Source organism: Lycium ferocissimum, unplaced genomic scaffold (genome assembly GCF_029784015.1).
Source record: "Lycium ferocissimum isolate CSIRO_LF1 unplaced genomic scaffold, AGI_CSIRO_Lferr_CH_V1 ctg11, whole genome shotgun sequence".
Taxonomy (NCBI): domain Eukaryota; kingdom Viridiplantae; phylum Streptophyta; class Magnoliopsida; order Solanales; family Solanaceae; genus Lycium; species Lycium ferocissimum.
Genome location: NW_026713599.1, coordinates 482,386 through 554,474, shown reverse-complemented (window position 1 = coordinate 554,474; position 72,089 = coordinate 482,386). Strand labels below are relative to the sequence as shown.

Sequence of the window (72,089 nt, the reverse complement as noted above, 5' to 3'; positions counted from 1 at the left end):
GAACAGTGAACTTTTTCAGGTTCTTGAAAAATTGAAGATTTTGGGGTTTGAAAATGATTGGATTGGAGGATATTTATCCAACAGGCACTCCTACGATTGGGGTAGAATGCTTAACACGTTGCGTTTTCTCAATGACGTAGGATATAGTGATGAAAAGATGGCGACTTTGTTTAAAATGAATCCTGCATTCTTATTTGAAGGCTCTGGGAAACGGATTTATGTATTGGTTGGGCAATTACTGAAGTTGGGTTTTAAAATGAATGACGTATACTCACTATTCTGTCAAAATCCTAATATTCTATCCCTGAAGTGTGCTAAAAATCTCTGGAAGGCATTGTACTTCTTATTGGAGATAGGATTAGAGACTGAAATAATTGCCAATATTGTTTCTACACATATACAACTTCTGGCTTCACATTCTCTGAAGGGACCAATGACTGTTTTGAGGGTCTTCAAGGGTGACAAGTGTCGTTTATGTCAGACTATAAAGGATGATCCTTTGAATTTGTTCAGATTAGCTTCAAAATCAAAATTTAATGTGGACCAGATGACTTCCCAGAGCCCAGGAAAATTATTTGAGAAAACTAGTTTCTTATTGAGATTAGGTTACTTAGAAAATTCGGATGAGATCGCAAAAGCTTTGAAGCAGTTCCGCGGACGAGGAGACCAGTTACAAGAGAGGTTTGATTGCCTGGTAAACGCAGGTTTGGACTGCAATGTTGTAATTAACATGATTAAACAGGCTCCCACGACGCTGAACCAGAGCAAAAGCGTGATTGAGAAGAAAATTGATCTACTGAAAACATATTTAGGTTATCCAGTGGAATCGATTGTGTCATTTCCATCTTACCTCTGCTATCATGTGGACAGAGTCCATCTTCGTTTTTCAATGTATGCATGGCTGAAGCAAAAGGGTGCTGCAAAACCAACATTGTCAGTGAGCACTCTTCTTGCTTGTTCTGATGCTCGCTTTGTAAAATATTTTGTTGATGTACATCCAGAAGGTCCAGCAATGTGGGAAAGTTTAAAAAGTTCACTTCAATCCAGCTGATCGATTTTCAATATCAGTTTTGATGAATAGAGTTACCATTTTTTCCTCAGGTTGTTATAAGTTTCTAGTTCTAATTGATTTAATTAGTTTTTTCACCTTTTGTGGTTTGTCTATGTTATCCCCCCCGGGGGGCAGGGTTGCTTGATTTTAGTCTACTTTCTTTCTGTTAAAGGACTTCGCATCCCCTTGCTACTCCCATCATAGCCCCTTCTCTTCATGCTGTAGATGAGGGGACTATGGATATTTTGGTAGGGTCTTTCTTACAGGACAAGGAGGTATCATGTACTCATTTCATATAAAGAAGCTTGTGGTAAAATCTGTCTAGTACATATCTTTAGACTTGTAAAATAAAATAGATCTGACCTTACACCCTAGCCATCCTTCTGATAAGCCTTGGTGGATAGAGTTAGTTGGTATCTATGTCAGTGGGAGGTAGTGGGTGCCCCGTGAATTAGTCGAGATGCGAGCTAGTTGGCTTGAGCACCAAAGTTATGAAGAAAATCGAAACTGCCCTTGAATAAAAGTATTACTATGATTTTGGGTGCAGTCCCTTGTTATCCATCAGATGGCAAGTCCTTAGACTTGTATAAGAGGTTTGTCAATTCTCTCAATTTCTCATCTTTCTTTTCCGGTCAAGTTTCTTATCCTGAATAAGGCTCAAGAATCTCTTTCCCAATTGGGGAGGGGATACTCTAAAGAATAAAGAAGCGGATCTATTCTGTTACAATCAGAAGTACACTTCTTTTTTTGGTGTGTGTATCATTATTCATCAGTGTTCCTTTTCCTTGTTCCTTTATGATAGTACATTTTCTGTTCTGCTTCTGTTACTTCTCTTTCGGCTTGTATGCCCCTGATTTTCATAATAAATAGATTGGTGCATTGCTTATTGAATACCAATTTTCTCATTCTATGTGCATGCTTCTTTTTCCCTAAAGTTGATCCGCAATAACAGATTGCCCATGATGTTGTATCTTGTTTATCTATCCGAAACATCATTGTTTTGGCCCCAAAACTCCTTGTCTTGAACAGGCCATGATTTGTGCACCTGCGCTTTCTTTTCCTCTCCTCTAGACACAACTTGACATACTATGTGTTGTATCTTGTTTGTTTATGACGATGTTATATGCTATTTCATAATTCATCATGGGAAACCAATTGGAGTATATTGGTGAAATTACTGCCTTCTATGCAATTATAGAGCATAATTATCTCTATCCTTAAATTTATTACTTATTCAAGGAAGAAATTATAGAGAACACTGATATCAAGTTCTGCTGGTGGAATAATTTTGTAAACAAAATGCTACTAAGTCTTGGTGGATAGAGCTACTAAGTTTTGGTGGACAGAGTTACTTAGTACATGTACTAGTGGGAGGTGGCAAGTACCTGCTGGATTGATCGAGGTGCATGCAAACTTGCGTAGACACCAACATTATAAAAACAATTCAGATATACATGTTTTGTTTTGTTTCAGAAGGTTCATTAATGAATTATGAAAGGATAATTTTTCATTGCTATGCTTCAAGTTGGTGTCAAATATGCAGAGCAAAAAAAAAAAAAAGATTTATTTCCTCCCATATCCATAGAGAGCAAAGAAAAGCCACAAAATTGTTTACATTGTTGGCATCTTTAACATTACACCACAGAATACAAAAGCTGTAATGTTTTGATTTTTACACATGGTAAGGGCCGCCTATAGTTTTTTACTTTCCAAATTGTCCAAAAAAAAATGCGCAAAGAAACTGTAACCCCAATGTAATTGATTTTCTTGTCAATCTTTTGGCTGCACCAGCCACTGTGTCTTCAAGTTGCATCTGTCTTTGGCATGTAGAAAAGTCTATGATACATACGAAAATTACACAACATTTACTTGTCAAAGTAAAACGAAGATGCTTAATGTTCCATTCATCAACATATGTTCCTTTTTAGGGGAAGTAGTTATTAAGAGAAAGAGTTGTAATGTATAAATTATTTAACATTTGTTGAGAAACTTGCGGGGTCATATTTAACTTAACTTTGTATTCTATAAGACTAGGAAAGAGAATAAACTAGTATCGTGATGGAGCAAAATAAGCCCCACAAATTTAGTTTTCTGAAAATGAGGCCTTGTTGACATGAAAATGATCTGCAACTCAAATGTAAACACAGCCCATCTTATGCGACAAGAAATGACTATATATTTGATCTAGATATCTCTAAATTGCGATAAAATACGATAAATTTATCATAAAAGTGAAACATTTATACATCATTAATATTTCCGCAAGCTTGGTCCTGTGGAACTTTTCTTACTACTGTAAACGTGGAAGTTTAACAAGATGAATTATGACAATGGTCAGTGATAAAGTAAGCACTCTAGTGAAACGTTTTACAAGATAGTATTTTTTAACACTATTAATCTTACATCCAAAACTGAGTTTAAGAACAACTTGTAGGACAAAACCTAGTTACTATCATAGTTTCCAAAGTTTGACACTTGCATTGTCTTTAAAAGTAGTGGAAGATGATGAGGGAGACAAGCCAGAGCAATGACGTTCAGCCTTGTCTTTGGTAAAGGCCCTTTGAACATCATCTTTGAGCTCCTTAAATCGCTTCCTCTTGATCTTTTGCTCCTCTGGAGTGCCTTTCTCAAGGAAGAATAAGTCCGGTAAGTCATCCTCCATAAACTTATCCAGAACTTGGGAGCAATGAGGAAAATAGCGTTTGCCCAGCTCAACTGCAACCATGAAATCGGAATCAATTTAGAATAACGAGAAGAGGAACTTGAAAATACAATTCGGTTGGCATTCTCAATCCATAATAGAATCTATATGTGCAAACAAGAAAACACTAATGAGCTGCACCTTAACTTGTTTTATCTTTCTTGGATCTTCGTACGGAAAACCATGTACCTATTTCACCTTTTTTTTTTTTTTTTTTTTGTTTCTTCACACTGTACTAGAAACTAGGGAAGGAAAGGGAAGATAAAGAAAAGAACAAGTTTGGGAAATAATAGAGACAATAGTTGGTCCAAATATAAACTTTTATCTGTCTCTTTTTTACTTTCCGTCCTAAACCAAACAACAGAAGGGGAAGTTTTGGACCCTCTGCCTCATTTTCCCGCTTCTCTAACTTCCAAACAACAAATTAGGTTTTTCCCTATCTTCTTTTGAAAGGGGCAGACTACAACATACTTGAGGATAAAGAGGTCCAAACTGGTGATGACCTATACAGAGGACTACAAACCTGGTGTTTCCCTCCCTTCTTGCTGCTTCTTAACCGTATATGGTCAAGGGAGGGGAAAGAACAAGAGTAAGAGATGGACAATTTTGCGAGGCTACAGAAGATATGACTTGAAAGTAGGATAAGAAGTCGTTACTGCATTTTTTGCTCTAAGACATTACAGTTCGAGGTCTGAATTTCCACTTTATATACTCATTCTTACAGGCATGACACATACATGCTGCCAGTTATATATATATATATATATATATAGCCATTCTTTCAAGTCAGAAGGGTATTTGATGAAAAAGAAAATCGCACATAAAGTGACATACTATAGTCATGTAGGAGGTTGGCAATACCCCACATACATGCACATATTTATAATTCTATTCCTCCAGGATATTCCGAGGATTTAACATCAGTTGTTAATGCTACAGAATAAACCAAAAGTAATTTGCATTCTATCTCTTTTGGAAGAAAAAAAGGAGGGAAGAAGCAGAAAATGGGTTCATGTCTAGATGCTCTTCATGTCAATTTAATTGCTACAGATTAGATGATGATGAAATTGGAAATAAATAGGAAATCTGGTGCATGTAAGACGATCTTAATTAATAGACTGGCTATCAATGGATACCTGTCCTTGAGAGCCTTTCTTTCTGCATTATGGGTGTCTCATTCAGATCAACCTCCCTCAAGTTTCCAGATGAACCTTTAGATGCCAAATGGCCCGCGAATTCAGCTGTCGTCTCAGCATTTGCAATTTCCATGGCTAGTTTGGCTTCAAGAGGGAACAATAATCGTGCAAATGCCACTGTAATACAAAGCCATCACGAAATAACTTACTCAGCGGGCATATTTAATTCACACAAGGACCACAACAGACTCATCAAAGTTGAATGAAGAAATCAAGTCGAGTTTGACAGATTAGATACTGCTAGCAAAAGCAAACACTAATAAATGATAACATCATGGCTACATTCTGAGTCATCATATAATGCAGAAGTTACTCAGGTGTGTGTGTGTGTGTTTTATGTTTGCTTATTCTTCTTTTGGCTGGATTAGTCAGTATACCCTAAATTCCCTCATACTCTAAGTGTGCCATCAACTGGTGTCGTGACCAGCCTGAGGATGCGATTCGCCAAGCTGGGGCAAAGAAAGCCGTCCGACCCTACTGGATTAGGAATGTGAAGGCCTCTCCTTCGAAAGGAGACCGGGGAAAGAAATTGTCCAAGAATTTATAATACTGTAGTTCATGTACCACAACTTGGCCCCACTGAGATCTTCCAAGTACAATTTAGAGAAATAATGAACTAATATATAAGTGACTTTTAACAGGAGGTGAGTGTGTACTAATCAACAGCGTATCCTGGTGCAATAGTCAGGTTTGCCTACAAATTCAAAGGATACTCTCTTCGTAGTTTTCCAAATTTGAGATCATGATCTAATGATATGAAATGCTTAAATCTTAATCACGTATTTACTATAAATGGACAAGGTCCAGTAGGACAACCAAGGAAGCTTAGCTTCCAGAACTGGAAATCAAGAAGTTGCTTGGAAAAAGAGGAAAACGCAAGCAAGGTACCTCTGTTTTCCAGGTAGAGCAGTTTCATTGGCAGATCATCGGCCAACATTGGGGAAGAAAATGATGCATCTCGAGCCATTGGGTTGCGACGCATCTCTCTCTCCAAAACATCGATACATACCCGATCTTTGATTGCTTCCTGGCCTTGTTCTGTTTTTGCATGGTATTCCTTAGGCCTAGTCAGCCTCCTACAGATAGTAACAGAACTCTGCCCATCCAATGTAATCTCTGATGCATGAGCTCCTTTAGTCAAAAGTGATACAATAATTGATGGTTCCTTACGCATGGCAGCAATGTGAAGCACAGTGTAACCACGTGTATTCCGAAGGTTGACGTTAGCAACACCCAATCCAAGAACCTCAGTAACAACCTTGGGGTCACAATATGCAACGGCATAATGAAGAGCGTAGGCTTCATCTAAACTTATGTCAGACTCATGTAGTAGAAGCTTGACAAGTTCAACATCATCCGAATCCAAAGCCTTGTATATCCTATTTTTTCTCTTTTCATGCAAGGGATCCATGAGTAGAACCTTACTTTCATCAACCTGACATTTCACCCGCAATAGCTTAATACTATTTGCAACTTCAAAAGGAACCTCTTTCTCAATACATGTGCTTTCAAGATCTGATCGCGCTACTCTATCAACGCAATGAGTGAGAAGCTCAGTCAACTGGCAATGGAAAGCAACTCCAAGTATTGGGATAACATCTTCCACAAGAGCCTTGCCCACAAAATTGATAAGGCGTCGCTGCAATTATTTAAACGAGCTAATGTTAGCAGACTATTCTCCTTGGTTGTTGCTAAAAATTCTCTATATATTTTTGACAAATGCATCCAACTTTTATGAAGCTGGTAGCAGCCATAGTGTACAGGCAATGATGTCCGATTGCCTAAAACAAATCAAGTTTGTTGCATAATAACATCAGTTAGTTTCCAAAGGTTATATCCATCAATGCGTTGGAGATATTCCATGTCAACTTGACAAGGTCCTATTGCAATGAGTAACTTTTGCTGTTTGAAACAAACTTAGAACTACCTTTCTCCTAGCAATCACTATTAAACTGAAAAGAATATCATGATGTAAGTAGCGACAAATGAATGAATTTGGATTCACATCACAATGGTATTACAATGTATGCTCGTGCACAAAATCGTGACAGTGCAGAATATTCATTATCTGGATGCCGTTTTAATATGATTAATGTATTGACTTTTCCTTTCTCTGACAAACTCACCTAGAGATTTCATTATATAATCTAATTATCGTTATTGAGATGCACGTAGAACCTTTTGCATTCATCCTTGTTAGCTTGAAAATTACAAAATCACTTGAAATGTATATTAATCAGCAGAAAGCATGTTACCTACCAGAAAAAGTGACACTAGCTCTGGAACCTGAAACACGAAAGATGCATACATCAACTCGACATGAAAATTGATTGCTGGTCTGCAAGAGTCATGGGCACATGAAGTGTCCACGCATGTTGATACCTCAGGAGGAAAATGCTTCAATTTCCCCGAGTACATATAACTTAAGAAAGTGAGAAAAGCCTCATATCCAACCTTACCATAAGGCAAAATATCGATCATAGAATAACTTGATTTACCTTCCTTTCCACAACTTCCCTTATTTTTCTTAAAAAGATCCTTGAAAAATGTACTCCTGGCAGCTAATATACACCGATGAACACCAAGTGAAACGCCCTCAACAACAATCTCAGCATCACTAAAATCAGACTTGGAATCTAGCAAGAGTTGCTCTAAATTGTTACTGAGTTTACTCAAGCTGATGATTTCATAACTAGTCCCTGTCTCAGAGCCACCACCATAGGCACATGTGTTTTGGCCAATCCCATTGGACCCATTCGATGTGTTGGAAGTTGAAGTAAAGCTTATAGATGATGATGGTTCAGCAGAACTTGCCATTTCACAATTGTATAGGCTAAAAATACACAAAATTTATCCACATCCAAGATAGTCAAACTCCAAAAAATCAAAAGTACTTATCCAAAGTATAATATTCTCAGAACCTCTCCAAACCTTAATCAATTACCAAGAAATCATCCTAAAAGGACAAAACTTTGACCAAAACTCTCCACAAGTCTTCTCATAACATTCAACAAAGTAGACCAAGAAAAGAAGCAAATTCCAAACTACAACTCAAATCCATCCAATTTCAGGTACAACCAAATCAACCCTTTAAAACTTTATTAGAGATTAACAATTCAATTCACAGTAAAAATAGCATCTTTTTCATGGCAAATCTTCAACTACCTTGCTCACAACTTACCCAAATGAAGATTTACCGACCACTTTGCTTCAAGTCAAAATAACTGGAAACTTTTGCAACAATAATCTTCAACTGCTTGATCACAGCTTACCCAAATGGAATAACATCAACTCCAGTTAAGACAACCAAAAGTTTTCCAATTGAAGAGCTAAAAATACTGTTTTTTTTTTTTTTTCAAGCTAGATCTAAAGAAGAACAACAAAAGATTAAAGGGGCTAGAATTCAAGAAAATTTATGTCCTGTTACTTTAAGGAGACAAGCCAAGTGGACCCACGTGTCTGAAGGAAGTTTCGTAAAAGGTGGAAGAGTGTAGAGTTGAAATACAAGAAAATATAGTAGGCAAACTTTGTTTCTGCTGAGTAATAGTATATTTTTTTGGCCGTGTGTGACTCTGCAGACGAATCCAATATTCATGATTGTTACAGAATAGACTAAGAGCCTGTTTGGATTCGATTATGAGTGATCAAATCAGCTTATAAGTTATTTTATTTTTATTTTTAGGTGTTTGACAAAATAGTTTATAAGCTTAAAAAGTGTTTAGAATAAGCTTAAAAAAAAAGTTGGGATGCTCAACTTATTTTTTTTTGTCTTATAAGCTGGTTTTTGGTCAAATCAGCAAGCCACTTTTTTTTTAAATTAAGCCAAACAGGCTTTAATTCATCTCTTAAGATGAAATCACATATCCAAACGCCTACTAATTAGACCCGATTCATGAGATATCTCATTATTTGGTACCCACCCACATTGTGATTTCTCTATTTATTTTGTTTAATTATTTTGAGAAGTCCTTGAACAAAGAAGTACGAAATGTTTAACAAAGAAGTAAGAAATGTTGAACAATTGTGGGATTACACAGGATATAGTTAATTCTCTTTATCTTAGACTAAGTTAAATGTATTGATTAATTTTATCAGGGATAAATTGACTAACACTTTCCTTGTCTTAGACATTCAATTCATTTTTTTAATATTAAATTTACAGCTATACAGGAATTTCTTTTAAATCTGAATTCCATTTGTGATTCTGTGTGTTTCATTTAGGCACAAGAATATGTTATTACTCTGTCTTAATTTACGTGGCACCTTTCACATTTCAAGAGTCAAACCGTTTATTTTGACCGTAAATTTTCAAGAGTCAAACCGTTTATTTTGACCGTAAATTTGGATTTAGTATTTTAAGTTTTTTGACATAAAATTTACATATTTGGAATTAAAATAAAAAGTACTACTTATAAGTCAAAATAATTAATAATTTAAAATATTTAAAGCCATATGAAAAAATCCCGGTAAAAGAAAACTCATTTGACTCTCGAAACTCGAAAGGTACCACATAAATCGGGACAGATGGAGTAATTTTTTCTCTATCATTACTATTTTATCAAATAATTATTTAAATAGGAACCACCTTAAAAGAAATTTTAATGGAAATGAGCCTTAATTAGTACTCTCTCTGTCTCAAAAAGATTGTTCTAACGACTTGGTACAAAATTTAAGAAATAAAGGAAGACTTTTGAAATATGTGGTCCAAAATAAGCCTTAGATATATATGTGGCTGTAAATCATCTCATAAAGTTAAATTGTTTCTAAATATAGAAATAGAATAATCTTTTTAAAATAAACTAAAAAAAAAAGGAGGACAATCTTTTTTGGGACATAGGGAATAATATATGATAGTCGACCAATTTGGTGTTTTGTGGATCAGTGACAGTTGTATAGAAGTGTTTGCGAGGTGTTAGTTAGCAGGTGAAGTTGTTTAGCTGACGCAGCAGATGCTGTCAGCACACTTTGTTGGGTCTTGAACACGTCATTCATGCTGTCATCTTCTTTACGTTTTCTTTATTTATTTAATTTGTTTAAATCATTAAAACTCTTTTAGAAAAAGAAAAGAAGCTTAGTGGAATTGAGAATCTTGACTTTGGAATGAGAGTGCTTATCGATGATTTTCTTACTTTATACCCACCTTTTTATTTTTTATTTTTGACACTTTTGACTTCCTTAGGTTGTTTGCCGTCCTTTATAAAGTATTTGATTACTTTAAAAAAATGATGATATCTTCTCTTTAGCCATCAAAGTGATGGTCTTTGTCATTAAGATATCAAAATTTGCATGCAAAAAAAAGAAAAAAGAACTTTAGAGCAAAATCTCTATGGTCTTATTCAAATATATGATAGAAACTTTGTCCTTGAAAATATTTAAAATAGAAGTTTTACCTATTTTTCCTCCCTATTATTATGTACCAAATTCTGTTAAAAGTCTTTTCAAAATATAATATTAACTTTTTTTCCTTTTGTTACTTTTCCAATCAATGTTTATGTTACAAGCTTACTATTATTATAAAATGTTTTGTAATTAATATTATTAAAATGTTTGATCTTTGTATTTTGCTTAAGAGTGGAAGGATCCCTTCCTATGAGGTGTGCTTCCACTTTCTTCAAGTTAGAAACATATTTTCTTCGAAAGAGGTCCAGATATGCCCCTTAACTATACGAAATTACACGGATATGCCCGTCGTTTAAAGGTGGGTGCACACATGTCCTTAACGTTACGTTGTGTCACCCATGCCCTTGAGTTAACAAAAATCTGACAAAAATATTGGAGGGCAAATTTGTGCAGTTCCGCATAATATAGGGGCATATTTGATCCCCTGAAATTTCTAAATATTATGACACAAAAGCAACAATATGACACAAGATATCACTGCATTCCAAAACATAAAAAACATTTGCAATTACGATCCATGCATCCACCATTACATTACATCTAAATTATACAACTAAAAGATCAAATGCAATTATAACCATTTTTTAAAGATTGTTTTCATAAACAAGAGCACCATTTTACATTTTCAAAAGATTTGTCTTACTAATGATAATGTCTTTTTTTTGTCAATTTGTTGATGACCTGGATAATTCTTTCTAGATATTTTTCGTCTTCTCAGTCCAATATCTACACGATAATGCATGCAACAACTGCATATTGTACCAATAGTTCTTAGATTTTGTTTGTAGTGCGCTTTATGCTAGCCAATGATTTTTTTGTACTCCATTTTAAAACTCCACACTTATCGTGCAACCCACACTTTGCTCTCTTATTCTTTCACTTGTTTATGAAATGTCGGAAGCTTCAAGTTCTTCAAATAGTTGTGGAAGGGCTCGTCACTCCATCCACAACATGGACTCCAAATAATTCTACTAAATTATGTTATGCGTGAAATTCGCGAAAGGGCCAGATCACATTAAATTTTATGTAAGACCATATAAATCCCTAAAATGTAATATTCTCTCTATTATTGCTATCAAAATTTCAGCACTGTCGGAGACATTTTTTCAGGTGTCATAAGTCTAATGTAAGTTATCTCTTTTTCCTTGTGATTTTTTGGTGGCAGATCTGTTATGAATTTTTTTTTATGTTTATATTTTGTGCGGTAGTTGTTACATGCATTATCGTATAGATATTGGGACTGAGAAGACGAAATATATCTAGAAAGAACTATCCAGGTCATCAACAAATTTAAAAAAGAAGAAAATATTATCATTAGTAAAACAAATCTTTTGAAAAGGAAAAATGGTGCTCTTGTTTGTGAAAATAATCTTTAAAAGATGGTTGTAATTGCATTTGATCTTTTAGTTGTATAATTTAGATGTAAAGTAATGATGGATGCATAGATTGTAATTGCAAATGTTTTTTATGTTTTGGAATGCAGTGATATTTTGTGCCATATTGTTGCTTTTGTGCCATAATATTTAGGAATTTCAGTGGATCAAATATGCCCCTATACTATACGGAACTGCCCAAATTTGCCCTCCAATATTTTTGCCAGGTTTCCGTTAACTCAAAGGCATGGGTGACGCAAAACGTAACGTTAAGGGCATGTGTGCACCCACCTTTAAACGACGGGCATATCCGTATTGAGGGGCATATCTGGACCTTTTCCGTATTTTCTTTGGTGCGTTGTTTTCTGATTTTGACAGCTTACTGATTTAGCAAGAGCCTTTGTAATGATACTTCGGTGATTAATAAGAAAAAATTAATTACCAGAAAAATGATGCAGATATTTGATTACTAGCTTTTCGAAGTAAGAGATTACTTGTTATGGTTTTTAGTCTGGAAAAAACTCAATCCCAATTCATGGAGTACAAGTGCAAAGTAGACTTGATCTACTAACCCTAAGATATATTAATGTTGTCGTCATATTTATTTATGAAACCAAATTATTATATTTTTTTTAGGGTCGACCCGTGATCTTTCTCAATCGTCAATACTAACGATATCAGAAGTGAAGGTGCTATATAAGCCTGTTAACCGGTTTAACCCGGAACGGTTATGGGCCGATTAAGGAACCGGCCCACAAAAAACTTTGCTCTCCGGTTTAGGTTTTTTAAACTCCAAACCGGAACCGGTCCGGTTTGGAGTGTTTAAAATATGTTTTTTTTTTATTTTTTGTATTATATATATATATTATAGTATTTATTTGTATATTGTAGGTATATTTACATATGTTATACAACTTTATAATTAAAGTTTAAATATTCTTCGACTTTTAACGTGAACAATTAATAATCGGAATAGTATTTTCGTATACATATATATGTATAACTTACATATACTTATATATATGTATAACTTAATATATATAGTATATATACTTATATACTACATATACTTATATATATATATAACTTAATATATATACTATATATATGTATAACTTAATATATATACTAAATATATGTATAACTTAATATATATACATATATACTATATATACTAAATATGTGGATAACTTAATATATATACTATATATATGTATATATATATATATATATACTATATATACTTATATATAGGTATAACTTAATATATATATATATATATATATATATATACTATATATATATATATACTTAATATATATACTAAATATATGTATAACTTAATATATATACTATATATATATTAAGTTATACATATATATGTATAACTTACATATACTTATATATATGTATAACTTAATATATATACTATATATATGTATAACTTAATATATATACTAAATATATGTATAACTTAATATATATACATATATACTATATATACTATATATACTTAATATATATACTAAATATGTGTATAACTATATATACTTAATATATATACTAAATATATGTATAACTTAATATATATACTATATATACATATATACTATATATACTTAATATATATACTAAATATATGTATAACTTAATATATATACTATATATACTTACTATAAGTATATACTATATATACTTATATATGTTTAAGTATACTATATAACTTAATATACTTATAAGTATATTCTTAGTATATTTTAGGTATATTCCTAACTTAATAAAAGTAAAAATATGAACACAAGTAAATAGAAGTAAGCTCAATGAGCCATATTTTTATTCATTCTTGGATAACATTTATTTGCAAGTTGTATTTTTTTTTAACTTGCAAATAATACATGAGTTGTACAAAAATAGTAGAATAATAAAATCACCAATTTTGAACCATTTCGTTAATTTCCCCCACATCATATTCGGTCATGGAAATATCTTCAAAGTCTTCCATTTGGTCCGGTCCACTAGCTATCAAATCTTCAATTTCTTCCTCTTCGCCTTCCTCCGCTTCTGAGTTTTGGTTGCGTCGCTCCGATCTAATCCAATCTCGAATGCACACTAGTACTTGCAAGCTAAAGCCGGATAATGAATGTCTATGGTCTCCAATTTGCTGTCTTCCTTGGCTAAATGCGCTCTCCGAAGCCACGGTTGATACTTGAACCGTAAGGATATCTCGGCCATTCTTGAAAGTACCGATAGCTTGCCTTGTACTTCTTCCACCATGCTAAGACGTCCACCTCATCCATTGGTTGATATCTACATTTGGGTGCATCAAATAAAAGTTATATTCATCAAAGTTTGCGGTAAATGTAAAACTTTTAAACCCGACAAGCCCTTTTTGCTACTTTGAGAAGTAGTAGGGCGTGGAGCAACGGGTCTTGACGTTCTTCCAAACTAAATAATGAGTAAAAACTTTTCTAAACTCATCATCAATAGCGAGTTCGACTAAAGATGGTTGAGTTCCCGCTTCAATTTCTAAAAATGTATAAATTTGACTAACCAAATTTTTAGTATAAGACAGCTTTTAAACAAGGATTTAAAAGGGAACCCAATATAAATAAAGTTGGGATGGGAAAAAATACTTCTTAAATTTGATTATCATTTCAAAAATAGCCACTTGATAATCGGGTTTATGTTTATACTCTTGTAAACTCTAGCTATTTCCGCTAAGTAGGCTAAAATTCCGGTTACCATGGGATAAAATTGTCTAGAAAAGCAAGAGTTGCATTATTAAAATTTTCTAAGAGTTCAATACATTCTTTAACATCTTCCCAATGCATAAAATTTAACCAATCCCGACTATCGGTATTATATTTGTTGTGAACTTGTTGTATGGGAATCCTATACTCATATGCTTGTCAGAGCATAATGTAAGTGTAGTTCCACCTAAATTTCAATTTCTATTTGAATTTTCCTAGGTCTAAGGTTATTTTCCACACAAAGCATCTCTTAAAATATCTAATTCTTCCCCTATTAGCATTACAAAAAAGAAACGCAAAGATTTCTAACTTTTTGAATTAATCATCAAAATGCTCAAGACCATCTTTAACAATTAAATTTAAAATGTGACAACTACATCATACATGAAAAATATTTTTTAGAGGAGGGTTTATTTCTTTTTTAAAAAAAGACCAACTCGCCTTTTGTATTATTAGAAGCATTATCTAAAGCAATACAAAGTGTTTTTCTATAAATGTTAAAAAATCTCATAATAGTAGACATTGAATCGGCTAAAAATTTTCCATCGTGACGACCTTTTCCTTCGTCATATAAAAAAGCCATAATTCTTTTTGCATAACCCAAATTGTCATCAACCCAATGACATGTAATAGCAAAAAAATCTAAATGGTTAATACTAAGACCCAAATCGGTAAGACAAACATTACAATTTAAAGAATTAAATACATGGCGCAAATAAAATCTATATTTTTTAAACAAATCTATAACATCGACTCTACAAGTACTTCTAGGAATACCCTCAAATAACGGATTATAACAACGTTGAATGTAAGTAACAAACCCCATACCCGATGGAAAGGAAAATGGTAAACAATCATAAGCTACCATTTTAGCTATTTCTACGCGTTCTTTTTTCTTGTCATACTTAAAATTTCTACCGGTTCGTGGGTCTATCGTCATTTGAATCCCCCCGACATTTGAACCCGTTTGCTCTCCCCAAACATCCATATGTTTGGTTCTCATACGAGAATTTGTACCCGTTCCACCATCCTTACCGATTGCTTAAAACTAAATACTTGTCCACATACGTTACATGTAGCCGATTAATTCTTAGTCATAAATTTCCAAATTTTAGGCCGTAATTACGAGTTACGGTTTGTCTTGTGTATGTGATTGTGCGGACATGTATCTCACCTGGGATTTTCGGGGGGTTGTGTTTCATCATCATCATTTAAGTCTTCATTAAAAGTGTCGGTAAAATGTTGTTGCATTGCCTCATGAAAAAGTGGATTATTTCCACCAACATCAATACCTACATTAGGTGTTTCTTCCACAAATGTTTCCTCATTAAGCGCACCCCTAACAATACGACTACTACTACCGCACCACGTCTTAATCTCTTTTGACATTATTAAATAGAATTAATTTAAATCACAATCAAATAAATCACAAGAAAATAAATTACAACAAATTAAATTACGTAAATTAAATTGCGTAAATTAAATTGCTAGAATTAAATTGCAAAAAATAAAGATAGAGTTGGAACGAAGGTACCAAATTGCCGGATTAATTTCTAACAAAGTCAAGGCTAGAATTGCAAATCCACCAAAAGCTACTGATTGTTGCAAAATCACCAACTCCACCAACAATATTATAATTGCAAAATTAATAATTAAAAGTTGAAACTATAATAAGACTTTGTGGCTAGTTATTGCAAAATAATTATAATTGAGAGATTGAGATTTGAGAGAAAGATGAAATTAATTGTGAATTAAAACGAAAATGAAAAAGTTTATAGGGGTGGGGGATGGGTTAAAAGGGTTAAAGTGTTAAAAAAAAATTTGAAATTACAAAAATTAACAAAATGGCCGTTTGGCAACGGCCATTTTTTTATACTCCCCGTCGGGTGCAAATGGACCGTTAATCGACCATTAACAGAACCAACCACATCTTTTTTTTTTTTTTTTTAATTTTCATAAACAGTTTAACGGAGTCAATATTGGAACGTAAACAATTATCATAACCGGAATAACGATACTCAGGTTAAAACCGGTTAAAAATCGAACCGGTTAACAGGCTTAGTGCTATATCAAATAAAGTTCTGAACTCTACCCCTCTTGTTTGATTTGATCTATAAATATAAAGCAACTTTTGAATTAGATGCACGTTGAAATAGTATTCAGTATTAAAATATTTAGTAACTCAAGTTAACAATCACTTCAGAACTTTATGTATGACCAATATATATATATATATATATTGGTATAATAATCAATGTCTTGTCGTTATTGTCGAGCTTCATTGTTTAGTAGGTTAGTTTCCCAAAAAGAAATTAAAAAAAAGAGTGCCGATGTTTATATTCGCACAAATCAGAATACAAAAATTGAGAAATATGTGCATAACAAAATATTATAGGCAATTATCTATAGTTAGCACTTTCAATTACATATGTTTTAAGTGATCTAACAGCATAAAAATAATTACGCTGTGAATGTGTAAAAGTACAATATACCAAAAAACACGGCAAAGAGGTGGTCAAACGTGCAATATGGAAATTGAAGCGGGTTTGAAGATAAACCAAGTAAAACAAATATAAGCCACTAGTTCTTATCAATTAATAAAAAAGATGCTTTCATTCCGCGGTTGAAAATTCAACAATCAAGAGCAAAACAATGCAGGCCATAGGTTTCAAACACCATTCAATTACCGTTCAAAACACTCATATATACATTTACCTCTCTATCATTTCAAACTTAGCCCAGAGAAGACCATCTACAAGAGAGAAAAGTGACAAAAATAAAAATAAAATAAAAATATCACAAGTAAAAAAAGATTTGAAAGAAAAGAGTAGAAATGGCTTATAGAAATGGGGTTGCTTTCTCATTGGTCTCTCTGGCCTTAACTTCCCTTCTATTTGCATCCCAAGCAAATGCACAAGCAGCGGGCTATGTGAGTCCATATTGTGTAAAAGCATTAGACAAGCCATTTTGCTCTGAAGTTGTCAAGGTTGCTGACACGTGGCAAGAGGCAATCACAGAAGTGCTATCAGAGACAATTATGCAAAGCACATTGGCAGAGCCAATTATGGCTAATTTATTAAGGACATTGCCTTCTACAACTGATGCAAAATTAAAAGATGACATTGGAAGTGGCTGCAGAAAGTCATATAATGATGCACTTCAAACATTGAAAGAGGTTGAAGAGTTATTAAAAACAGGTGACAAGACTAAAAGTGCAAACACCAAATTATCAGCAGCAATGTCAAGATTGGATGATTGTGAAGATGAATTCAAGAAAATACCAATGCCAACTGAATTTGCAACATTTTATCAAGGTAGTAAGAAATTGCTTAGCACTTGCTTGGCTGTTGAAAGAACCAGGCCTGATCTTGTTTAATGAAGAATTAAGATGGGAAGGTGAAAATTCATTTCAATTTTTATTATTATTGGATGTACCATGTTTTGTAAGAAATGTATTGGGTATTTGGTTTGATGAAATCTAATTAATCTATGACATGTAATTTCATCACTGGATGAATAAAGTGCTTTGTTTCACTTTCACCCTTAAAGAATGAGGTGGTGCGATTTGTCAAGCACAAATCCTTATTATTACAATGATTTTTGTAACATGTCGTACCTCTGTTTTTGACAGTGTTGTTAATAAATAAATTTGATAAGTTCTCATTGTTTATTTTACCTTGAATTATATAATCACATTTTCCACATTATCAAGAGGCAAGGGCATATAACCCTATGCCATTACTTATAATCAAGGTTACAATATATCTATTTGGCGCGATTGATATAGCGATCGTGTTGTAATGTACATCGATTTAGAAAGGTTATGGTAAATGTCTACTTAAAATTGACTTGTGGCATCTAAACAAGACGTCTTAAATATTCAAGATACTTTAATTTAAAGTTAGCTTACAATGAGCAGTTGTACTCTATAACTCAGTGTGGTATAATGACAAAGGTTCCCCTTTTAATTAATTAGAGGTCTCAAAATTAGACTTGAGAATGAAATCCCCTTCGGTAGGGAGCTCTAAGAGCTCGCACTTAGGGAAACACCGACACAGTTCCGATTTAGTCGGGCAGTGAGTTCTTTACATTAGATGTTTGGAAAAAAAAAAAATTAGGCTAGTAAATTTTAGACACTGAATACTTGAGCTAATAGAAAAAATAACAATAAGAGATGTTCTATTATGTTAAAGAATACACTAGTCCCTTATCAAATGGATTTATAATGGTTTTGGATAACTCCAAATATTGCTTTAATATTTTTAGTTGAATGCTTAGATTTAATACTTGGTACCAAAGCCACGTACCAACTTTGCTTTAGACCATTCTTAATTAGCCTGTTGAGTCGACATGGTTATCAATAGTATGTTGGCACTTCTTTTTGGAATTTTCCTTGTAAGTCTCTCGTACGGATTGAGGTAATACTAACACTTAATTAGTAGATAAAATTTGAGGGAGTACAATCTATTGTGGTAAGAATTTTTTAGTTACTATTGTTAGGAAAAAGCTATTACCCTGCATGGAGTAAGTAGGTGTTTAGCCATAAGAATTATTCACTTTATTTCGGAGTTTTTTTTCATTTTTTTCACTTTTCAGCGTTTGGCCATAAGAATTCCAATACCAAAAACTTAAAAAACCTGTTTTTCAAATTTTTTTACTTTTTTACAATTACATTTCACCAAAAACTACAATTTCAAAAACTATGGCCAAACACAACTCCAATTCCAAAATTCCAAAAAAAGTAATATTTTTTTATTTTTTATTTCTACGTTTTTTTTTTTAATTTCTATTGACAAACCCGGCTTAAATATATACATGAAATGTGACGCGCAAACATGTTTCTTTTAATACGAGCTGCAGAAATAGGTAATGAATTAATTATAAACGTTAGTATCGACATTCGGGAAACTTCCCTAAAGTTGTCCACGGTCCCAGCTCCCAATAGGATTTATTGAGCCCAGAGGAAATCTCATCAGAAATTGATACGCAGTAATTTGAAAAGGAGATGTATCAATAAATTTTGAAAAGGAGACGTACCACTACGAAATTTGACCAAGCTGAAGGCCCAATATGGGCAAATGGTCTATCAAATGTAGAAGAAAGAAGAATGGGCCTCTTTCCTTTTCTTTATTTTTCCTTCTACTTGCAAGACTGGCCATTTTGCTGCTACAATCGTTGCAACTTGCAACAGTTGAAGATGTAATTAAATGGAAGATTGACAAAAGTAGCTATTCATCCAGTTGTCTAGTTTCTCCATTAGTATTGATATTATTACTCTCCATTATTTTCAACGTGGCTTCTTCTTTACTATATTTCCTTTTCATACCTGATTTGATATGTTTTACTTGAGCCGAGGGTCTATCAAAAACAACCTCTCTACCTTCACAAATCACAAGGTAGGAGTAAGGCTACGGTTAAATGTGTAACTTCCCCGAATTAAATTAAAAAAAATGTGTTCTTTCTAATAACTTAAACATAGATGAGATTATCACACTTCATCAAGGTATTAGGAGAGGCAAAAGTCCTGAATTCGAGTCTTACTGCCATCTATTATTAAAAAGAATTTTCACGTGTTTGATTTTATAAAAATAAATAAATGTAAGAGAGCATATTGAAAATATAATTAAATACATAAAATATGCCTTTGAGGACGACAGTTTGTTTTTAGTCTCGTATTTGATGATGCCTCCATAAAATTTTCATTTATGAAAGTTGTATTCCTTGTGTCAATTATTTGTATTTGCCCTGTACGACTAATCATTATCGAAAAAGATGAGAATGAAAGAGAGAAGCCAAAACCACAAAATGTCAATAAGGCACATGAACATTAGCATCAGTGGAGAAGAGTTTCACAGGGCCACATGCTTTCTTTTCCTTTGACACCTCATATTTGGTTGCTGTGTTGCTTTTTTGTTTTTATCCCGTTCACTAAAACATTACTCTAAAATAGGCCAAACCACTCCACTCCCAACTTTGCTCTTCTACACGCTTTGCCACTTTAATATTTTGTTGAACAATTCAGTTTTTCTATTAATTATTATTATTATCATCCCCGGTTCATATGATTTTTCTCATATAATTCTTGCATACTTTCTGAGAAAACATTTAATAACATTAATTATTAGAGCATTTGTCGCACTATCATTTATCTCTCTCTTGAACGTCTTACTTAGTATACACTCCACTAATTAAAATATTAAGAGTAGATTTGCGGAAAAAAAAAAAAATTAATTTGTTTTTTTTTTTTTTGGTGATTTTACCTTTTCTTGTAAGCACGCCCACCAAAACGCATGTATACAGATGTGCGTATGCTAATGTTTAGTAAGTATAGAGTAGTACAGTTAAGGAACACTGAAATATATTATCGCCAAATTCTCATTGTTGGATTGATAATTTAAAGTCTACTCTTGATTAAAAAAATAGATATCATCACCGCCACTATGTTCTATAATGTTATATGAGATGTTTTATGTGTTGTAAAATATATACTCTTGTCACGAAACTAAGCCTAGGTTATTTCCCTTGAATTAAGGAATGTCCTTTCATAACTAAGGAATCCTCGACATAACTCTGTTTCACTAGTTATTTTCCAGGATAATCTAAAACGACAGCTTGGACTTTTATGGATTTATAAATGCTAAGCATTAACAAAAGCAGTCGTTTTCATCCCAACTGAAGTTTTACGAAAATATCTTCAACTGACAATAAACACTAGTAGTATAATAAAAGGATTAAATATTAGGTTAAACGTTTACATAGTCTATGCTTCTTCTATCCTTTTCTATTTGGTTTACTTTTCCTTTTACATGAATGAAAAATAATTCCCTCAAATCTTGTCGTCAAGCAATATTTTGCCATCAAGGCTTGCGGTCTAATAATACTGATAATTAGTACTCCCTCCGTCAAATAATAAGTGTCACTTTAGACAAAAATACGCATATTAAGAAATTAATAATACAATATGAAGTTTACTAAATTACCCCTATATACTCCCTCTGTTCATTTTTACTTGTCCACTATTGACTTTAACACTTCTCAAGAAATAATCAATGAAGTGTATATTTTACCATAATACCCATATTAATTGGTGTATAATTGTACTGGATTTAGAAAATGATTTGGAATGAGTAATTAATGCTAAGGGTAAAACAGGAAAAATAAATTATTTTTCTTTTGATATGCGAAAGTGGACAAGTAAAAGTGAAAATATATATTTGGAAGAGTCCGGAACTTTTTTAATCCAAAAAATAACGTTTGGAACCAAACTAACCCTTTAAAAAAAAAAAAAACTAGGCTTCACACACAGAATATGTGCGTAAAGTACACTTTGGTCCTTTCACGTACAGAATCTGCGCGTGAAAGGCGTAACAAAAACCCACCAGAAGCCTCCCATTTCCAGCATATTCTTCTCTTTCATTTCCTCCCTTTTCACTCTTTCAACACAATTTTGCACTCCCAAAAACATGTCTCAAAGTTCCGAAACTTCAAAGTTAGCTATACAACCCGATATTTGTGAATGCGGTTATTACTGTAAACTAAAAATATCAAAGACCCAAGATAATCCGGGTTGCCGTTTTTGGCATTGTAAAGTGCCCGAAGTAAGTGTTTTTACATTTTTTAGTGTTTTTTATTTTCACGTTATCCACATATTTTATTTTAAAAAACTAATTTTCTTGTAATGTTTATAGGATATGGGCGGTTGCAAACACTTTCTCGTGGGAAGATAGCATTCACGTGGATAAAACGATGGCGCGAAGTTTAAAAATCCACTTTTTGATGTAGATATCTATGACTTACGTATCTCTGCAGATACCTAAGTTGGACTCGCAATTTAAGCTTGTGGAAGCTAAAGAAAAAATTGAACTTTTAGAGGTCTTGCTCACTGGTTTCGAAAAAAAAAAAAAAAAATTTTGCTCAAGGCTAACCTTAGAGACGCTTACACGAGAAAATAGCTTTGAAAGAAAAACTTAAATTGTGAAAGATTATTTGTGCTATCTTGTTGTTGTTTATTATTTATATGTAGTTTGTTTATTAAGTTTAGTATTTCTATGGATTATGTTTTTTATTAGTTGTACCTTTTCCCCTATAATGTAATCCGCACCCTTTATGTACTAATTTATTTGTGTTTCTTTGTTAAATAGTCAATTGTTGAACTTTTTATGTACTATTAACTCTAAGGTGCTTATATAAATTAATAATAAACTTTAACATTAAAAGCAAATTAAAAACATGCCAAACTAATTTAAATTGATGACTTCATCATAAAATAAAAATATAAATTAACAGTCTTAGTCCGAAAATTAAATGACCCATAATCTAAGACAGTGAGCCTAAATAGACCCTAATCATCATCAGAATAGAAGTCCTCAATATCGTCCTCGTAACGATATTGGCGTCTCTTAACACACATCTTTTTTCGGAGATGTTAGTTTTCTACCGCTGATTGATGATGCTTGTTCTTCGCCAACTTTAGCATGTAAAATCTATAACGTCTTGCCAGCATTCTGTTGTTTTCTTTTCTAATCCTTTGTACAGTAAACTCGCAAGTTTCTGGACCTACTCGAGGCATGATTATTGAGTACCTTGTTGGGATTGGAGCTTTGAGATTTTTCAAGTCACGAACAAGTCGTTATGATTTGGCAAGCCGATGTGACCATTCTCGACGTAACCTGCGATAATATTCTTGCAGATCTGAATATTTCACACTGCAGAAATCATCATTACGCTCTATAAGAAGGTGAGGATTCAATCCTTCTAGTTTGAAATCACCGTTATCACTCGAAAAACTGCTATCATTTGAACTCTCATCATCACTGCTATTTGGTTCTTTTGGAAGGAGTAAAGACCAAACTGCGTTTCTACCACTCGACATTGAATACGTTGTAGTCTAATAACAAAAGAAAGAGCTACTTATATAGTTGCAAACCCCCAAGTACCCTCGGGGGAGACGGGGGAGGGGGTGGGGGTTCTTTATGACCCTACCTACTTACCTTATTATAAGAAAAATATTAATCTTCATCAGACATTTCACAATCCGAATCCCACTTGGATCTAAATATTGTGTTAGACCGTACACCATATTCTACCCTGTGGTAAAGTATTTGCATCCGATTATTCTCTTCGCGAAAACGATTAAGAGCAAAGTTACACTCTTATGGCGTTACATGAGGCATTGACATAGCACGTTTATTTAGGCGTTTAAGCCCTACTGAAGCTAACTTTTGCTCCAGTGCTTCAGCCTTCCTAACACGCCAATTCCACTCCTCTCTCATTATTTTATTGTATTCTCGACTGAATCTTTTGTTAGGGTTATTTTGAGTAATGAAAATCATCATCATCTAGTTTCGATGTCCTACCCATCGTTTCAAATATGTTTTGTCAGGTAAAACATGTAATAGAATCAAGATTACCAAATTGGGTGTAGAATGTCAAGATAACTCGTTTTAAAGTGAATACTAGTTGTTTGTCAATCATGTTATATATAGTACTGTATTTTTTGACCATTTTATTTGAATTTAATTCATATTGCGCAACATTTCAATGCGCAATATAACATGATTTGACAACACATCATGGCTGAAAATTACAGCTTTTTTATCACACGTAAAGGACCGATTTGACAACACATCATGCATGCCAATTTCAACTTTTTTATGACACTCATGCTTGATTTGACAATACATCATGCATGCCAATTTCAGCTTTTTTATGACACATAAAGGACCGATTTAACAATACAATGCTGCATTATTTGACCGTTTTATTAGACATTAATTCATGTTGCGTAATATTTTAATGCGTAATACAAGTGTATTTACACCCCATGCTTGATTTGACTACACGCCATGCATCCCAAACTTACTTCGGAGCACTTTACAACCCCTAAAACGACGATCCAAATGTATATGTGTACTTGATGTAATGAGCCGATATTATTGTAAGCTAAACAAAAAATTTAAGTTTTATATAAAATATTCGGAAAAGGAGCAAAATTACCTCTGAACTTTCAGAAATAGTTTATTTATACCCTTCCTTATACTATTGGGCAAATTATGCCCTTATCGTTATACTATAGGCCAAATATATCCCTGAACTTTCGATTTATACCCTTCGTTATACTACTGTGCCCCTTACCGTTATACTATGGGCCAAATATACCCTTAAGTTACATGGTCTGCCACGTTTCACAGTCACAATGGCCCAAACCATTTCCCCCTATAATTACACCCAGATTAAATTAATCACTGGATTCGACCCGTCACTTTATTTCACCCAACCCGTTTTGTTTATTTCAAACCCAAATAAAGTACCCGTGCCCTTTTTATTTATTTCATTACAGGTTTCGTTTCTGTAAAATATGGTAGTATATAAAATGAAAACCCAAAAATGAAGGATCATAAAATTATGGATAATACGATGACGTTTTGGTTTTAACTGTCACATAAATGGTGATTCTTGAAACTCCAATTGTAACGGCTAGTACGTGTTGGTATTTTCAATAAGCAGGCTATTTGGTTGGTGGTCCATTGATGAATTAAGTCGAGGAACAGGCTCGACTATTCCATGATGGATTTCCTGGGATAGAATGATTTTTTCTGTTTATTTTCTCCTCCTATGCCTGAGTTCTTTGCACTGTTTTCATTTTTATGAAGAAAGGATAAATTTGTTTTTGTTATTGTAATGATCCTATTAACATGGTCAAATTTTTTATTTGGGTTTTCATTTTGTGTACTACCTTATTTTACAAAAACGAAACCTGTAATGAAATAAACAAAACAGGTTGGGTTCAAATAAAGTGACAAGTTGGATCCGGTGATTAATTTAATCTGGGTGTAATTATAAGGGGAAGTGGATTGAGCCATTGTGATTGTGACACGTGCGGCACTACGTAGCTTATGGCATATTTGGCCCATAGATAACTTAAAGATGCATAATTGACCCAATTGTATAACGAAGTGGATAAAATAAACTATTTTCGAAAGTTCGGGGGTATAGTTGGCCCATAGTATAACAAGAAGGGCACACCGCCCAATAAGATAACGGGTATAAATAAACTATTTCCGAAAGTTCGTGATATATTTTACCCATAGATAACAAAGAAGCGGCACAATACCGGGCCAATAGTAAAAAAAGGGTATAAATAAGCTATTTCCGAAAGTTCAAGGGTAATTTTGGCCCTTTTTCGTAAAATATTTCTATTCCGACGTTTTGAAACGTGACTAATCTTCGGTCAAAGTACGAAAAAAAAAAAAACTTAAAAACTTAAAGAAAACAAGTTTCCAAACTTACTTCGAGGCACTTTACAACCCCTAAAACGACGATCCAAACATATATGTATACTTGATGTAATGAGCCGACATTATTTTATGCTAAAAAAATATTATGTTCTATATAAAATATTTATATTCCAGTGTTTTAAAACGTGACTAATCTTGGGTCAAAGTACGGAAAAAAGCTTAATTTTGAGTTTTATTTCCAAAGAAAAAAGATTGGTCGGGGAAAAGAGATTTCACGCACGTATTCGTGCCTCCAGCGGACAAAGTGTAAATGTACACTTTAGCCATTTCACTCACAGATTCTGTGCGCGAAGACTAGTTTGGTTCTTTTTTTTTTTTAAAGGGTTAGTTTGGTTCCAAACGTTATTTTTTGGGTTAAAAAAGTTCCGAGCTCATATTTGGAATAGTGGACAAGTAAAAGTGAACGGAGGGAGTAATAAAAATAAATTACTTTTATCTTTTGATTAGAACATGTACAAGAAGTAAACCTTTTGACATTGAGAATTCAACAATACCAAATTACTATGTGGCTTTTTCAATCATTATTTAGAGGTTACTTTATTGTTTAAGGGTAGAATTGAAAAAAATTAGTCAATTTATGTATTAGTTTCCTAAAGTGACACTTATTATGGGATAAAAAATTTGACTAATGTGACACTTATTATAGGACGGAGGGTGTAATATTTTACACTAAAAGTGTGAATTTGATTCTCACTATTCTTTTTTTCTTCCCTTTCCCCTTTCTGCCATGATAATAAGATAAAGAAATATCATAGAAGATCATGTGAACATTGTTGGGCTAAACGGCCCAAACATACTTCTTTAACATGATGTGATATTGTCCATGGCCAGTTCCCGCACTTTTCCCAAAAGCGCCCTCACATCATTAAGAAAGATCAAACTCCTTATAAGTAGCCTCTTTTTCTTTTAACCAACGTAAGATTTGTTCGTACACCCAATAATCTCCCTAAGTAAGTTCCACACGCTCATTACGGTCGTAGATTCAACGTGTCGACGCGCCACCCGTACATCGTCGAGTATTTACGTCACCGAAGCCAGGTTGTGTACAGATGCGTGTTCAAAGTTTGGAGCGTCAGAACCCGCCGTACAGACGGAAAAGAACGCCCGAACCCACGCCACACTCCGCCATCTTCATACTCGTCCCGGCCAAACATTGGCTGGCTTCTCGATACCGCTTGTCACAACGGCCCAAAAGACCCTTAACACGACGTGATATCGTCCCGCCGGGGCTGCTCCGCACCCGTTTTCCCCCAAAAGGTCCTCACACATCATTAGATCCAACTCCTTATAGCAGTTTTTTTTTTTTTCGCCTACTAACGCGGTACTTGTTCGTACACCTGTCAGCCCCCCCTCGCAAGTTCCACATGACTCATTACGGTCACTGAGATTCAACGTGTCAACGTGCACCACATCGTCGAGTATTTAAGGCCACCGAAGCCAAACGTCGCGTACGCGTCTTCGTGCCTACGGCAGCCGTCAGAACCGCCCACAGACGGCAGTGCGTACCTCGCGTCGCTCCACGCCACACACCGCCATCTTCATACTCGTCCCGCCAAGCCCATTGGCTACGATATCATTGTTGGGCGAAACGGCCAAAGATACTTAATACGACGCGATATTATCCGCGCGGTTCACACGATTTTTCCCAAAAGGCCTCACATCATTAAGAGTATCCAACCTCTCTTATAAGTAGCTCCTTTTTCTTTTCAATTTAACGTTACTTTGTTCGCATACCCAATAAACATTTTGCTGAAAAATTCAACTATTGTATACGCAAGAATATGAATTCTCTAAATTTCAGCTTTGTGCAACTCAAAAAGTATCAATCATTCGATGGCAAGAGCCCACTCAAGTTCCAAAAAAGAAAATCAAGTGGCCAGTGGAGAAAAGCAGATGCAAAAAGATTCAGTCTTTTTATCAAAAAAGATGTCTTAAATAATAAAGTGTATTTGATGGAGTCAGGATTTAAAGCTTATGTATTTTAATTCTAATCTTTTTTAATTTATTGGATTCTCAATTAATAATATATCCATATTCAATAAAATTTTAAAATAAATATAGAGTTTGAATCAAAGCTATTGAGTTCGGCCGGATCATAGTAGACACTCTAACTAAGAACCCGTTTGGCATGAGAATTTGGAAAATACTTAAAATCATGTTTTCACCTTTTTCAACTTTCAGGACATTCAAACAACCAAATGCAAAAACTATAACCAAACATAATTCCATCTTCAACTCCAACTTTAAAAATTCCAAATAAAGTGAAAAATGTATGATTTCTAATGCCAAACGCCTTCTAAGTATTATATAACCAAAAGCATAAGTTCTCATACTAAAATTATTACATTATCTTTATTTTTATATTTTGGGGAGTGGGGTAGGGGATTGATAAGCATTCAACATTTCCAGGCAGACATTCTCTACTAAGGTCCCAAAGCTTATCCTTTTAAAACTAATAATTTTGAGATGACGATTTTGTTTTCTTCTCTTAGTTTTTTCCTTGATAATTTTGCAATACAGAAAGAAGGACTACTTGAGGTATTTTTGAAGAGGACCCCACTGAACAATGCAGCTCATGTGCTCTCTCAGCTTCAAAACAAGCTGTTTTATTTGTCTCATACTTTGACAATCACATCTATGCTTTTAATATTTAGTGAGCCTAAATTTTGTTTTTCCATCCATAGCTCCAAAATTCCCAGCCACATTATTAACTTATACACCCCTTGTTTTCCCCCCTCTCAAATCAAGTGAACTCATCCATTCTATGGAACTGAAATTTTAGTAAAACTAGAACAAAGTTGCTTATCATAACTATTATTATTATCTCCCTTTTTTTAATCAATATATTTGGTGAATCGATGTAGCACAATAGATTTTCATGAGTGCACATTTAGAGTGTATTTGGTGCGGAGAAAATGTTTTTCAATTTTTCTATGTTAGATTGATAGATATTTTGAAAAATATTTTCTGCGAGAATAAGTTGATCTTAAAAATAAGGAAAATGACTTTCCTAGTTAACTAGGGAAAACAAGCTTCGTAGGTGACGTTCCAAGCTAATTTTCTCCTTCCCTTCCCTCAATCGTCAACCCCCACCATCTATTTACCACTCCACTCCCATAGTATTTTTCTAAATTACATATAAATGCTCTTGAAAGAGTATTTTCTTTTCCTACTTACCAACAAAAAATAAATAAGAAAATCATTTATTATCTAAGAAAACATTTTCTTTCACTTATTTCTACATTTTCTTAAGGTAGAGAAAGTTCTAATTCTACATTTGATTCGATTACATAACAAGAGCGGCACCGAAATTTCACCTTAAAGGGGTAACTTTTTGAGGTGAATTATTTTTCAACCAAACACTTCTAACTTCTAAAGTTTCTAATATTGTTCAAATAATACTTGGGAGCCGGTTGGCTACGAGAATAATGCACCTTTCTTCGGAATAATTTTTTACTTTATTTCAAAATTGGTGTTTGGTTATAAAATTTACAAATCCAACTTGGAATTGGATTCCAAATTTGGTCACAATCTGTTTTTCAACTCCATCTTCATAAATTCCAAATAAAGTGTTCTCTGCTCTCTTTTGCAAAAAAGTATAAACAAATACTCTCTCCATTCACTTTTACTTGTTCACTATGGACTTTAATAAATAAAGTGTATAATTTACCATGATACCCATATTAATTGATGTAAAATTGCATTGGATTTGGAAAATAATTTGGAATGAGTAATTAATGCTAAAGGCAAAATAGGAAAAATAAATTAGTTTTCTCGATACGCGAACGCGATGTTAGTGTTAAAATTTATTTATTAAATAAAATAACAAGAAAGGTTGAAATTTATGAAAGATAACTCTATGTTAACTTCAACTTCATAAAATTCCAAATAAAGTGAAAAATATTTGAGGGGGCGAATCTATGAAGCATCATATTTCTCATTTAATGAAGCATGTTCATGTCCAATGGGGAAAAGAAGTGATTTTTACAACAAGTACTGTAACTGCTAGTGCCTAGTAGAAGTTAACAAAGTTATTGGAAAACCAGCCCATTGTATCTTGTCTTATCTTGTCTTCATTTCTTTGGGTTTTATCAACCAGCGTAATCTTCTTTTAGCTCTCTTTTCTTCTCTCTCTGTGTTTATCTTTGTATAGTTAAGAATAAGAATGTCACTGCACCCTTTGTTCATAATCCAATCATCTTTAATATTCCAATGGCTTCTCTTCAACAATTGCTAGCTGATGAAGGTTTTGAGAATACCAAAATAACACCTGCAAGAACTCACAGAAAAGTAGTCAAGTTCAAAGACAGAGAAAAAGAATCCAACAACAATATTGCTTTGCCTATTTACATTTGCCATGACAGAAGATCATCCTTGGATTTGTCCAAGAACAAATCCCGAAGACCCTTTTCGTCTACTAATTCTTCAGTCCACTCATCACAAAAATCGGACGTTAAGTCAACTGTTCAAGTCAATACTATTCCAACAAGAGATGAGCCTGCTATTGATGAAGTAGCTATTAGAGCAGTGATTTCTATACTTGGTGGCTTTGTAGGACAATATTTGAGGGACAAAGATTTTCGCGAAGCCATTAAGGAGAAATGTTATGCTTGTTTTGTGAGAGAGAATGATCATTCGGATAATGGGATTTTTGCTGATATAGAATTGGCTATTGAGAGCATAGAGAGATTAGTTGATAGCATTGATGATACTAAAAGGGAATTGAAAGTGAAGTCTTTGCACTACTCTATTAGGCTATTGACAATCGTGGCATCTTTGAATTCCAACAACTCTGGAAATGCCTCAACTTGTGGAATTCCCAATTCTAATCTCTCTGCTTGTGCACAGCTCTACTTATCTATCGTCTATAGGCTCGAAAAAAATGATAGAACTGCAGCTAGGCATCTACTCCAGGTGTTTGTTGATTCGCCATATCTTGCTCGGACGCACTTGCTTCCTGAGCTTTGGGAGCATTTGTTTCTTCCTCACCTTCTTCATCTAAAGATTTGGCATACACAAGAACTAGAAATTCTTTCGAGTTCAAATTATGCTGACAAGGAGAAGCAGATGAAAGCCTTAAACAAGCTCTATAATGAGCACATAGATATTGGTACAACAAAGTTTGCTCTTTACTATAAACAATGGCTCAAGGTTGGTGCTCATGCCCCTGCTGTTCCTTCTGTGCCTTTGCCTTCTAAAGTGGGATATTCAATTTCAAGGAGACGTTCTATGGATTCTTTGACATCCAATTCCTCTGTCAAGAATAACTCACTGTAAGTTTGGATGTCTTGAATTACATAAGTTAACCTCAAAAGTCATGTTAAGACTATCTTTGTTTTTATGTACTATGTTACTTAGGATAGTTTTGAACTTGAATTTTTTTGTTATCCTGAAGATATCGTGCTGTTTTTGGCCCAATTACGGAGAGGAAGTCCATGGATTGTCCAAGAAATGGAATTTGGGAATATGACGAGGAAGAAGAAGAGAAGATTTTAGCAATTGGAGATGACATTAAGCAAGACAATTATACTCCAGTGAGTGACCTAGAATCCTTTACATATTACCTTACATTCATTCTTGATAGGGTATAATCAGAATTCTAATTAAATTCTTGACTTTGACAGAAGAAATCAGTGGTTCATCGAAGATTATCGAGTCAAAGTAACAGAACCCCCAAACATGATCCTCATAAAAAGTCAGACCGTTTCTCTTTCTTCAATTGTCAAAGTGACCCTGTAGATTTCTTGAGAGAAGGGAACACTAAGATTGGCAGTGTTTCCATTAGAAAGGAAGAAAAAATCATTCCTCCTGTTCCAAATGATCTAAGTAGAGCTATCTTCACCTTTTGCTCCTCAGATAGCTTAAGTGAATGTGAAGTGGCAATCCGTTTGGTGGCAAAATCTTGGCTTGATTCTCATGGAGATCCTGATACTGTAAAGAAATTGTCAACAACACCAGTGATCGAAGGAATAATGAACGTTTTGTTTGCATCCGAAGATGATGAGATCTTGGAACTAGCAATCTCAATCTTAGCAGAACTAGCCACCAGGAAAGAGATGAATGGGCAAATCATTCTGAACTCAGATCCGCAGCTTGATATTTTCTTGAGATTATTGAGAAGTAGCAGCCTGTTTCTCAAGGCTGCAATTCTACTTTACCAAGTGCAGCCAAAGGCGAAACAGATGATATCTATTGAGTGGATTCCATTAGTACTTCGAGTTTTGGAATTCGCGGATCAGTTGCAGACGTTATTCACGGTTCAACGTAGACCTCAAGAGGCAGCATATTACTTGCTTGATCAACTACTTACTGGTTTTGATGAAGACAAGAATTTTGAAAATTGTAGGCAAGTCATATCACTAGGGGGATTGAGCTTGTTGCTGAGAAGAGTTGAAACAGGAGATGTCTCAGAAAAGAGTAAAGTGGCTTCTGTTATGTACTATTGTGTTCAATCTGATGGAAGCTGCAGGCATTACCTAGCCAAGAACTTGAATAAAGATTGTCTTCTTCCCCTTCTTTTGCTTCAAAACCAGCAAAACGCTCACGGACATGTTTTTGCGATTCTCACGGAGCTTCTTTGCATCGACAAGTAAGATTTTTTGTTAAGCTCTCATATGAAATCTTCTTCTTTTTCTTGCATTCAAATGAACACGTGATTTTGAATGAAACAACAGGCAAATTAAAAGAATAGAATTCTTACGCGGACTACTAAATGGATGGGGAAAGGTGAACACCTTGCACATTTTGCTAGTCTATCTACAAAGAGCTCAGCAAGAAGAACGCCCCGTTATTTCTTCCATATTGTTACAGCTTGATCTTTTGGTAAGTCATGCTTTCATTATATTCTCCGATACATAAGAACACTTTGTAGAGTGAGCTCCTCATTTAGTTGCAGTTATGCTGCAGGGAGATCCGAGCGAGTGCAGTGTGTATAGAGAAGAAGCAATAGAAGAAATAATAAAAGCCTTGGACTGTCAAGTATTCAATGAAAAAGTCCAAGTACAGTCAGCCAGAGCTCTACTTATACTAGGGAGTTGTTTTTCCTATGCTGGAGATCCAGTAGTGGAGCAATTTCTGTTAAAAGAAGCTGGCTACGATGAAAACACTGGGGATTCATATCTTGGAAAGAACCTCATCCTTGACAGTTATATGGACCTGGTAACTTCCTCTTCTCATGTACACTTTTTTCCTGTTGCACATTAACCAATACTCAAATTCACTTGGTCCTTTAAACTAAATTTCAGAATGAAGAGGAGGAGGCAACAAGAAACTGGCAAAGGAAAGCAGCGATAGTGTTGCTTAAAAGTGGAAGCAAGAGGCTGTTGGCTGGTCTTGTAGATTCAATAGCCAATGGAATTCCTTGTTTAGGAAGAGCAAGCCTCGTTACTGTCTCCTGGATGAGCAATTTTTTTTGTTACATTGAGGATAAAGGATTTCAGTCTTTAGTATATTCGGAGCTAATCCCTGAGCTGATTATGTTATTGAAGTACAACAATGCTATAGAGGAAAGAGTTCTTGCTTCACTTTCATTGCTCAAACTGGCAAACAATTCAGGTATGGGATTTTGCAAGCTATACAAAAGATAGCCTTGATGTTAATACATTCTTAATAATGGATAAAATTCTATTCTCTACCATCACAGATATTCTAGCATTATAGAAAAATTAACTTGTTACTTTCATACCTAATCAAACTTTATCACAAAATAGTACATGACACTACTTTAGCTTTTTTCATAGAGTTTTGGTGTGGTTTTTTGTTTTCAGATTATTTGGCTAAATTGTCTCCATTGGATGAGGAGCTGATGAGTAACCTGCATAAACTCTCAGAAGTAACATGGACAGCAGAGGAACTTATTTCAATTATTTCAAGCAGCTCAAGGCATCAGCAGCTAAATGTATCTTAACAATTTGTTTTTTTCTTCATCATCTTAGTCATTCTACCTTGTACATGTCCATGAAGCACAGGATGTCTATATATTAGCCCTTCTTGGATATAATTTTAGTAATAAATGAGGCTATTTCTCAACCCCGATACTTCTTCTTTCTTCAGCCATTCATAAATAACTTCAGTTGATTGCAAAGAGAGTATTGCGAAAGCTAAATTGACACAAAACATGCAGCAGTAGGCAACTGGCTGAGAGCATATTAAAGAATTTAAGCAGTTTTGAGACGATATGTATTCATCCATAAAAACTTGAAAGAAAGATCAGAAAGAACCAATGTAGTCTCCAAATGTCTTTTTTGTTGTGGAAGATATTAGCTAATATAGCCAAGTGGTCTTGGCTTTTTCATTGCCATACAAATTACCTGAACCTTCATAGGTGCTTCAATCATCATTCAAGGGATGCTTTGGTGAAGACTATATGATACCACTAATTCTGCAATATGTCACAATAACTTATGTTGCAAAACCTGCAAACAATATTGCAAACTGAGAATTTCAAGATTCTCAGGGTCACCTCAACATGTATGACCGTAACTTCTTTCAGGAAACCATAAGTTCCCCTGCGCGCAATCTTTGCCCCTTTCCTTATCTGAAGCTGAAAATTGTCATATGACTTAGATTGAGGGAAGATAATGCAGCGGAAATAAAACATTGAACACGAAAGATGTAAGGGATTTTCCAAATGGAGTACAAAATCGTGCATATAAATATATTACATGACTGCTATCTTGGAAGGAGAAATGACCCCTGTTCATCGTTAAAAATAAATTAAAAATAACAGTTGGAAGCTCTTAGAAGCCCAATCGTAATTTGATAAATAATATCATTTGAAAAGAATCACTTTCAATACAAACGTTTGAAAGTACATAAGTTTATTCCAGTTTGTCTTACAAAAGTTGGAAATATTTTGCCCCGGAAGCTTGGGTCTCACAAGCTTAAAAGACTGCAATATTAAGGGTCAAAATATTATATAGCCTTAGATTTGTTTCGTAGTTTAGAACTCCTGTGTATATATATTGTTAAAACACCAATAGCTTGAGAATAATCAAGCAATACATTCTCATTGTTTCTTCCATGCAATTTTAATGAAGAGCATGGATTAGTAAGAACTGAATTCATGAGAAAGCGTAAGTGCATTGAAGTAACTTGGATAAAGCGTATGATTCAATTTGATTTTCTTTACATCCTTTTGGAAGAAAAGGTTACTCCCATTTTGATGAAGAGGGATGAGTTAAAACTATCCTGTGGATTGCTTCAGACCAAATTTAACCCTTCCTATTTTTCTTTCTTCTTTCTGTATAATAATTATGTATGCTTTGAATTATGCTCCGAATTGTTCGAAATTTCAATAGTCAATCTATATCTATATATCATATAAAGCTAGGCAATAGAAAGATGATGTAGCACCTCTCTATGGCCACCAATGATATTTATCTTTTTCTCTTTTTTTTTTTTTTTTTTTTGGCATTTCTTCTATTTTTTCACCATTTATGTGCTATATTAAAAGTTCAAAAGTCACTTATTAATTTCTTTCTAATTAATATTAGGTGACACACTGTTTAGTTAGAGCATTTTGGCCTAATCTATATATATCTATAAAGTTGGGAATCTATATATCTATATATATCTATAAAGCTGGGAATAAACACGATGATGTAGCTTATCTCATTAGCCAGTATCACTATTTATCTTTTTTCTCAGAATTTTGATTTCTTTTCCTCAATTTTTGTCCGAAAAACCTCCAAAAAATTAATATATCTTTCCTCATTACTGGCATTTATTTCATTTCTTGAGATTTCTCCTTATTTCTTCTCTTTCTTTATTCTTTCATAGAAAGAAACCGAAAGTGATCAATTTTCTTGGCATTCAATTCTCATTTATGATCCTACTAAATATACGTTTTATTTTTTCCTTCCAAAAGGAAGAGTGTAACTCCTAACAGTGAAATAAAGGTGCAATTACATCCAAGAAAATTAACTCTTTGAATTCTATATGAAACAGCTACTGCACACGTTCAACCATCATTCCTAGCAACCTTGCTGGGATGCAAAATCGCTAGCGCTAAAGAAAGAAATGTTCTGATGGCCATGAAGATCACGAATCAAATGCCATCATTAACAGAGTCTGCGGTAATTTTATTGTAATTGGATAAAAAAAGGAATAAGATCATCAACGACACCACTCATGTTCAAAATACTCCAGAACATATAAAGAGATGATAAGTACATGTGGAGACCGCAGATATTAACAAGACTACGGTGTGGCTCCTTATTTCATTTGTTATAACCTACTGCTTCATTTTCTGAAATTATCATGACACGATTCATTAAATTTGTAATAATATTGTTTCTCTTCTCTATATGTAATTTTTAGATGCATGGTTGATTTATCGCGGTTACGAAGTCATAACCAGTCAGAGATACATCTTCTCGAATATAGCCAGTTCGGAAGGTGAGTACTTTCGATAATCCGAATAAAGAACTCTCGAAGTGAAAAAGAATTTCTACGTAGAGATCACGCATTCTACGAAGAAATCATGCATTCTACAAAGCCAATCATACTTTTTTGTCCCTCGATAATATTAAGCGTAACGTTTTTGTCAGGCCTCTTTTTTCCATTGTAATCCTTTGTCCTCATATGTAGTATTTAAATGGTTCTTCTGAATTCTATATAAATTCATTTTTTTTGTTTCATGAATGTCCCCTAGCTTTGGAGTAGGAATATCACAAAAGAATCACTGCAAAAGCATATACGTTCGCCTACCAAGTTCTTGGTTGATCAAAGAAATTCCCTCATGGCGCTTTTCATCCTACAACCAATGATGATCATATTTTTCTCCTTTTGTTTGTCCTTTTACATTCATATTGTTCTTTTATGTTACACAAGTTGTGAGAAAAATGAAAATCCTTAATAAGTCTAGTTTCAAGGTCCATAGATTAGACAATATTTTTAAGCTATACAATTCTCTACTAGATAAAATATAATATAGTTTCAAACAAATGTGACTTCTAATCATCTTATTCATAACTTGAGGTGAGAAGAACCAAAATCTTGAAAATCCCAATGCTCGAATGGTAATCAAATTTTGGGCATCTCATGAAAAATTTCTCTGCCTTCCCGTTTTATTCAATGCATTTTTGTGGTTTAAATATTCTTAGGATGCTCAAGAAATTTTGATAGTTTTCAAAATCGTTGCTTTAGTCATTAGTGAGAGTAAGACTATTTTTATGTTGTGCTTTTATCTTTTCCTTTCGTTTTGTTTGTTAATCAGAAAGTAATTTTCAATTACTTTTAAATTTCTGTACTTTGTACTTATGGGGTTGTATTTTTTGATTTTTTTATTTTTTTTTATTTTTGTATCAAGTTGATGCTCTTGGAAAAGTTCGAGGCTAACAAACACGTGGTATATTCTTTTTCTCTTGTTATTTTTCTTTTTCTTTTTCTTCATATCTCTTTCGTTTTCAGTAAATTTATCGTTTTTATGCTTATTAACATGTTAATGCGACTTTTTATATATTTATATTGTCAAATTACTTTCCTTGGTGAAACAAATGTTTTAAACTAAATGTAGGCAATAATATTTATACATTTGATTTACTTATCTACTGATAATTTTCTTTGTAAGATATTTTTATGCTTTCACCCAAATTCTCAAAAGTCAACATGTAATTACTCAAATGTTTTAAAAAAGCTGAAACATTAAATTTAAAAGTCAAGACCTTTTTTTTATTGCTAGAATGCCTAATATATATTCTTTTCCAATTATTTATCTTTTTCTTACTATGCGAAAAAAATGTGAATCGATCAACATGCTTGTAAGTAGCGTATAATAGATTGTTCTAATTAGCTTTTTTGTAGGGGTGGATATATATAGTTATCAATTATTTATCTTGTCTTCTACTATCTCAAAAAAGTAATGGCATTATACTTTGAGTTAGCGTGTGTATATATATATATATATATATGGGAAAATGATCAATACAACATTTTGAGTCCGTTTGTCTCTCCATTCTGTAGTATTTACTTGGTTATTAAATATCAATTACCTACTGCTTTCTCTCTCTCTCTCTCTCTCTCCCATTTGTGGGATTTATTTGCCTATTAAACGCTCATTATTTACTTCCTCAAATGTAACCTTCAAATTCATTAAATCTCAATTAACTTTTTAATTTATCAATAGTACACTTGAAATTAATTATTAATAATCTATCTATCTCTCTATATCTATATTATAATATAAAAGATATAAATATTTCATAAAGTTTTCACACACAAAATTTAAGAGCAAAAATTTTAAGCTTTGAAGCAAGATATACACACAATTTCATGATATCTAAAATTACTTACTATCTTTTATCTCCTTTTTTTTTTTTTTGGCTTTATTCTCTAATTTTCCTTATTTTTTATCATATATTTATCCATGCTGAAAAGTTTCTTTCATATTAATTAGATTTTTAAAAACTCTTAAATAATTATCCATAATTTAACATGCTATTAATCTTGAATTAAGACTTTTAATGGTAGGGATCTACCTAGTTCTTCTCTCTCTCCCATTTGTGGGATTTATTTGCCTTTAAACTCTCGGTTCCTCAAATGTTGAAATTCATTAAATCTTTCACTTTTTAATTTATCAATAGTAGGAATTATTAATCCCCACATTTTATCCCCTCCCCATTTCCCCTTCCCCTACCCCCTGTATTTTATCATAATAAAAACATTTAAAAAAAAAAAAAAAAATTAAGACTTTTTATGCAGACCCATAATTTCTATCATAAGCAAGGCAAGAGGAAGAGACTTTGGTAACGGGGAATGACAATTAATCATAAAATTATGAGTCTTAAAGTGTGTTTTGGTTTTAATTTATGATTTACCTTTTCAGTCTAATCATGTACTTGACCAATCAGTTCAAATTTAAAATTATATATAATGGTCCAATGTTCTACCATAGGTATCATACAATATCTTCTTTCTGAATTCTAGATTTGTTTATTTCGATAATTTCAAATTCAAATTTTATGTGTTCTCTTAAGGTTGGTTTGTCATTTTGTGGTCTGGATTTTGTTAGTCTTGTGATATATTGGTGTCAACTTGATGCTTAGTTTACTTGAATGATACCACTTTCCCGATAAACATATGATCTTATCGAGTAAAGCTGATACCAACCGTAATATCATGATAAGGGAACCATGAAAAAATGTTAACATATGTGTATATGATGTCCGGCTAAGATAATGATGATGTTATATACTCCTATATGTTTTTCAATTAAATTTCAGGAGATAACTGATGGACAAGTTCGGCGAGCGTAAATTTTAATGAAGAATTTATAAAGTATTACTTTGTCACTTCTATTCCCAAGTCATTTTCATTGATTTTTTCTTGTGTTTTTTTTTTTGTTAAGTATGGTTACAGAATTAGTTGTCAGGTAGTAATATTTTTTTTTTTTTTTATCTTGATGTATTGATTAGAGTTAATTTGTCAGATTAGAGTTCATTTAGAAGATTGGCAAATGACGTGGTTTATTTGGGATTTTATATAATTATACGATTAGTTGCAAGTAAAATTCTTCAGTTTTCAAGCCTTTGCTGGAACGATACTATTCATTTTCTAGAACTCTTCCTTTCTTATTACTTGCTTATAAACATGTTGTAGTCTATATTTGATGGTTCCTAAGCCTTTTGTATTTACTTGCTTCATTCATCCTTTTGGTCCTTCTACTTATTACTCATTACATGCCACGTATGCCTTTGTTTTTTCTTAATTTTGGTAGAATTAAAATCAGATGGCACGAAAATATTGCAACAACATGACAGTAAATTTAGTTGTATTTAAGAGTCGGATAATTTCTTATTTCTCCGCCAAAATTCATATCATCACCTGTTAATCTCTGCACTTTCAATTCCGCTTACTATTTATTAGATTGATCACATTATTCCAGCAATACTAATTTAAGATTGCCTTATAAATTTTGTGTCACTAATATAATTTTTAATTAGCATCTCGCCATAAATTAGTGTCTTATTTCACTTCTGAAAATCAGAAGGGGTATTTCTTTATGTTGTGAACCATAGATCTAAAATAGTATTTCAAATGCTATTGTTTTTATTATTCTTTCTAGACTATATGTTGATAGAAGGATAACTCATATTTCACTAAAAAAAAAAAATGGATAATTTGTGGAGGTTTTAACCTTTGCTAGCATATAGCGGAGGTTAAAATCTCCGCGAATTGCAATTTTCAACATCCTCAAATTATCCAGTTTTTTGTACTGTTTGTATATGTAATTACTTTAATTTTATTCATGCATAATTTTTTTTTTTTTTTTTTTTTTTGGAAAGATCTCATTCATGCAATACAAAGTTGAATCTTATATTAAGGGCATCGTATTTAGCATGAGAGGATAAAGGAAAATAAAAGAAGAAAGAGAAAGAAAAGAGAGAGAAAATGACAGAAAAACAATCACCTATTCTTACTTAATCTGCTGGAATTAATTTTGAGTTTGTATTTTTTTTTCACCTAAAAATTAAACACCCTCTCTATGAATAATTCTTTTTTTTTTTTTTTTTTGGTTTTGTTTTAATGGAAATCTAGAGAAGAAACGTCAAAACATTAGGCGACTGCGTTCTTTTTTAAGCAATTTTAAAAAAAATGATTTTAATAACTTTTTCTTGTGCTCTCACCTTGATTGTGGATTACGGGGTGACAGGAATTAGATGCATGTTAATTCACGTACTTTAGCTACTTAATTATGTAAAGTTTTCCTTGCCCAATATATTTTTCTGGAAGTTTTTTTTTTGGGGTCTAATTGTTGGAAGTATACGTTCATCCTAGATGATTATGTTTTATAATAAATGGCTTAAAAATTTAGTTTGGATTAAATAGATCATTTTAATAAGAGAAGAAAGTTTGAAATATTAGTTTTCAGTAAAAAATATTTTTTATTTTACATTTTTATGAATTTTTGTTTAATGCTAAAAGTTTACTGTTTTTAAATGCAAATTCCTTGTCATATTAACCTTTTCTCATCTTATCAAAATTTAAATGAAGTATTCTGGTGCTCCACTAAATTTATGTTGGGTTCTTATATGAGATTTTCTTATTCGATTTCCAAATATTGATTTAAATTGCTTTTTTCATATTTAACCTAGAGCATTTATCATATATTTTTTCGTTAAAATTTTTATACAGCATCTTATAGTATCAACTTTTGTGATGAAGAGAGAAAGTATTCTGTAGCACAGAGTGTCGGTATAGGCAGATAGCAATGGATGACCACAAGGAAAAGTGTAGTTCTGAATTTTCCTTACAAAAATCCTTAAGACTCATCCCCAAATCAAAACTTTTCTTTTTAGTTTGTCTTAAAAGAATGATATATTTTATGTTTAGGAATTATTTAACTTAGTAAATACTTCCCCTTTTATCTTTAATGAAATGATTTAAATCCACACATAATGTTGTGTAATATCTATGACTTGTTTTATATAATTTCAAGTTTCAAAGATCTTTCCTTTCTTTTATATATAAACTTCGTATTTCATTCGCCCTAAAAATGATGAGCAAAAATTTTAAGCTTTGAAATTAGCATTTCAACGTATATGTTTTGTAAGAAATAGAGAGAGTACCTTTTAGTAATATAATTATGCAATTTTTATTATAGAAAGTATTATAATTCAATTAATTGAAAATATCAATAAATTATTTTACTTTTAACCTAGAGCATTTATCTTTTATACTCTCTTATAGTATCACTTTCCTGGTTTGGTTCTCCAATTGAAAGATTTGAAATACATCTTCTCCTACCGAGTTTCATGCCATCATCTCTTTCTACTCAATAACACTGAAACTCTTTCATGTGTTAGCATCTGTTGTAGTCTTAAATTTTTAAGTATAGACCAACTTCATCATTTTAAGAAAATATGTGCATACGTTTCTTGACCGTTTATATTTCGTCTTTTTGATGTTATTCCTCATTATTTGTGTGAGACGTATGTGTCTGAACTTATACCCAAAGGTATAAGTTTTAAATCTTTTGGTTTTATGACTTCTTTAGCGATTTTTGTGTTCAATTTAAATCGTTATTTCTTTTTTCATGAATTTTTCTTCTTTAAATTTTCTCTAAAGGTACTTTTACCATTTTCTGAACTTATCATCATTATTTAAATGTCCACGTGGACCCCACCTTATTTTTATTTTTTAAAATTTTAACTATATTAGAGGAGTGGGTGGACGACGATCCAACCCACTCTTCTAATATAGTAGAAATATTCAATCATATTTTAGCGCGAATAAGCACTAGTTTGAATTATGCTCCGAATTGTTCGAAATTTCAAGGCGGAATAGCTTGGCAGGCCCCCGTACTTGTCCATTTTTATCATCCCGATGTTTGTACTTCACGAGTTTTCATCTAGACCCCTGAACCTGTTCAAAACAGTTATTTTAAACCCCTCGATTACTGCGTGTTGCTCACTTGCTCTGTCGTGGACGACACATCATAGCCACGTCAGAAATTAAAGCCACATCATCCAAATCATTGGCCACGTCATTTTTTATATTCATTTACAAAAAAAAAAAAAAATCCTCTATTGCCTTTTTCAAAATATAATGGAAAATCCAGGAACAACCATTGAAAGTCGAGAGAACTTATCACATAAATGGTATTTTGCAGATCTCTATGACAAGAGTAATATTTTGCAGAAATGGTGAATTCCACTAGTTCGCTGCCCAGAAACGCCGCGGCTAGAGGTTTGAGGATTTCTGGGTCGAGGTGGAGACGGGGATCGCGGCGGCGTAGGGTTGAGGTTGTTGGTGGTAGTACGGGTTGTTGTTGTGGTAGTATGAGGTGGTGGAAGGTGGTGGTGTAGCATATGGGTAGGCGGTGCCTGACCTGGTGGTGGGTTTGGTGGCGGTGCTCCGGCGGCAGGGTAGCCGGTAACTGGTCTATTGGCGTCGGAGAGGGAAGAGGGTAACCGATTTCTAGCCATTTCCATGATTTGGACCAAGAAACTCCACTGTTTTTAGATGTTTGTATGATTTGAATCAAGAAATTTTAATGGGTGGGTTGGGGTGGGGGTGAACGAAGAAGATGACATGCGGTGGGGGTTTGGAATTTTTTTTTCTTAATTACTTTTTGTTTTCTTCTTTTTTCCCTTTTTAAAATATTTACTTTTTAATTAAAATTATACCATTCACGCTCTTAATATGCGTGACTCTTACTCACTTTGTCCAACTCAGCCCCGTTAATGCCACCTATGCTTGGTCAACGGTCAGAGGGGTTTAAAATGTTCAGTTTTGATGGATAGAGAAGTTTAGTTGGCAAACATATAAATATAAATACCGAAATATCAAAAAGTGTTAAAGTACAAAAGTCTTATTCTGCCAAATTTCAATACCCAATACTTATGAGCACCATATGAACAGAAAAGTCCTCTTGCGTAAAATCCTGTACAGCCTTTGTAATCTTCATTTTAAAATTTGAAGATGCTATAAAAAGACCAATCACTTGGTGGTCACTGTCTCACTGAAGCCTATATTCCAACTAGCTTCATAAGGAAAAGAACACGAAGAGAGAGAGAATCAAACCACTAACGAGAGAGAGTAAATAGTTGAAACAGAAATACATAAACGAATTCAACTTACGTCCCAGAATACATTTCTACTATAATAGAAGCACGGGTGTCCATTAGTTTCGTCGTCCACCCCAGGGGTATTACCGTAAGTGCACACCTGTCATTTGGACATCTAGCGTATTTCACAATTGCAGCTCTTTTAATTTCTCTTTGTTCATAGTTCCATACACCAAACTTTCTGTCTCAAATTTCCATGTCTTCCTCCAATTTTTTTGTATGGATTTCTTACATGCATGTCCATATTGGTATCTTTGATTTTGAAAATAGATGCATACACAACACGTGCATTTTTTGGGATATGAAATTGCCATAAAGTATGTGTGTGGTCTTTCATTATTGTATTTTTTAATGTTAAACATAATGTGATATTGCAGTGGAAGAGGAGCATGTTTTCTTTTATTGGAATTGGTGTTTGGAGAGTTATTGTTTATATAGCTATAACATATGCTATGCACCAGTAATTCTCACATCATAAACTTTGAATCTATAATAGTTTTTGATCTTCTTCGATTGGTTTTTCTTATGTTTGATTATATGCCTGAAGCAATTGGATAATTTCTTTTACTTTTGTGTTTTGGCAGGTGGTCTACAAACACATGCTTTCTCACTCTCTGTGGTAACCAACCTCCTCCTCATTTTATTTTCACAAAATCCTCTGCTTTTTCTTCTTCAGCTTTGGCATAATTGAGCCCTATGTGGCCTTTCGTGTATTAATATTCTTAAAATTATTTAATCTTTCACGAGATCTGGCGGTTTACAACCAGATAGCTCTTTAAGATTTGGGTTTTCCTGTTTACATCTTTTTACCTATGTTTCTACTGACTATTAGAGGGGTTTATTTTGGTTGGGTATCTAATCTGAACTTTTGGGGTTAGATAGTATTCTTTTTCTTGACAACTGAAAATTCCTACCGGACACATCTTGCAGATGAATAATCTTATATTAAATGGTAGATATTCAGATTAGACTTGAATACAATGTAGTCAAATTTTGATCCAAGAAAATTCACTCAAGGGTCGATATTTTGTGAATCGCGTGTATAAAATTGAGAGAGGAAGATATGTTCTAAACTTAATTAATTAGTGTTGAAGCGGTTACTTGATTATAACATCTTCCTCCCGATAGAAGAGGAGCAAAAGTAAACGATATTATGAACTCGATACTAAGAAGTGAAAGATGGCATATCTTTGGCATCTACTTCTTAAATCACTGATTGGGAATTCATGTAAGCTTTTAGTCTTGCAATCTTGGGCACACTTTGAAGTTCGAATTCCAAAGTTCAAACTTCAGGACACACAGACTTGAAGATTTTAACTCAACAATTCAAATTTCAGGAAACACATGCCTTAAGTTTGAATTCCACATTTTAAACTTAAGGATATATATCATGCTTCTTATCTTTGCATTTTACCTTTTCTCATGCTTCTTATCTTCGCATTTTACCTTTTCTCATGCTTCTTATCTTCGCATTTTACCTTTTCTTTTTCAAATATTATTGTAGGTATTTCAAGTTCAATTTTGTGTCAAAAATGACTTAAAACTCTGTGATTTATAATTAAGACATAAGAATAAAAGCTATTAATCTTGATCACTAACTAATCATCTTCAAAGTAGCAATACAAAGGAATGTAAGAATATAACATTGGTTTGTGAATTGTGACAGATTGATAGATTATATTGTTAGCAGAAAGGAGTATATTGCATATTTACATGGCTTGAAGGTGCGGTAGTGATGCTTCCCCAATAAAGTAAGATTACTTAACAATCCCAATAATTTATGCACTGTTGATAAATAAAACGAAGATTGTAAAGATTTTTCATTTGTTTGGCTTCAAATCGTTATAGTAAATATAAGATGACATATATACTTTTACCTATGGAGCTCAAACTTTAGGACATAGAGTTTGGATTTGAGGATCCGAGCTTGAAATTTGTATCTGTCCATGGGGCAATGAAAAATTTTCTTTTTAGGGTAAACTATAATAGAAGCGTGAGTAAGGCCGCTAGCCAATTGTAAGTTAAGTGACTGCTTGGGATTACTTTGAAAAGATTCAGAGTATGAATTACTTTATTTTGGATGGAATTTGCGTTAATGTTTTATGATATTGGTCAGCATTAAACCTTGAGTATTGGTTTTGCTTCAACTACTGCAATTTGTGAATCTTTCCAGTTGAAATTTCAATTCTTTTGAGCAAGAGATATATATAGAGACCTCAGACCCTACCCAATATTAAAAAAGTTGTTGATAGATTTGAGAATAGCTACCTCGGCAGAAAATCATGATTTGATGAAGATTCCCCAGATCAAGAGAAGTCCATCTGAAAGAAGAATAAGAACCTTGATGGTTTCAGTATCTCCATTTCAGAAGATAAAGGTAAATAGAGCAAATCTTAAACAAAGTGGAAGCAGCCACCTAGAACAAAAGGCAAGGTATCCAAATTCAAATGCTGGTCTCAATACTCTCTTAAAAGGTTAATCCATTTGCAGAAATTTTAAAAATTTCACTTAGCTTGGTGTGCCACTGAACAACCTTATGGTTAATTTTCGGGAAGAAGAATATCAGGTGGCTGCCCATAGGAAACAAGTGAAGGAAGCAATGGATGTTGTTCAAGAGGTATGTGATGAATATGAATTTGAAAATTAAAAGGAATTTCGATTTAAAAATTGAAGCAGGGTCGTTGTAGTATACTGGTAAGTATTTAAAAAAAAAATTAAAAAAATTGAAGCAGCTATTAAGAAACCTGATAACTGATACTAAATTTACAAACCATAATAAACATTTACTACTGGCTGAAACTGTAATCTCCCAGTAAATTAATACATAACGGTGCAACACTGGGGAAGTCTGTCAACTATCTACTCGCAAACATAACAGGGTTGGTCAAAACAGGACATTATGTTATGGTTAATATTTAGTATCACATTTTTCTGTTTATAATGGAAAAAGTCAATTTTTACATCGATTATGCTTCTTCACTTAAAGAACACTATATGAGGCCTAGGATCGACTTCTGTGATTGACTTTATCTTGTAATATTGAGTTACTATATGGTTTTACCTTTTTCTTTTGAGGTTCTGTTTTGTTCTTTCTATCTGATTTGATTTGGCTTGTGGGTATGCTCCTCTGATAAAACTGAAATTATAATCACAATTGTTAGCAATCTTTCTGACTATGATGTTAGTCTTTGCTTTACTTTTACTATGACCTTAAGGTTTTCTTTGTTTGTCTTATTTCAGATGTCTTTGGAGTTCGCGTATTCTTTACGTAGATACTGAATAGTTCTATTAGCACTAGATTATATATTACTGATGCTTCTGCTGCTATGTTTTGTTTCATCTTCTTTGTTTTAGGTTTCACTGTGTTGTGGTAATTGCGTGCTTTTCTATGTATTCATCCATTTAGACTCTGGTGAGTATCACTCTTCAGTTAGCTTTCACTTTTTCTCCTTAGCTTCTTCGCATTGTGATGTCAATCTTACAAAGTCTACAGTGTTTATATTATCATATAATCATTAAATAATACTTTTAGACATGTAGTTGAGTGAAATTTAAATTCCACTTTAGTATTATTTTAAAGGATATTATTTTAAGTGAAATATTCGAAGAATAGACAAGTTGCGACGGGATGATGTTCAAGTTTAGCCAAGATTGATGGTCTGGTCTTTCTTCTATTTTGTGTTTACCATCTGAATTTTCAAGCAATTAGATGCGAAATTTAGATGATACTGGATTCTGAAAGGATGTGTTCTAAGACAAAGTTAGATTGATAGCTCAAAACTCATAATAGTATGTATGTATGTTTGATTTCGGGTGAGATAGGGTAGTAGAGGGAGAATCTGATGGTTGTGCTATATGATCTTTAGGTCCTTAGTGCATCTTATCCAACTTTTCTTACAGAACATGTATTTTAATATACTTCCAACTATGAACAGAGCCACAGCAGATTGCTTGGTAAAATTTCTTCAAGAGCTTACACCCCTGAACTGGTGTCTTTTGGACTAATTTTTGGAGGTATTCCATTATTGGTAAATTGGTGCTAATACTTTGAGTTCTTGAACGAATTTTATATATGAATGAATAACTTTGTCTTGATATAAAATGGTAGAGGAGAGAAATAAATGTATGTACTTAATCAGATGTAGATAACATCACATACTAATTGAAAATATTATTTAAATACATTTTGAAACAAATATCCATTCATTAATGTAGCATAGTTGTCAAATGTTACATTCTTTCTATCGATGAGATCATAATACAACTGCAACGTACTCAAAGAACCCTTGATGCTTCCATGTAAGAGGTACATACGTTTCCTTTGATGCTTCAATTTAGCGGTTCTGAATATGGCTTGATATTTCATATGCAGCAGATCCTTCATGGTTGCTCTGTTGGAAACCTTGAAGGATCTGATAGGAGCTGGCTCAATGATCCAAAAGATACTGTGTTACTGACTGATACATGAGTACATCCTAACGAAGCATCATGGGGGCTTAATTGTTGGCTAATTATTTGCGCGACTGCTGCATGCGAAGCTTTAGAAAGCTCACGAACATGTTGCAGAGCGCGGAATGAATATGGTACTAAAGTCATTATCTTCCATTAGCGAGGAAGAAACATCGACCCCACATATTGTGCTATACAGAGCTTGATACCTCTGCCTTTTATGGTGTACTTTTGATTCGAGAGTGATTCCAAAAAATATTTAGTGATGGCCATTTTATTTTTGGTACTTCTTTATTATTCTTGCATGTGAATTATGTTATACTCTCTCCGTTTTAATATTGTTTTAATTTATATGAACCCATTTAACTGGACACAACATTTAAAAAAGAGAGAAATTTTTTGAAACTTATTGTTTAAAATAAATTTTGAAAATTTGTGTGGCTGTAAATTATTAATAAAGTAAATTTATTTTTAAATTAAAAAAGAGGTCATTCATTTTAATACGGATTAAAAAAAAAATAGAATCAAACAAATTTTAAACAGAGGGAGTACATATTAATGCTTGTGTAGGCATTGGTAAGCAATATCAATTTAAATTGATGAGTTTTTGCTTTATCAACTTGATCTCCTGATAATGCATGGTGTATGTGACTTTCGAAGTCAAATGCTACTTGCAGAACTGAATTCTATTAACCATTTACAGATTCTTAGGATTTCTATTAACCTAAGTTGTTGGGCTTTCGCACGGGCAAGCCTCATCTAGTAATAAAAGACACCACAGAATTTAAAGAGACTCAAAACATACTTTCCAGTGGCCTCGAGAGACCTCAGTAACTACACAAAATCAAACGTCAAACCATTAAGACATCAACGAACAAACTCACTCCCAGACCTCTGAAAGTGACCAAAGAAAATAAAAGACGGGTGGCAATAAAAGAAGCATGAAATCCCATTAGATTCACGCACAAACTCCTTAGCTATGTCCGTCAGAAAGGAAGTTCAAATGCGTTTGGAAATGGGCATCTCCAAACTGTAGACAACCATCTCCTCCTCCCAGTGTGGGAGTGGTGAAGGAGATCAAAAAGTTGAGGTGTGTCATCAAACAAAGAACATTATGTTCTGCAGATCAGGGTGCAAATTATAAAATCTCTGTTGAAATGATGCAGTTGAAGAAGATGAAGACGACGAAGTTGCATAAAATGAACTTGAAGACCCAGAAGAGTGCATCCCCATAAGCACCTCTTGGAACATCCGCCCCCTATAGGCAACAAGGTCTGCATAGTAAACTGGTGGAACAAGCGAAACAGGTTTTGTGCACCGCGCAAAAGTGAAGCACATGTTGTATATAAGCTTCTGTAGGCTGTCAGAATTGAAACCATTCTCATCCCACAAAACATGATAGTGAGTTGGCTTGCTAGTGCCCAACCCCCCAAAGTGGCTGCAAAGATAGAAGTCAAAATCAGATGGATGAACAATTATTGTGTCCACAACAGTACCCGGAGGTATATTGGCAGGACCACTCTCGGGAAATAGTCGTGTCTGGTGTCTCTTCTGAGCCACAACAAGAGTGATTGCCGGTCGATAGTGATTGTCATATATAGCCTTCGCCAAATCAACTAGCTCTTCATTAAGTACCATATCAAACTGCCCCTCGCTCACACCATCACGGAAAACAACAATTCGGTTTGGTTTAACCGAGTTGAGTTGAGCATAAGCATTAACTAGGTCCGCACACATGCTTCCAAAATTCAGTATCTTCTCACACCTGTGGTCCTGAGGACAAACTCTAGCAGCATATCTATTAGCAGCTGGCCAGTTGATAGTGCCAACAACAGCTGCTATAGATGGACATGTCTTATTACTTGCAGCAGGATGATTTACATCAGCACCAATGAACATGACATTGTCTCCACCTCCACAATTAGGGAGTCTGTCTGTAAGTTCCATATTGCTGCCTCCAAGTTTGGCATTAATCTTGATACAGAGGTTTGCGAGATATTGATCCTGTCCCTTGTTGGCAAGAGAAGACAAGCAGCACTGGGTTACAACGCCAATTTTTGTCTCAGAAACCCATTTAAGAGATTTGTACCCATCATGCTTTGCTGCCATTACACAAACTATCATTTGAAGTCGGCCCTTAGTTTTCCTGTCAGCTGCCTGAACCACACCTTTGAGGAGATCTTCAACCTTAGTAACTGTAGAGAGTTCATGCATGCCAGTGAAATGTTTTATCACAGGTTCTTCCATGTTCATCCCTAACTTTCTGCACCGGTCCTTCAATCTAAAGACAAATTCATCAGCTCTTAGCCTAAAGTTGGGGCTGCGTTCTTGGGAGCTAAAATCAATGACAGCCCATCGTTGAAGCGCCTTGCCTTCCACCACGGATTTCCCAACAAGGTTCCATTGGCATTTATCATTCACAGGAACTCGACTTTGACCTCCTAGCTTCAAATCAGGGGCAGGAAGGATACGACCCGAAACACGGGTCATGTTCCTATCAACTCCCATTTCAAAGTTACGGGTGACAGCCCTGTAATAATCAAGTGAAAATTAGAAGAAGGGGGGGGAAGATATGTAACAAAAGAAGCTAATAACATATATCCGTATTATCAGCACATCAACAAAATCATGGTGGCTTTGCAAAAATGTATGGTCCCAATCTTGTAGTTTATGGAATGTCTAAGCAAGGAAAGAAACCCAACACAAGATTACAAAATTACCAGCGCATAAATAGAATGACTAAACAAGAGCAAACGATAGAATTAAGACGATCAGAAGTTCAACAGGAACTGACCATAATTTTGTAACAAGTGTATAAAATCCAACTCAGTGCATTATGAAATGTCTAGGCAAGGAAAGAAACCCAACACACGAATACAAAAGAACCAGGGCACATGTGGAACGACTAAACACAAGCAAACTATAGAATCAACAAGGTTGAAAGTTTAACAGGCAGCATAACTGACCACGTGTATCAAAAACCACACATTTTTTGTCGGAAAGAAGAATTTCAAGAGGAATCATCAAAATCTCAGAAGACACACATAAGGTACAAAAGAAATTCAAGGAATTTACATACCCACATGGCCCATCTTCAGCCCGCACCATTTCACATATTGTCTGCCTTCTGTCTAGCGGTCGAGCTAGCGATATGTTCTTCAAAAACAAGGCTGTGTCCTTATCCAAATGCTCCTTAGGATACCGCTGTCCCTCGACCAAGACACAGAATTCCATCGGGACATAGTTTATCTTACTACCTTTCCCAAGATCTAATGAAGGTAAATCTTTGTACCTAATCTCCCGCTGATATTTGTCCCTGAAGTAGTCAACAAGAGAAACTTTCCTTGGAGGATCTTTGCCTTCTGGATCTTCCAGGGTAAAATCAAGATCACGAGTATTGCGTTGAGTTAGCTGCTTAATAAGAAACTTCTGACTGGCACGACGATGAATTACTCTGACTTTCAAACCAAGCAATGCATTATTTGCAGCTCGACTTTTGTTCCTAAAATTATTTTCGTTAAATTCTCCAATATAATCCCGCAGAAAGTCTAGCACTGGCATTGGTTTCCTGAATGACAAGACCGAGTAATCTAAGCACAAGGCAAGTCCTCCAGATGTAGGCTTTAGGCTCTGCTGAAAACCTCTATATGCAGCAACCCCGAAACCAAAGTCATGTTCAGCCAGGGGGTCATGGGAGTAGAAGCTACGACCTACAGATATCCTGCACCTAGTAGGATTTTCTTTCATAACCAAATCCATTCCTTGTAGTATATCACGAGGAATGTACGAGAGGTTTCCACTCAAATATTCTTTTAACTTGCAAAGTTTTAATTCAGCAACATACTTGATGGTAAAGACATACGAGCGTTCCCTGGCATCATCCCCTTCAGAGCAGTCCACAGTGAATCGCCCAGTAGGAAGTTGGACAGCACTGAAAATGTTCTTCTCACCGTCATATGCAGTTTTGTCTATGGGAAATTTAGCAGGATTATCAGCAAACAACTTTTCTCTTATCATACGTAGATCAGACTTGTATAACTTCTTCACACGCCGATTGTCATCAGCCGTGATTTGCTTAATATCCACATCATAATGCATAATGGTCATTTGAGGATTAAATCTAACAGGAAAATGATTAGCAAGCAGTCTAATCGACTTGACAGCAACTTTTCCAGTATCAGGTCGTGCAACAGGTGCACGCTTTTCCTTGTTACTTTTTGGAGGAGATGATGGACTCTGTTGTTCCGTAATATTCAGGGACTTCAGATCAACTTGAAGAGGATCTGCCAACAGAAATACAAAGCATTTTAACATTTTTGTACTTATTATGAAGACATATAATGAAAGAACATACAATGTAAGAATCAATTAAGACACAAAATGGTAAGTGCAGAAAACAAGTGAGCAATCATTTCCATCTGAACAAGACTCTTAAAGTCTTAACCATCACAACTAATGGAGTTCGAACTTATGTTCGTTATCAAATACCTATATTTTAGTCACACAAAAAGGGGCCTCAGAAACTTATGACTAGTATTAAGCCAGTATGACCAATATAGCTAAGGAACAACGGCCAATCCACAACAGTCAAATACCATCACTGAAAAAGATTTAGTTTTCTAAATGAAAACAGATAGCAACATATCAATGTTCTCCAAATAAAGAGGAAGAAGTGGGAAAATGAAAAAGAAAATCCAGGTATGCTTCATAAAAAAGCACTTGCACCAAAAACAAAACAAAAAATAGATAAAACAACCGAAAAAACTATGAGATTGAACTTTTAACGAAAGAGGTTACTCGCCAGTTCCATATACATATATAAACCTCTGAAAACCTATGTTGCTCGGACTCTTCACTTTCGGTGCCGCACCCGTGTCGACACAACATGGGTGTGGGATCCGTACCCGATCTGGTCAACCAATTTTGGGTACTTTGACCAAAATCGAGGGAGAAATTCCGGAAGATTCAATGATTTATGTAATCAAAACAAAAAGCTATGGTGAAATTGAAGAAAATGGAATAACTTGTATATAGAAATTTCTATGTCACTCCTTTTCCTTTTATCTCCTTCCGAGATTCTCCTCTTGATCAATATTTTCTCCTCAAGCTTTCCACATAATATCTCAAAATTTAGGTTTTATAACTCTATTTTTAGGATTTTGAATTATTTTTTGCCGAATCCCCGCACCCGTATCCGTACCAGGATCCGTACCCTCGTATCTTAAAATTTAGATCGTGACGAATCCGACCTCTAGATCCGTACCCGTATCCGACACCCGCACCCGAGTCCGAGCAACATAGCTGAAAACAACAAAAAGTAAATTTGATTTCCTCAGATAGAACTTCCAGGAAACACATGTATATATCAAACTCAGTTCAATTTTCAATTTCTTTTTTCTTTGATTAAAAAATCCAGTTCAATTTTTTTACTTTAAGTCCAAACCCATTGACAGACATTTGTGGTCGTCCACTTCTTTCACCTGAAGATCTCAAGTAACCCTTGTTTCATTTAGACTTCTGAGGTAAGGTTCGACTGTGTCACGTAGACACTTTTTGCACAATCAGCCAAATATGTGAAATGTGTGTCTAACACTCGCCGATGACGTGGCAAAATGACAAATTAAGTTAGGACATGTGGCGTTTGATAAAATAATACTATCAGAATAAATTTTGAGAAAAAAATAATATTTCAAAAAAGAGAAAAATACCCTATCCTTCTTGGGAGTAACATACATCATTTTAACTTGAGTCCATAGTTCAAGATATTAACCTCAACTCCCCAATTTCAATTGAAATTGCCCAATTTTGAACGGATCTGAATTGAAACCCACCCACTAAACTAATTAAACCCATATAAACGGACTTTATACTTTTTTTGATCAACCAAAAATAAAAAATACTTACTTTATACTATGGATGGCGCACCAAAGCAAGACGAAAGAGTAAATAGTAAAAGCAAGCATGTATCAGAGCACAACATAGTAATTAGTAACAAGGAAGCAAGGGTATGAGTTAATACCAGAAGACTGAGGAGAAATCAGCGGACCAACATCTGATGGTCCTGATCCACTGGATTCCCCAACCTCCTGCTGCTGCTGCTGCCGCTGCTGCTGCGGCGATGGCCGGACCCAAGCACTACCACCATGTTGCTGCGGTGGTGGTCGGACCCAAGCCTGTTGCTGTGGCTGCTGCTGCTGCTGCGGTGGTGGCCGCGCCCAAGCATTACCACCACCACGTTGGACCGGCTGATTTTGCGGATCCCCACGACCCTGATACTGAGCCGGACCCGATGCCCTTGGCTGGTTCCCCCATTGTTGTGGAGGCTGAAATGGCTGCTGGTTGTATGAACCCATCTGCGACCCACCCCTTCCACCACCGATCTGGGATCCACCCCTTCCACCACCACCTCGTCCCTGTTCGTAGGGACCACCACCACCACGACCTTGTCCCTGTTCGTACCCACCACGTCCACGGCCTTGTCCTTGGCCACGACCACGGTTACCTCCACCACCACGTCGGTAATTCCCACGTTCCATTTTCCAACTTCACAAAGACAACAAAAAACAACTTACAACAGTAGAAAAGCTCAGACTGATTTGCGAGAATCTAATGGTGGAGTAAATATAGTGAGAGAAGACTCGAATATATTGGGTAGGAAGTAAGGAATGTTAAGTGACGAAAAAGGGCTTTACTTGGGGAACAAAGTAAACGGAATAAAAGGAGCAAATGGGAAAGTGGGGTGGATAAGTAAGAGGTAAAGCGCGGGGCGGGGAAATATGGGAATCATCATGATGATTCCAGAAGGATCGATGAAAAGCAGGAGAAGTGTTAATAGGAAGATACTGAGAAAGTAAGAGGAAATGACGGATAAATTGATGCAATTGACCTTTTTATCCTATGGAACTAGAATGTTTTTTTTACGGGGTTTGGGACTGTCTTAAGAACATGGGCGACAAAATAGGAGAACTAATTTTGTGTGTGTTCGCTTCCAATCCTAGTCAATTGGTTTATTTCGGGAGTAAGTACTGGAACAGACACTACTGACGAGAGAGGGTGTAAGATGATGGGTTCTAGTATTATTCTATAAATATAAATAAATATATATAATTAAAAAAATAGGGAAAAGATGGACATTTGGTACAAAAAATGTTTCCCAAGGTTATATCTCGGGTACCGTGTTTTGGTAGTATTTTTGTGTTAAGTATGGACATCTGAACAAGAGATAATAGTTTTTTATTTTTCGCTACTAAAAACGAATAATACAACAACAACAACAACAATATGGATAATACAACAACATAGTAAATAAAGACTAATAATAATGTGTGTATTAATTTAAATATTTGAGGTCAATAAGAATTATAAAATACATATTAAAGAACTTTAGTTTAGAATTATTTGAAGCTATTTTTATCACTTTCTTCGACGATGTTTTCTTTGAAAAAATATTTTTCAATTTCAGGACGACCAAACAATTTGAATATTAGTGAAGTATTTTGGGAGATGGGGGTTGGGGTCGAGGGTAGTTTTGGTATTTGATCAATTATTAGTTAGTTAATCAGATTGGAATGAAGTCATGGGGAAGGAAGAGAAAGTTATTGGTGAAGATGTTCAACTACTGCGTATTGACTGGGCATTGTGTGTTTAAGTATTAATGAGATAATAATTGTCCCATTATTTTGTTTTTAATTGAATATTTTTTTGTATTATATGATTTATGACATATATTTATTTTAATACCACTTATGTTCAAGATAATATTGAATTACACCCCGCTCTTTACAAAGAATTGCTATAATTCAGGTGGAAATAAATGAGATGAAGGTGAAATATATGCCGACAGAAAATGACGCTAAACCTACTTTGGCATATCAAGTGAAAGATGCTAATAAATCTTTATTAATTTAAGTTCATTTAAAACACTATCTTCACTCTTTTTGACTCTCTTGTACACATACATTTTTAACCTAAAATTTGTAAAAAATCTAGTTTTTGAATTGAGTTAAACACAATGTACGTTCTTTTATCATAATCAAAGAGAAAAATCTGTCTTATCATAAAATTACAACGCCAAAGAGTTTACCAAATCATTTTATTTTTCCAAATAATTGGTGTTTAATCATTTTTGGTGTTTAATCAAATATTGGTTAATGTAAAATGGAATAAGAATAAAAGAGAAAGAAATGTTGCAGCATAATTAAAAGGAAAAATTGCACTTCTGACCCCAAAGTTATTGCTAACTCGTGATTTTAATATGTTTTTTCAAAAAAAAAAATGCTAGGTATATTTAATTTTTAATTAATTAAAAATATGTGCTTTGACCCTTTTAAATCAGAAATATGATGCAGAACTTTATTGTCATCGAATATGGAGTACGAGTATAGCTTGGCATAATCCAAATTAATTAAATGGTTAGCAGTTAATATTTCATTAAACTTGTGATGAGAATTAAAGAACACATCTCAATTAATTGAATATTAAAAGTGCTTAATCAAATATTACAAGAGTCAAAATAAAAGGTTATCGTATTTTGGGAACAAAAAAGTGTGAATTTCCCAGTAAAAATATATCTACATCAACTCTGATGTACCAATTCTTTTTAATTATTCTTCTTTATTTTAGATTAGGACTTTTATATATGACGTCCAAACTTATTTGCATTTAAATTTACTTAGACTAAAAATAAAAATGAAAGTTTTAAGTACCTGAAAGTGGTTCTTGTAGATAATTCTTGAAGTATTCTTCAAAAGACAAAAAATTTATGCGTATCCACGCTAAAGAATTCTTAGGTGACTATTTATAGAGCAGAAGAGCATCTTCTTCCCATTGCAAGTAAAATTATTACCATGTTTCCTCTCCCATCTATTAAGGAGAAACATTTAATTCATATTTCACATAGGAAGAGTTTCAAGTTTCTTTCCATGTTGATTTAGGCAAGATTTTTATTCATATACCTAATAGGATCTCTTCATTTTTCTTCCATATCAGTAATTACCCAGTTCATGGTACATTTACATTTCCGCTTTGATTAATCAAATCTGATTTTTTTTTTTGCGTTTTCATTCGATATTCGGTCCCCGACCAATTCAAATTTGCGCAGCGTAAGGCCTATTTAAGGAGGAAGCACTCGTTTTTCATACATACGACTCGAATCTGAGACTTTTGGTTAAGCGTATAGGGATCCTATTAATCCATCACAACCTTTGTTGGTAAATCCGACATACTTGTTAATTGGATTACGCCGTTATCGTAGAAATATTGAACATAATCTTATGGAGTAAACTTATACAAGAGATATTTAACGACAAATTATGAAACGAATAAACAAGGAGGTAATTACCTAGATGTGTCGTTCGACCCTCTAGTTAACCAAATTTAGCCCAACTATTAATTTATTATCTTATATAGTCTTATTTCAGCATTTAAACCAAATTCTTTATTAAAACCTAGGTCCTCACTTCCTTTTTTCGTCTTCCACGTGATTCTTTTTAACTAGTCAACTTACCTGCGCTTCGCGTGGTCAACCATGACAGAACTTATGATATGATCTTTATGAAATTTAATTGAGATAAATGAGACAAATTTTTCATAATACCATAAATAAAGATATATATATATATATATATATATATATATATATATATGGAAAAGTACGTATCAAAAAAAAAAACCAATATAAACAAATCAAAATCAAAACTTCTAAAATTTAAAAAACTCAACATCTATAATATAATCATGCTAGTTTCTGATTAAAGCACCCTAGCAAGCAATAAATTGTTCAGAGTACTAATTAAACCACTACTTGATTTTAACTTACTTCTATTGAACGTCAGTACTGAACTATGTTAAATTATTATTGTTGGTGTGGTTTTGGAGCTCCCTTACACTCAGACTATTGAATGCAATATCTCCAATGCATCTCCAGGCAAGCCATTCACCGTTGGAAAGTTGAATATTCCTTTCTACGGGAACCTGGTAATCAAGTAGCGCTAGAAAATAAATGGGCATGGTATCCATGATTTTAAAAACATCTGAAATTGTGATAGACATATTTCATAACTTTATAAATAGATTAGATAGACATAAAAATATGATCTTTTTAGATATTGAAAATAAAAATCAATAGGTAAGAATCAAACTAGTTGGTTTCATCAAATTGTGATACACATATCTCATAACTTCATAAATGATTAGATAAATACTAAAAATATGTTATTTTTAAATACTGAAAACAAAAATCAGTCGGTAATGATACTTGCCAGTTTCATGAAGACGAATTTACTCCCTTATGCATTCTTCTGTAACTCAAAACAGTCAATTTCATGTGGAAGATCATAAATATTGTAACACAATAACCCAGAAGGAAGAAAAATAAAAAATAAAAACACTTTTCTTGAATCATTTCAATATGTAAACATATGCAAAATCATAAATACAAATCAATTAATTAACTAAGTCTAAGTTCTTAATTACGATAGTCAAGAAACAATATGTTTCTTTAGGCACCGTTACCATAAATCTCATTACTATTGAATTGGCTGCCTTCTGGATATCCTGCATTTTAGACAACCTAAACTTATACACAAAGACCATTTAGGGGCGAACGATTATATACAAATGGCTAAGGATGCAAAAAACTGGGGGAAAATCGTTTCACTTCTCTAATTCTTTCTTCTCTGAGTTATATTAGGTTTTTGGACATATATGTGATATTTGGAAAAAAAATTAGTATTTGAAAAAATTAAAAAAGGATATTTGAAAATTAAATTGTGCCTGAACATGCATTTCATTTGGAAAAATGTTTAAGAATTTTGTGAGTTGAGGAAAATTTACTTGAAAAACTGGTCAAAGCCACTTTCTCAAACTTGAAAAAAAGAAGAAGTCAATTTAATGTATAATAAAAAAATTAGTTTGATTTTTTTTTTTAAGTGAAAAAGTGAAGAAAATTTATATGAACAAACAGGCTCTATAGTACACCAAACCCAGAAAATCATAACATGAAGAGACAAAAAGTTAGAATTAACTAGTATGATCATAAAAAAGGAATAATTTTCTTACCTCTTCATTTCAAAAGCCTCCAACCCCCATAGTCATGGGAAAAAACTTGATGTCTAAATCATGAAGCAAACGTTTAAAAAGGATGAACATAATGACATTAAAACCACAATGGATAGGAAATATTATTTGGTAAATGTGGAGACTTAAATTTTATAACGTAGGCAATATGAAAGAGTGGAGTAGTAAATATTAAGACATTTACTCCTATATTTTTATAATAGAGTACAAGGAAAAATAGATAAAAATGTTTTTTAAAAGAAAGAATAAAGATAAATAGGATTATTGGCCAAAGCGAGGTGTCACATCACCTTATCTATGCCTAACTTCATATTATATATAGACTAGGATACATATCCGCGCTTCCCGCAGTTATTAAATAAAAATCAATCTTTTTTCTTCTACCAACGTTATATTCTATTCATGTGATTCTTCTTGTCAAGAACTCTTGAGTTGCTCTAATTTCCTTGCTACTTTCATGTTCTTTTTCTTTGTCATGTCCTCTTTTGCTCTATTGTTTTTATTTATTCTTAGTGACATTAAGATGAATGAAAAGATATTTTTCCACGAATTTAAAGTTCAACATATCTGGATAAATAATCTCTCTTCATATAAGAATTTCAAATTTATATACAACTCATTCAACAGATTTTTATAATATTGAAATCTTAAATTCTAAAAGACAATTTAATTGAATCACACTTTGTACAACTATCACTAAATTTACTCTTCTTCCTTGTCTTGCAGTGCATAAACTTCATCTAAATGAATTTTGATCTAATGTAATGCTAGATAAATATACAATATATAGTCTTTTATATTGCTCATTTTGATATACTATAATATCATTATACAATATACCAAATAAATGAGAATTTCAAAACTATATGAAGTTATTTAAATGATATATTAAGAAAGATTATCTAAAAAAAAAAAAGTCATATCTATACAAATATAATTATACAATATATGTTTAGTTTTCACGGAGAGTATCACAAACATATCTATAAAAGAATATATCAAATAAATGAGAAAATTTCAAAACTTTGAAGAAAATATTTAACACAAAAACATAAGGTTATTAAGAAAGATTATCATCATGCATAGAAAAAAATATTTGATGAAACTTAAAAAGGCTTAGTCCAGAAAGAAGACATATATGCAACTAAATATTCAGTTAGTCCGGAAATAATTATTCTGTCAATATATCTTTAAAGATCCACCAACACTTTTCAACGTAACTCTATAGAACCATTTCTCAATTACAACAATTGCCAATCCAACGTACCCTTTAATCAGCCAACACACGCTGAAAGTAACTTTCAAATCATCCTAAATTGGGAAGACATTTAAAGAAAGAATAATTCAATTATCCACAGAACCAAAATCTCACAAATGCATGTATTATAGTTAAATAGTGAGGGGAAGTTACATATCATGTATCATAGTTAAATAACGAGGGGAAGTTGAATAGATCTGGTAATCAGAGAATATGAAGATGGTTAAATCTCACAGGCAAATTAATATTTTCAACCAAAAAAAAAAAAAATAACTTGATGACATAGAACCAAAAAAATGCAAAAATAACACATAAATGAATAAAAGTTAGCCTTAAAAGCTTGGAACGTAATATCCATGTCTGCTCGACTTCAAAGCAAGCCAACTACAGCCTCATCAAACTAATAGATAAATAATATTCTCACAAATTAATAATTAAATAAATAAAATTATCATAAACTTGGTAATTCGAACAGAATCTCCAACAAAAAGAAAGAGATACCTATTGTATATCTTCACTTGTTCTTCGGCTGTAGAAATTTCAGTTTATCCATATACATCGACATCTTTCACTTCTTCATTTTTATCCTTACTATTGTTGTTCAAATTATTTCACTATGGTATTTTGTTTGGTACTCGATATTGTTGAAATTTTCATGGACTGCTAGTCATGTAATGTCAAACGACACCTTTAGGTGAGTAGATATATATGTTTTTGATCTAAATGACTCAAATAAGAATGAGAATGCAATAATGAGATTATTACCTCCATTAAAGTGGAATATGAAAGGTTGTAGCATTCCGTAAAATGGAACATAAGAAGGTTGTAACGGTTGGTCACAACCATTACCGTTCTTTCATTAATAATGGGTGGACATTATATTTAATTTATTAACCAAAAACAAAAATTTAACAGTGTACTAATGGCAAGATAACCGTCACTTTGATGAGGAGAAAGAAGCACGATTAGCAATTGAAAGTTGATATGCTTTTCAACTCTCCACTATAATGCACAATAACTACTAAGTAGTTAATTCCTGTAAATACTTTAAATATGGGAAGTGGAAAAGAAATGAAAAATGTAGACTTTTTGTCATTTTATAAATAGGAAAAAAGTTTTTTAAAAAAAAAATGAGAATAAAGATAAATAAGAATGGTGGTCATGGGAGAGCGCGTACATCACCTTATCTTTTCTAACTTTATACTATATCTTGATATTGATTCTCACCCCCCCCCCCCCCCCCCCCCTTTTTTTTCATTATCACCCGCTTGTCTTTCTTTTACTAAAATCTCATTCTCGCAAATTTCTTGTGCTTTGTCACGACCCAAATAGCCGTGAGTGGCACCCACACTAATTCACCTAGTGGGCGAACCAATCCTCTTAACCAACCATCCAACGATTACCAATTACCTAGCCATTTTTAGACCTATCAAGAATAAAAACAAAGTAATAATCATTCAAACATCTAGTCAATGCCATAAATAAATAAAGGTGCGGAAGTCTAACTATTACAGCCCCAAAATCCGAAAGTCATCATACAAGGACTCTAAAACATAACTGTCTAAGAATGAACAACTGTCTGAAATAAACATAAATGTCTGAAGTGAAGTAGACATCTATAGTAAGAAAGATCTTCAGGCGGCCTGGCATGGGTAGGAGCTCACCCTCGAATATGTCGGAAACTGGCTTCACGCTAAATATGAGGTTTGGTAGATGCCTCTGGATCACAATCTGCATTCAAAAGAATGCAGCAAGATAGTATCAGTAGAAACATTATGTACCGGTAGATATCATAGGCCGACTAAGATTAGTATCATAAATAAATCACGAAATCAATAAAATAACAGATAGGCATAACACCACATAACTATAAGAAGTTATCAACAAGAATCATCCCACTGAATTAAGATAAGCCCACACAACAAACAATCCATAAAAGTGACTCAATCATGTAATCACCAACACAACTGTATCTCACGAATTACCTCAACTCTGTCACATATTTGTACACACATGCTAAATGGTATTGTTTGCCCAAATAGCCACGAGTCCAATGCAATGCAATAAATAATGAAAGTATCTCCACCGTGTACACACATGCTAAATGGTATTATTTTCCCCAGATAGTCATGAGTCCGATGCAATGCAATAAATAATGAAAGTACCTCAACCGTGTACACACATGCTAAATGATATTGTTTTCTCCACTTAGTCATGACCTGCAGGGGACCCATGGTATCTATGTACCACTCGCTCCGGAACTGACCTCAGATCACGAGCCCATAATTAGGCCACATCCTCACCCCCTGCAAAATGTGCCTTTTCATAATTATATTATCTTTCTCGTCACAATGTATTTCCGTTCCACAATCAATTAAGGAATATGACCGATCAATAAGTCAATATCAAGGAACATAAGTCATCATGCCACAAGTCATATAAAGAATCACAAATCAATTCATCAATAGCATAAATACAGGATTACTTCAAATCAACAAGAAGAGTATTCATTAACCCCTTCTTTTTCATTTCATAATAGTTAATCACAAAATAAGTCAACCAATGTCAATTAAGGAATTTCCACCCACACTTTATGTCTAAAGCCCTAATCATGCTTCTCCCATCAATTTCATAACATATACAATCAACTAATCAAAATCTAACTCAAGTTGACTGTAACCTACCTCAAAGTAGAACTGGGACAATGTAATCACTCCGCGATAACTTTCCCCTTTCGCAAAGCTTCCGAACATTCAAAGTCTAGAAATATAGGGCTACATGAATATTCGAATCATCTACTCAAACAATACAATAATTGGGGAAAAAGAACCCAACTACTTCTACCCTTCTTCAAATGGGTGAACTATCACTAAGCGTGAATTCATACTAGTATTGATCTCAATAATCTTATTCTATCCGTTCGTGGGTTTTCTAATCGTTTCAACCCTTTTACAAGCAGTCTTTATGCTAAAGTTACCATCTTTATGAAACCCTAAGTCTCAATACATGATTCTCATCATTTAATAATCAAATTCTCACCCTAGGAAGTGATAATCTATACTCCTAGATGATTAAACAGTAATAAAAGCAATAAGCCATTCATTAATCAAGGGTTTCTTAAGTTCTATGGTTTTGAGCCCTTCCATTCACCATTAACGGACCTTTAACTAATCATGAAATCTAACATGATGATGGAATGAACAAAGTCAAGGGTTGATATAAAACACGGATTCTGCCTCCTGTCAATCGCTGCAGCAGTCTCGCTATAGCGGGAACACTCCCGCTATGGCGAACCTCATTAATCCCCGGCTTCTCATGGCAACGAGCCTATCATCGCTACGACGGACTCCCTACAATGGTACCTTACCCGCTGCAGTGGTCCATTTTGACCAAAGAGCTCGGTTTTCTCACCAGTTTTTCACCCAAAGATCCCAACACCAATCTGAGGCCCTACAGACGCAAACGATACATGCACATATACATAAAAATACGCTACGGAAAACACGCTACGGACTCACTTGCGGCCTCGGAATTCCCAACCGAGGTCTAATTTTCTAAGTCACCCTCATAACGACCTAGCGGATCATTACATCAGATACCAATTAAACACCCGTTCGTCCCCGAACGGACAAAGAAGAGACACAGGGGAAAAAAACCCTGACTAAGTGAAAAGATGGGGATAATTCTTTCACATATCGGATTCTGTCTCCCAATTAGCTTCCTCAACAGGATGGTTCTTCCACTGAACCTTCACCGAAGTTATTTTCTTCGACCTCAACTTGCGAACCTCTCTATCTAGAATAGCAATAGGCTCTTCCTCATAGGACAGATTCTTATCCAACAAGACAGAATCCCAATGAATGATACACGAACCATCACCATGATATCTCTTCAAAATAGAGACATGAAACACTGGATGAACGCCTGACAAACCTGGGAGCAAAGCCAACTCATTGGCTACATCCCCCACACAATTGAGAATCTCAAACGGACCAATGAATTTGGGACTAAGCTTACCTTTCTTCCCAAACCTCATCACACCCTTCATAGGTGAGACCTTCAACAAGACCTGTTCCCCAACCATGAACTCAAGATCTCGGACCATTCGATCCGCATACTCTTTCTGTCTACTCTGAACAACTAAGAGCTTTTCCTGAATCACCTTGACTTTATCTAATGACTCCTTCAAAATTATCTGTACCCCATGGACTTACCTTGAAAGCATCAAACCACCTAATAGGATACCTACATCTCCTCCCATAAAGAATCTCATACGGGGCCACAACAATGCTCTAGTAGTAATTATTGTTATAAGCAAACTCAGCCAATGGTAAAAACTGATCCCAATTGGCCACCGAAGTCAATAACATAGGCTCGAAGCATATCCTCTACGACCTGAATAGTCCGCTCAGACTAGCCACCTGTCTGAGGTAGAAAGCTGTACTAGAATCCAATCTAGTACCCAATTCCAAATGTAAATTCTTCCAGAACCGGGATGTAAACGTCGTGCCTCTATCCGATATGATGAAAATAGGAACTCCATGCAGGCGAAAAATCTCCTGGATATAAATCTGGGCCACTTTCTGAGCCATATGGGTATCTGAACCTGTATAAAATGGGCAGACTTGGTCAATCTATCAACAATGACCCAAATCGAATCAAACTTACCCAAGGTCTTTGGAAGACCAACCACAAAGTCCATCGCTATCCTTTCCCAATTTCACTCTGGAATGGGCATCCTTTGAAGTGTAACCTCGGGTCTCTGGTGCTTATATTTCACCTGCTAGCAATTCAAATACTGTGCAACAAACTCAACAATGTCACGCCTCGGCTTGAGCCTTCAAAGAAGCCGCTCAAGTCACGGTACATCTCAGTAACGCCAGGATGAATGGAATATCTAGAACTTTGAGCCTCTGCTAAAATTATCTTAATCAAATCATCAACACTGGGAACGCACACACACACCCCTTGATTCTCAAGGCACCTTCATCATCAATCACGGCCTCCTTGGCCTCACCATGCAAGACTTTATCGCAAATCCTACTCAAACTCGCATCCTCGAACTGTCTGGCCTTAATCTGCTCCAGAAATAATGATCTCGCCTCAATACAGCGAATACTCGCTCGAACTGCATACACATCAAGCCTCGTGAAGTCAAGTTAGCCGAGTTTGAACTCCTCAACCTGCCAACGACGCTTCCGACACAATCAAACGAACCAAACTCTCCATGCTGGTTAATTTCGTGCTCAAAGCATCTACTAAAAGTGAGAGAATGTTTGTTTTTGGAGAATAACCAAGCAGAAAGTATTACTCAAGGCTGCTCTAAACTAGATCCTCATAGACAATCTTTTCAAAAATGTAAAGTCTGCCGATTTAAAATAGGGAGTTATCTTTTGTCCAGAACATATTATATTATACAAAGCTAATGATTAATCACACAGTGAGTGTAGTCAGATAAGTCCAGTATAAACATATGTACATAATTTTTTTAAATTGCCTCTTGGCTTTTCTCGCTTTTTTTGGTTTTGATTCTTGTATTTCACTTAGTACGAAATAAAAATATATATGGAAAGAAGATACTCAACTTACCATTTACAGGTTTTGAAGTTCCATCAATTACGAACTAATCTTTTGGACCTTTTGAATAAATTATCCAAATTTCTACGATTGAACTACATTGTATGGTACAATTATATAAAGACTTTTTGTTCTTTTTGTACCTTTCTGCTGCAATAAATTGAGAGACCAGGTATTCATCGTGCTCATATTTGTTTGTTCATCCTCCTGATAAAATTTCACATTGATTTTTTCCATTTTATTTAAAAAAGAAACTGTTCTGTTTTCATTTTTGTATGCTTTTAAAATCTTCTTGTTTCTTCTCTGTTTTTTGGATGAAAAAAAGAAATCTTTTCTTTTGACATGTAAAAGAACGGGAGCCTTAGAAGACCTGATCAACGCCTTTTGTTTTAGTGCATGCTACTACTTATATTCTTTCTTTTTTTTTTCATACTTCTTGTTTAAAATATAATATCCGTACAAAACATAACTTATTTAACATCACATAGTGATATTATTGCTATTATTTATATAGTAAGGATTAATTTAAGTTAATAAGATATTAGTCATGTGTTTACACTACTAGTTGTGAACAAAGTAGTTGCAGAGAGTCCTTACAGATTTTTTGAATGGAATGTTACTTATGGCACCATTTCTCCTTTAGGTGTCCCCAGCGGTGAATTCTGATCAATGAGCAATTCCCTAGTCCTGACATTATCTCTGTCACCGATGACAATGTTATTATCAATGTCTTCAACAGCTTGGATGAGCCTTTTTTATTTCTTAGAATGGAGTATATAAACTCATTCAAAGACGGAGTTTGGGGTACAATGCCTCCAATACCACCAAGGAAGAATTTCACATACACTTTGAAAATGAAGAATCAAATAGGAAGCTTTTACTACTTCCCTTTTCTTGGATTCCACAAAGCTACAGATGATTTTGGTAGCATTAGGATCTTTTGTCCCTATTCCCCTCCCTGCTTATTCTGGCAATTTCATTGTCCTTATTGGATATTAATACAAGAGGAATCACACCAACCTTAGAGCTATTCTTGACAGAGGCCACAAGTTGCCTTTTCCTGATGTCATTCTTATTAATGGTTGTGGCCCCAATGATGCTTTCTTCACAGTTGATTAAGGAAAAACTTATAGAGTGAGGATATCCAATGTTGGATTGGAAAACTCACTCAACTTTCGGATCCAAGGTCACAACATGACGTTGGTGAAAGTAGAGGCTACACACACAATGCAAAAGACATATTCCTCACTTGATGGTCATGTTGGACAATCCTACTCTGTCCAATCACGGTTGACAAAGCTCCCAAGGATTACTACATAGTGGTTTCGTTCTGTTTCACGTCTAAGTTTCTTACTACCACTGGTGTACTTCACTGGAGTAACTCTAACAGCTCAATCTCTAGCCTGCTCCCCAGTGGTCCAACCATCGAAGTTGGTTGGTCCCTTTACCAAGTCCGTTCTATCAGGACCAACTTGATAGCTAATGGACCTAGGCCTAACCCACAAGATGCATATCATTACGGTGATCAATACAACTAGAACTATCAGATTTGCAAACTCTGTTAGTCCGGTGAATGGTGAGCAAAGATATGCTATCAACAACGTGTACTTTGTGCCCACTAATACTCCTCTCAAGCTTTCTTACTACTTCAAGATTGGTGGATTCCACCCCGGAAACATACTTGATGCCCCGCCCGATGCAGGAATTCACCTCGACATATTTGTTTTGCAAATTGACTACAGGACATTCATTGGGATTGTATTCGAGAACAAAGAGAGGATCGTTGGCATATTGCCATCTACGTCTTCTAGATAGTAGGTATGGACGGAGGATGATGAATTCTTACAAGCAGAAACCAATATAATCTTCGCGATGCAGTTTCACATTGCACAACTCAGGTGTATTCGAGGTCATGGACAACAATATACATTGGATTGGACAATGTGGGAACGTGGAACCTAAGATCTGAGTTTTGGGCTCGATGGTATCTCGGACAGTAGTTATACATGAGAGTTAACACGACATCAACCTTTTACCGAGATGAATTACCGATTCCAGTTAACGCTATTTTATGTTGCAAGGTGGCTGACGACAACACAATCCGTTTTTAAGCTAAGCTACGAATGGAATAAAGAAAAACTTGATTTACGTATGATTCTCAGATAGGAAGGTTAGGACTAAGTAATAGCTTATTAATGCCATTATTAGATTACCACTTCTAGTTTGATTGGTCTTTTAACATAAAATCCTTTCCCGCATAGTGATATTATTGCTATTATTTATATTAGTAAGGACTAATTCAAGTTAAAAGATATTAGTCATGTGTCTCCAATACAATTCATTTTATGTTGTTGTATAAAATCCTATTTACTAATATTAAGATGTGAGTAGTTTAATTTAAAATTCTAAAATATTTCGCCAATAAAAAGTATGCATTTCTTAATACAATTATTATTATTTTTATATTATTTTTACAAATTTCAATATTATTTAAGCAAAAATAAAGTCATAAAATTCATTATTAATTTGAAAAAATAAAATAAATTGGAGTCTCAAATTTTTAGAGCCTAAAACAAAGGATTTACTAGCCTCTTTTGAACAACTCCTATTATAGTTAATTAATATTCACTAATCTACTGTAATTTTCATGAATAAGACTTTTGAAACTTGAAATACACATAAGCAAGTATTATTTTGACGAAATCGACCTGGAAATAGCTTGCACAAACCACAAAAAGAAAAAACAAGACAAACGGAAAAAGAGAACACATTTAACGTAGTTGATAGTTATTTAACTGGGATAATCATATCATATTACACTAAAAGTGGGAAGCTCCTACTTTTAAAATTGAATTACGATTTTACTCCTACACCAAATAAAAATTTAATTAAATAGTAATATTTTAATTACAAAAAGGTTGAATAAATAATTATTTCTTAGTACATTGAACGTGAATGTAGATAACTCTTCCATCTACCCATAGTTATTGTAGGTGTAAATTTGTTGAATTGTTAGCAATATTTATTTCATTCTTTACTTTCTTCATCTTCCTCATTAATGGTAAGGAGATAGTAATATTCATTCTTTACGTGCACTTAATTGTGCTCTTACTTTATAATACTTCACTTTCTCTCCTTGTGTCGTGGAATGTGTCATAAAGTGACGCGTCTTTTCTTTATAACCTCGCCAATCGTTTTCCTTGATCTAACATGATTTTCAGTTTGCCTCAATCATGAATATCATATAATCAGTTTGCAATCTTACAGTACAATGGTGGAGCAAACCTTAACATGACGTAAATAATTAGCCCCACACCCATAATGGGCATGGGTTGTATAAAAAAAAAAAAAAAAAAATTCTATTACTCCCTCCGGATCATAAAAATAGTCCACTTAGCCTATTTTTCTTGGATAAAAAAAGTTACTTAAGAAAAGAAAATTAACTTATTTTTTTTTTATAGTTGCCCCTTTATTAAATGTTATATGATCAAATCCCAATGCCTATTTAATTAGGGGTAGTTTATTCAAATTACTTACTTTTAGTCTAGAAGTTAGTATTTTCTTAAGGGGTGTGTAAATAGCTACGTGAATTCTTTTTTTGATCCGGAGAGAGTACTAGTTATGAAAAAACTGAATCTTACAGTACAATGGTGGAGCAAGCCTTAACATGACGTTAATAATTAGCCCCACACCCATAATGGGTTGTATAAAAAAAAATTCTACTACTAGATATGAAAATGGCCCGTTTACGGCCAATACATTGTGTTTGTAGGTGTGTAATTTTTCTTCTTTTTTTTTTTTTTTTGAAAAATATAATAATTATTAATATTTTCATATAAGCACGATAAAGAATGATGATGGGGATCACACTTTCTAATAAATTGATTTTCTATTCTAAGTTGCCACAATTATCATTAAAAGATTACGTACTTTAATGCTCATTTCAACATTACATCAAACACATACATCGAATAAACAATTTTCAATGGTATTCTTTCCATATTGTATTTGAAAATTCAATAAAAGTAGATTAAAACTATAAGTGTAATTTTTATTAACAAATTTTAAGCAATTAGATGAAGCAAAAGGTATAGCTATTTATCCATAAACTAATATCGAATGAACACAAATTCATCTTGCAAGTGTTTAACAGGTGAGAATAATTACCAAATTAACCGCATTATCCTTTGTAACATGATAAAAGATGGGGGGGGGGGGGGGGAAGAAAGAAATTGTGGCTTTACTTCGTGTCTTATACACAACAAAACTAAGAGAACAATTTAGTACAATAAACAAAGAGAGATTCCAAAGAGATTTGCATATATGATGAGATATTGTACTACCTCAAACAAGGTGAACCAAAAGACACTAACTAAAAATAATGTAATATAAAATTTAGTACTCAATGAGGTAATTAAAATTATACAACTCATTTAAAATGACATTAATTGGTACTAAAATAATAAATACTTGAGTATCATTCTACATACTAAAAGAAAGAAAGGTCGAACAAATCTATTGAATAGACATTTGCTTCCTGGTCCTTTCGAACCAGTCAAAACCTGGAGCAAGGGATTTGTAGAACTTTATCAATGAGCTGGGACTAATAGCAATATCTGCTTTGGGACCTCAGTATACATGGTAAAACAACCACCGCTTGGTTTTAACACTCAAGCGACCCGCCCGTATACTATGTTCCAGAGCCTTTAGTTTAGTTGCGGAGTTAGAAGCTACCACACGTCTTCGCTCGTGATCGCTTAGAGCTCCCTTCCATCAATAGGTACTCCCAAGCCAGGGGAATAGGCCAACTCGAAATGGACAAATTCGAGAAAAGGGTCAAGATATGGTGCTCCCGATAAAAAAAAATAAGGCACTCTATTCCATTACATACATGGATCGGGCCAAAGGACGAGAATCAAGCATGTCTGCACGAGGCAAGAGATCGGAAGATGGTGAAAAGTATTTTCATGCCAATGATTTATGGAAAAACACTAATCGGACTTCGTACTCCTTTAGCTCCCTTCTTTCCTCTAGAACCTCTATATGATGCCCCAATAGAAGACTGGTTGTGGAGAAAGCCAAGCTCTAAGAAATGGTTCGCAACTGGACTCTTCTCTGACTAGAAGAGCTGCGCCTTTTGGAGTTAACGTAACAAACTACACGAGCCTCCCAGGACTATAGCATGTCGTGAAAGAAGCACACTGGACGGGCGTGCTTCGACCGTGTCTCCAAGGCTCACTAGTTGCCTTTCAAAGGCATTTTGACATTATCCCTTTTCCACGAAATTCCGTTATGGTCCAATTCTGATCGGTAATAAATACCGGGACTTTGCAATATTTGATTGATCACAATTCTATATATTCCATAGGGAAAATTTCAGAGACCTCCCCTCACGTTTTGCTTCGTTTCAATGACCTCCCCTCACGTTTGCAATATTACGGCTACCACCCTTATTTTAACTTTTATGTAACATCTATTTTATTCTATTTATTACTAATAAAAAAATAGTATATATGGACTTATTTGCCCTCCCTAACAACAGGCTCTTTTGGTTAAATTTTGTTTTATCAATATCTCCTTGAAAAAGTTATTTCCAAGGAATATTAAAAGGAATACAATGGGTTATTCATCCGTACCCAAAATTATAATCAAATCTTACTTCTACAAAATAAAATCTACATTGGAGAGAAATCAGATTCCAGTGACGCTAAAATTAATCAAATTCCACTTATACAATCACATTACAATACACGACTATGTAACGATGTGCAAGAAGGAGAGAACAACAAGGAATCCTTTCAATACCCGATTAAATAAATGTGAATTTTCAGTTGCACCAATACTCGATAAGGAACTCGGTTTGTGTGAACTACATCTAAACCTATTTGTTGACACTACACAAGCTAGCTGAAAGCTAATTCATGCTCATATCGTTAATTACACAAATCTATAATAATAAAGCATTTCAGATTCTTGCACTTTAATTTGTCTTATTTTCTCGAACAAATAGTTGAGCTATCACAATGGAGAAAAAGAATCAGAATGGAGCTTTACCATTTTCTTTTTCGAAGCAAAAATGAAAGCGGAAGAACAGGGATGGAGAATGACATAAATTGCTGGCAATACGTCATGCATTTATATTTTTAATGTACAAAATTTAGTTTCAAAAAGTCAAAACATGGTTGATGAAGAGGAAAAAAGGAAAAACGCTGGGAACAGGTAAAACGCTGGGAACAGGAGAATAAACCATGGTATTCCATTTTAATATTCCTGGGAAATAACTTTTTCAAGGAGATATTGATAAAATAAGATTTGGATTGCTTAATCAAAAGAACTTTATCTTTGGCAGGGCAAATCAATCCATATATATAAAAATAATTTTTTTTAATTA

General features: G+C 34.0%; 5 protein-coding genes, 1 long non-coding RNA gene and 1 pseudogene across 9 annotated transcripts in view; 5 read left to right on the top strand and 2 right to left on the bottom strand.

Moving 5' to 3' along the window:
- LOC132041655 (transcription termination factor MTEF18, mitochondrial) overlaps window positions 1-1,146 on the top strand; it is a 2,259-nt gene extending 1,113 nt beyond the window's left edge. Inside the window, exon 1 of the mRNA XM_059432362.1 lies at window positions 1-1,146. This exon is cut by the window's left edge and continues 1,113 nt beyond it. Within this exon, the coding sequence (XP_059288345.1) occupies window positions 1-1,051 (1,051 nt within the window). The 3' untranslated portion in view covers window positions 1,052-1,146.
- A 2,104-nt stretch (window positions 1,147-3,250) lies between these two features.
- On the bottom strand, window positions 3,251-8,476 carry LOC132041656 (BTB/POZ domain and ankyrin repeat-containing protein NPR1-like). Its single transcript, XM_059432363.1, has 4 exons — window positions 7,208-8,476; window positions 5,837-6,587; window positions 4,889-5,065; window positions 3,251-3,766 (listed from the first exon to the last, which is right to left on the bottom strand). The coding sequence occupies exons 1-4, from the start codon at window positions 7,763-7,765 to the stop codon at window positions 3,504-3,506; spliced, it is 1,749 nt and encodes a 582-aa protein (XP_059288346.1). The 5' UTR covers window positions 7,766-8,476; the 3' UTR covers window positions 3,251-3,503.
- An 8,828-nt stretch (window positions 8,477-17,304) lies between these two features.
- Window positions 17,305-17,847, top strand: LOC132041673 (uncharacterized). Its single transcript, XM_059432382.1, has one exon. The coding sequence runs from the start codon at window positions 17,305-17,307 to the stop codon at window positions 17,845-17,847; it is 543 nt and encodes a 180-aa protein (XP_059288365.1).
- An 11,964-nt stretch (window positions 17,848-29,811) lies between these two features.
- On the top strand, window positions 29,812-33,796 carry LOC132041635 (putative E3 ubiquitin-protein ligase LIN). 2 transcript variants are annotated; one of them, XM_059432335.1, is made up of 7 exons: window positions 29,812-31,041; window positions 31,164-31,302; window positions 31,396-32,357; window positions 32,443-32,590; window positions 32,675-32,926; window positions 33,013-33,322; window positions 33,535-33,796. In XM_059432335.1, the coding sequence occupies exons 1-7, from the start codon at window positions 29,981-29,983 to the stop codon at window positions 33,672-33,674; spliced, it is 3,012 nt and encodes a 1,003-aa protein (XP_059288318.1). In that variant the 5' UTR covers window positions 29,812-29,980; the 3' UTR covers window positions 33,675-33,796. The 2 variants fall into 2 exon arrangements, with proteins under 2 accessions (XP_059288318.1, XP_059288317.1); XM_059432334.1 differs by having other exon boundaries at window positions 29,814-31,041; window positions 31,393-32,357.
- Window positions 33,797-43,938: 10,142 nt separating this feature from the next.
- Window positions 43,939-48,502, top strand: LOC132041631 (uncharacterized). Of its 3 annotated transcripts, XR_009411178.1 has the most exons (5): window positions 43,939-43,957; window positions 45,005-45,089; window positions 46,693-46,750; window positions 47,711-48,102; window positions 48,333-48,502. It is a non-coding gene; the product is annotated as an uncharacterized LOC132041631 (long non-coding RNA). The 3 variants fall into 3 exon arrangements; XR_009411177.1 differs by lacking the exon at window positions 43,939-43,957 and having other exon boundaries at window positions 44,958-45,089; window positions 47,714-48,102; XR_009411176.1 differs by lacking the exon at window positions 43,939-43,957 and having other exon boundaries at window positions 44,958-45,089.
- An 87-nt stretch (window positions 48,503-48,589) lies between these two features.
- LOC132041630 (protein argonaute 2) lies at window positions 48,590-54,657 on the bottom strand. The gene is made up of 3 exons (XM_059432329.1): window positions 53,807-54,657; window positions 50,867-52,070; window positions 48,590-50,317 (listed from the first exon to the last, which is right to left on the bottom strand). Exons 1-3 carry the CDS (start codon window positions 54,321-54,323, stop codon window positions 48,886-48,888), a joined length of 3,153 nt encoding a protein of 1,050 aa, XP_059288312.1. The 5' UTR covers window positions 54,324-54,657; the 3' UTR covers window positions 48,590-48,885.
- Window positions 54,658-65,348: 10,691 nt separating this feature from the next.
- On the top strand, window positions 65,349-67,809 carry LOC132041672 (L-ascorbate oxidase homolog; annotated as a pseudogene).
- The last annotated feature ends 4,280 nt before the right edge of the window (window positions 67,810-72,089 follow it).

Coding starts and splice junctions, on each gene's coding strand:
- LOC132041630 (XM_059432329.1), bottom strand. CDS start 54,323: ATGGAACGTGGGAATTACCGACGTGGTGGTGGAGGTAACCGTGGTCGT. Junction 52,071..53,806: donor GATTTCTCCTCAGTCTTCTG/GTATTAACTCAT, acceptor TTCTGTTGGCAG/ATCCTCTTCAAGTTGATCTG. Junction 50,318..50,866: donor GCTGAAGATGGGCCATGTGG/GTATGTAAATTC, acceptor TGATTATTACAG/GGCTGTCACCCGTAACTTTG.
- LOC132041673 (XM_059432382.1), top strand. CDS start 17,305: ATGGCTTATAGAAATGGGGTTGCTTTCTCATTGGTCTCTCTGGCCTTA.
- LOC132041656 (XM_059432363.1), bottom strand. CDS start 7,765: ATGGCAAGTTCTGCTGAACCATCATCATCTATAAGCTTTACTTCAACT. Junction 6,588..7,207: donor AGCTAGTGTCACTTTTTCTG/GTAGGTAACATG, acceptor AAATAATTGCAG/CGACGCCTTATCAATTTTGT. Junction 5,066..5,836: donor GCTCTACCTGGAAAACAGAG/GTACCTTGCTTG, acceptor TTTGTATTACAG/TGGCATTTGCACGATTATTG.
- LOC132041635 (XM_059432334.1), top strand. CDS start 29,981: ATGGCTTCTCTTCAACAATTGCTAGCTGATGAAGGTTTTGAGAATACC. Junction 31,303..31,392: donor AGCAAGACAATTATACTCCA/GTGAGTGACCTA, acceptor TGACTTTGACAG/AAGAAATCAGTGGTTCATCG. Junction 32,591..32,674: donor TGTTACAGCTTGATCTTTTG/GTAAGTCATGCT, acceptor GTTATGCTGCAG/GGAGATCCGAGCGAGTGCAG.